Source organism: Triticum aestivum, chromosome 6B, assembly GCF_018294505.1.
Source record: "Triticum aestivum cultivar Chinese Spring chromosome 6B, IWGSC CS RefSeq v2.1, whole genome shotgun sequence".
Classification (NCBI taxonomy): Eukaryota; Viridiplantae; Streptophyta; class Magnoliopsida; order Poales; family Poaceae; genus Triticum; species Triticum aestivum.
The window spans coordinates 90273414-90345502 of record NC_057810.1 but is presented as its reverse complement, the minus strand read 5'-3'; the positions used below and the strand labels follow the sequence as shown (position 1 = coordinate 90345502).

Genomic DNA, 72089 nt, shown 5'->3' with positions numbered 1-72089 from the left:
GTGTCTTGATGACCCCAGAAGTGCTTCGTCACCTCTTGGGAGCACACTCCAACGGGATTGTGGCAAACAATCCCCGTGACGGTCATCATCGCTACCCCGACCCTGCAGTTCCTCCGCCATCTCCGACTAATCCCGGCAGTGAGACCCATGGAGAAACCTCGACATCCACCAGACACGCCCGTTTAGACGTAAACGAGGTAGACTAAGCTGTACGAGTAGTGCCGAGTCTCAGTGTATCCCCGCTTTGTTATCACGAAATCTTATGATTTGATGCAGCCTGTCGTTGTGCCGCTGTTTTAATGGTAGCCACGCGTATTTATGTCAGCATAGTACACATTTTCCAGGCTCAGCTACCAAAACCAACCCCGACGACTTGCACAGTAACACGTCTCTTTATGAGATATGTATATCTCCTGACACTGACCCCGTCCTTTGGAGCTAGTCTGGCATATTTATTACCTTTCACCACGGTAAATAAATCAGCCCAGGCGCTATATAAGAAGGCTCTCTCGTGACCTTACCCAGCAACCCTCATCTCGTGCACTTTTCTCACCGCCATTTCTTGCCATGCCGAGCCCTAGTATTTATCGGAGAACCCCAGATGCAACCCCCGGTAGCTTTGTCAAAATATTGTGGGACTTTACCTACAGTACCATGGGTTCTTCCCAGCCACCCCAGTACGAGCTGTTCAAATCGAGAATCACCCCTTCCCCCTCGGAATATTGGGCAGCAGTACACATTCCTCCGTAGACCCCAACCAAGATCCAACGGAGGTTTCCTTCATGGGGAAATCTATGCCAACCCCACATTTGGCCATAGAGGCTGCTGCGAACGAAGCGATTGCTCGTCTTCGATCCGCAGTACCCTATGCCTGCGAGCGAGGATATTATTACTTTCCGAGCCGTGCAACGCCCGGGGGAGTAACATCTTTCCCCGGTGGGCGGATTGAGAAAGACTCAGTACTAGCCAACCTCATCCAGTACATCATCGCGCAAGAACATTTAAATCAGCGAGTGATGGATTATCTCCAGAATCTCACTGATCTGAGCCCTCAGATTGCAATCGGCAGACCACCGAGGCCCGATCCGGAGAGACTCATACATCGACTGGTCAATCCACTTCCTCCGATAGAGGAAGAGTGTATTCCATTGCCAGAGACATTTTATCAGGACCCCGTCCAGTTACCATTCTCATTTTAGACGTCACTGCTATATTTGTTATTTCAACGTTTACTATTATGTTGTAACTTATGCTTGGTACCTCGAATTTGTGCGTGATTTTCTTCGTGAGCAACCTGTGTAACCACGAAAAATCCGGGAATGAGATTTTCTTCTTCTAAAAATTTGCTGCATCCTTTATCCTCTCGCTGCATGGATTATTCGTTTTATTTCACGCAGCACCACGGCAGCAGACCCGCAACCACTCGGACTCTTACACTACCTGAAATACACGCAACCATGTTACATCTCACCAACCACCCTTCTAAGCACTCCACATGCCGCCAAGGGAGAGATTAGCAGATAATCATCCAGACACTTTCCACCACCAACACATCCTTAGCGGTAAAACACTCGGGATTACACCTAATCCTCGTGATCACCGCCACCGTGGAGAGCCAGCACCCGAGCGGCAGCATCACAACGATCATCATAGATCATCGAACACAAGAGCACCAAGAGCCCCAGCACGGCCGCCAGCCCTCCACACACCAGGATCATGTACCAGTCCGGCACCGTCTCCGCCATCGGAGCCTCGTCTTGAGCCCGGTGAGCGGTAATGGAGGAGAAGAAGAAGGAGGAGCGGGGCCAGGTGCGAAGATGAAGAAGGAGCATCGCAGTTGTTTTATAGCTCGGGATCGGTGTATGGTGGACGAAGTCCACCAGCGCCGCTCATCGCCAGATCGCCGGTGTTCGGAGGCGAATCCGCGAGCAGTGCCGACAGCACACTGGCCCACGATGTGAGTGCACACTGCACCGGCAGCCAGCACGCCATGCACTACCGTAGTACAGCCTAGGTGCCCTACGCGCTAGTCGTCGCCGGTGGGGAAAGCCGGGAAAACGCGCGGGAGAGAGGTAGAAGAGAGAGCCAGAGGTAGAAGAAGAGACTGACAGTGGGCCCTGGTCCCACCTGTCAGCCAGAGGGAGCACTGTGTTCTCGGGTACGACCAGCATATCGTTGAATTTAGAATTTATTCTAAATTCACTACGTCCCGCGTAGAAATCACTCGTTGTCCGAAATATGGAATTTCTCCACACAATGCCAGTGCCCACACTGTAGTTATTCAGCACGTATTGCCCTCTGACTGTAGCCTCTATTTACCACTTGTGTAAATGATCTTTTGATGTAGTAAAAGTATTTTTGTTTTGTTTCTCAAACCTTAGCAAATCTCGAGGACGAGATTTTTCTTAAGGGGGGTAGTAACTATAACACCCCAAAAATTTAGCCAGGTTTTAGTTAGTAAAATTTTGCCAAGAGTTAAAATTTTTGCGTGCAAGAATATTCTGTTGATTTCAAAACCTTTACTTTTAAGGATTTATTTTTTCCCAGGTGGATCCTTCCAAACATATTGGATTCCTATGCCATCTCATTAAAACTTTTTCCTAACTAGTAGGATTATTTATTAAATTATTTCACCCTGAGTTATATTCATTAAAATGACTTGTTTTAAGATTGGAGCTCTTTTTGTACTACAACCATTTGTTAAATTTAACTAAAAATTCCACCAAAATTTGGAGGTGTCGTGTGATGCCTTTAAATCACTTTTGTGCATTAATATATTTATTTCATTTCATATTTTGAGTATTGCACTTGTTTTTCTTCTCTGGTCCAGTGGACAATTTTGCACTGCAACCCTTTTAAATATTTGTTTCTAGCTTCCACCAAAATTATGGGATGTCAGTAGGAGCATATGATTCCATTATATGCAAAAATCCAGGGTTGTTCTTTGAAATTTTGAGTGAACCAAGCTCATCTTCATTCTGGTCCATCATGATGGTTTGTACAGCAACCATATATTTGCTTGCTCTTTGCCCCTTGACTCTTTCTCCTACTTGTAGTCCTCCATGCTAAACCCCTAAGTCCAGGAGCATGCAACCATCGGCATATTTTTGGTTCATGAAATAATGTCATTTAAGTTCTGCCCAGAATTGTAGTTCTGCAAAACTTGCACTAGCAAGTTTGTGCTTTTCACCAACTAACTACTCCACCCTCTCCTATATCCACAGAGGCACTGATATGGAGAATTTGGCCACTCCAAGAGCTACCTTGGTGCCATTGGCATTTTGTCAAACACCCTGTGTGCATGGCCAGTTTTGGCATGATTTCAAGCTTACATTGTGAGCTTGAGCTGCTGACCTACCCAGCATGTCCTAAGGATTTGCCCTAGCCCCTAATCCCTTTATGCTAACTCGCTTGTGGTCTGGAACTCTCTAGGCTGCCCTGGCATTTCGTCGAGCACACCCCGGGAGTGCTCTGGGCGCGCTCAGAGCGTGCGTTTGGCACCCTCTAGCACCCGAGCCGCCGCGTCACACCCCGCACTCAAAACCCGGCCCCAGCCAGCACGCCATGTCCGCTTGCAATGCCACGCCACCCCGACCACCCCTGGCACCCACAGCGCCGCCGTCAGGACAACCGTGGCGGCTAGTTGACGGCCGCTTGCAGGCCCGGCCGTGGCAGCGCCGTCCAAGCCGCCAACGCTTGCCACCTGCCTCCTAGAATAGTGCGTACTCATCCGCAATCGTGTCCACTAGCGCTCGTTGCCGCCACGTCGCCCTGGCTACAGCAGGGCGGTTCGCCGGCAAGCTTATCCCGGCCGCCGCAAACCGACCTCCATCGCCTATATAAGGAGACCCGAGCTCAAGCCCGCACGCAGGCAGCTTCACACCGTCTCGCTAGCGCCCCCTAGCCGCCAATTGGAGGGGAGCAGGCCATCTTCAACCTCTCCGGCGACTCCAGCCGCCGCCACTAACCAGGCCATTCCGGCACAACGGAGGCATCCCCCTCTCCACTCTCTCCACCAGGAACTTTCCCTTCCTCCCGTGATCACTTCCCCCTACTCCATTTCGGTCGGGAACCACAGCGGCCCCGAAACCACTTCACCCCGAAGCTTTTCTCCGCCGCGAAGCTCGCCGCCGGCAGCCCATGCCGTCCCCACCGACCCAGCGACTTCCAGTAGGGTCACCCTCGACCCGTGGATCCATCCCCACCCTCAGCTTCCCTCAAGGACCCGCCGTTCGCCGGTGACGATCGCCGGAGTTCCGCCTCCGCTCGGGACAGAGGGAGAAGAAGGAATGCGGACTAGTCAAACCTGACCGATGGGCCAGGCGGGCCCACTGTTAGTGACCCAGCGCCTGTCCACGCAGGAGTAAGTGGAAGCGCCTTTTTCAATTACGCCTTCGACGTGTCCTTTTTTTTCAAATGTTTTCTTTTCTTTTTTGTTTTAAAACACAGATTTTGACCAAATGTTTGACAGGCTATAACTTTTTAAATATAGCTCCAAGTGAATTGATTCTTTTTCCTACATCTCTCAAATTCTGTCTAGTTTATTTTAAGATTTATTTGGAAATTGTTCAAGCAACTTTTTTTGCTGTTTTTATCTTTGTGTGTTAATTCATTTATTTTTTTCAAAAATAGGATTTTTGAAGAGAGGAGAAGTATTTCAAGAGTTTGAAATGCACCCTGCCTTCCCATGACCTGAAGGCAAGCATTCTGAACCCCGGCATGATATTTTTGGGTGTTCGTTGACACGTTTATCATACCACCTCACTTTGGAGTATTGTTATTTCATGTGAGATGATCATGTGCATGGGTGCATATTTGTGATTTCCATGCTGTTGGAAAGGATCACACTAGTGATGAAAATCATCCTCATGTGCCTTGCATGCATACCGGCAGGAACCAGGGAAAACTCTGCCTTGGGTAGGCATGAGTTTGTCGCCAGTCTCCGTCGGGACGGATATGTCTGGTATGGCATGGTAAGGTAATATGAGCGGTGACTCTGTTGGTTGAAATATATTCGTTATGCTAATCATGCAGGGAATACTTAAACCTCCTGAGTCGACCGTAGATCGAGTCTTGTTCCAGTAACCCCCATACTAGTTTCGTACTACCACTCGTCTCTACAACAAGTAGAGTACGGTTCAGTAAGTTGTCAACCTCTTCCTAGCACACACCGTACAGAGAGGCCAGGATGGAAGATACCGGTTGTAGCTGGTAAGCATGCCACCTGGTCCGGGGGCATGGGTGTTTCCGGTTGAGACCGAGAGGGGAGGCCACCCCTGAGAGCGCGCATTATAAATTTGATCCCATGCTACGCGAGGTTGTAGCCTCCCCACTTAGAGTTTGCTTGGTAGGTGTCTTGGGTGATTCCAGACACATGTGAGTTAAGCTGGTGTGTGCAGGTTAAGTGTGTTTTCAACAGAAAGACCGTAGACAGAATTAGTCCCGATGGACTAATGAAATCCGTTACTCGTGGGTAAAGAGTACACCCTCTGCAGAGATTAAACCTATTCGAATAGTCATGTTCATGGTTAAGGATTACAGTCTGGGAAGGGTCAAGTGTCGGTCTTAGTGTCGGTCTTCGGAGGTGAAACTGTTAAATCAGTACTGATATTACGACTTATGACATGTGATGATGATGATTATTATATTGTTGTGGACTAACCCATGATATTATTAGTATTATCGAATATCCCTGGGATGGTTTTACCTCCGGTATATTCACTATGATTGTTTCTTTTAAAGCCATGTATGTGGTGTCGCTCAGATGCCCGACTGTGGCATTTCTTTTAAAGCCCTGTATGTGGTGTCGCTCAAACGCCCGACTGTGGCATTTCTTTTAAATCCTTGTATGTGGTGTCGCTCAGACGCCCGACTGTGGCATTTCTTTTAAAGCCCTGTATGTGGTGTCGCTCAAATGCCCGACTGTGGCATTTCTTTTAAAGCCCTGTATGTGGTGTCGCTCAGACGCCCGACTGTGGCATTTCTTTTAAAGACCTATATGTGGTGTCGCTCAGACGCCCGACTGTGGCATTTCTTTTAAAGCCCTGTATGTGGTGTCGCTCAGACGCCCGACTGTGGCATTTCTTTTAAAGCCCTGTATGTGGTGTCGCTCAGACGCCCGACTGTGGCATTTCTTTTAAAGCCCTGTATGTGGTGTCGCTCAGATGCCCGACTGTGGCATTTCTCTTTAAAAGCCCTGTATGTGGTGTCGCTCAGACGCCTGACTGTGGCATTTCTTTTAAAGCCCTGTATGTGGTGTCGGTCAGACGCCCGACTATGGCATTTCTTTTAAAGCCCTGTATGTGGTGTCGCTCAGACGCCGGACTGTAGCATTTCTTTTAAAGCCCTTTATGTGGTGTCGCTCAGACGCCCGACTGTGGCATGCTTGCTATTTATTTCATTATATTCTTATTACTTCTATGATATTACATATTCATATATAATATGCTTACGCGCATCAGAGATTATATTTATACTTTTGTGGCTGACGTCATGAGTATTAAATATTTTTAGCACATCATTGCAATATTATCCCTGTGTTCATAATATTTGCGAGTACATTCAAAGTACTCACTGGCTTGTCCCTGGCTATTGTCTTGGCCAGATTTCTGGTGCGAAGAGGAGCGACGCGATGACATCCCTGGAACCCGCAACGGGGATAGTAGCCTCGCGAAGATAGGAGTTAACCTGGTCAGCTGTTCCTCTTGGGAAATGAAGTCCCATGGATGTTGATGATCCACAAACCGCTTCCACCATCAACCACTAGAAACCATTTGTTGTACTCACGGGCCAGAATGGTCTTGTACTACATATTTTGTTATTGCTTGGATTTTCTATATCAAGTTAGAGCCTCATCAGCTAATAGTAATCCTGGGGATGATGAGCACGACGGTCTCTTTCTGGGAATTGATACCCGGAAAAACCAGTCGTGACATTCTCATACATGGATCCTCTCTCGGATTTTATGGCCTCGAGCCATTCGTCGGAATCCGAGCCCACCATTGCTTCTCCATAGCTCGTAGGTTCATTGTTGTCCAGCAACATGACCTCCAAGACAGGATTACGTACCACTATGGAGTAATACGTATCTTTGTCGACCTACGAGTTTCGGTAGTGACTTGATCCAAAGTTTCGTGATCACTATCATAAGCTTCTACTTCAATTGGTGCAGCTGCCACAGGAACAACTTCCTGTGCCCTGCTACACACTAGTTGAAGTGATGGTTCAATAACCTCATCAAGTCTCCACCATCCTCCCACTCAATTCTTTCGAGAGCAACTTTTCCTCGAGAAAGGATGCGTTTCTAGAAACAATTATTCTTGCTTCCGGATCTGAGATAGGAGGTATTCCCAACCATTTTGGGTATCTAGAAACAATTACTCGAGAAGATTTATTTATCCGTTTTGGGTTCGAGCTTATCACGATGAAACTTTTTCACATAAGCGTCGCAGCCCCAAACTTTCAAGAAACGGTAGCTTAGGTTTCTCTAAACCATAGTTCATACGGTGTCGTCTCAATGGAATTACGTGGTGCCCTCTTAAAGTGAGTGCGGTTGTCTCTAATGCCTAACCCATGAACGATAGTGGTAATTCGATAAGAGACATCATGGTATGCCCCATATCCAATAGGGTGCATCTATGATGTTCGGACACACCATCACACTATGGTGTTCCAGGCGGTGTTAGTTGTGAAACAATTTCCACAATGTCTTAATTGCGTGCCAAAGCTCGTAACTCAGATACTCATCTCTATGATCATATCATAGAAATTTTATCCTCTTGTCACGATGATCTTCAACTTCACTCTATAATTACTTGAACCTTTCAATAATTTAGACTTGTGTTTCATCAAGTAAATATACTCAACATCTACTCAAATCATCTGTGAAGTAAGAACATAATGATATCCATCGCGTGCCTCAGCACTCATTGGACTGCACACATCAAAATGTATTACTTCCAACAAGTTGCTTTCTTGTTCCATTTTACTGAAAACGAGGCTTTCAGTCATCTTGCCCATGTGGTATGATTTGCATGTCTCAAGTGATTCAAAATCAAGTGAGTCCAAACGGTCCATTTGCATGGAGTTTCTTCATGCATATACACCAATAGACATGGTTCACATGTCTCAAACTTTTCAAAAACGAGTGAGTCCAAAGATCCATCAACATGAAGCTTCTTCATGCGTTTTATACCAATATGACTTACATGGCAGTGCCACAAGTAGGTGGTACTGTCTTATATCTTTTTGCATGAACATGTGTATCACTATGATCGAGATTCAATAAACCATTCATTTTAGGTGCAAGACCATTGAAGTTATGATTCGAATAAATAGAGTAACCATTATTCTCCTTAAATGAATAACCATATTGTGATAGACACAATCCAATCATGTCTATGCTCAACGCAAACACCAAATCTCGATGGTAGAGGGAGCGTGCGATGCTTGATCACATCAACCTTGGAAACACTTCCAACACATATCGTCAGCTCACCTTTAGCTAGTCTCCGTTTATTCCGTAGCTTTTATTTCGAGTTACTAACACTTAGCAACCGAACTGGTATCTAATACCCTGGTGCTACTAGGAGTACTAGTAAAGTACACATTAACATAATGTATATCTAATATACTTCTATCGACCTTGCCAGCCCTCTCATCTACCAAGTATCTAGGGTAATTCTGCTCTAGTGGTTCTTCCCCTTACTACAGAAGCACTTAGTCTCGGGTTTGGGTTCAACCTTGGGTTTCTTCACTAGAGCAGCAGCTGATTTGCTGTTTCATGAAGTATCCCTTCTTGCCCTTGCCCTTCTTGAAACTAGTGGTTTCAATAACCATCAACAATTGATGGTCCTTCTTGATTTCTACTTTCGCGGCGTCGAACATCGCGAATAGCTCAAGGATCATCATATCTATCCCTGTTAAGTTATAGTTCATCACGAAGCTCTAGTAGCTTGGTGGCAATGTCTTTGGAGAAACATCACTATCTCATCTGGAAGATTAACTCCCACTCGATTCAAGTGATTGTCGTACCCAGACAATCTGAGTACAAGCTCAACGATTGAGATCTTCTCCCTCAGCTTGTAGGCTAGAAAACTCGTCGGAGGTCTCATACCTCTTGACGTGGGCACGAGCCTAAAATCCCAATTTCAGCTCTTGGAACATCTCATATGTTCTGCGACATTTCAAAAATGTCTTTGGTGCCTCAATTCTAAACCATTTAACATTACCGAACTATCATGTAGTCATCAAAACGTGTATGTTAGATGTTCGCAACATCCACAGACCACGTTCGAGGTCCAGCACACCGAGCGGTGCATTAAGGACATAAGCCTTCTACTGTCCGCATAATTGCTACTGTCAATTTTCAACTATATTTTCTCTAGGAACATATCTAAAACAGTAGAACTAAAGCGCAAGCTATGACATAATTTGCAAAGGTCTTTTGACTATGTTTAGCATAATTAAGTTCATCTAATGAACTCCCACTCAGATAGACATCCCTCTAGTCATCTAAGTGATTACATGATCCGAGTCAACTAGGCCGTGTCCGATCATCACGTGAGACGGACTAGTCATCATCGGTGAACATCTTCATGTTGATCGTATCTACCATACGACTCATGCTCGACCTTTCGGTCTCTTGTGTTCCGAGGCCATGTCTGTACATGCTAGGCTCGTCAAGTTAACCTAAGTGTTTCGCGTGTGTAAATCTGGCTTACACCCATTGTATGTGAACGTTATAATCTATCACACCCGATCATCACGTGGTGCTTCGAAATGACGAACTTTCGCAATGGTGCACAGTTAGGGGGAACACTTTCTTGAAATAATTATGAGGGATCATCTTATTTACTACCGTCGTTCTAAGCAAATAAGATGCATAAACATGATAAACATCACATGCAATCAAAAAGTGACATGATATGGCCAATATCATTTTGCTCCTTTTAATCTCCATCTTCGGGGCTCCATGATCATCATTGTCACCGGCATGACACCATGATCTCCATCACAGTGTCTCCATGAAGTTGTCTCGCCAACTATTACTTCTACTACTATGGCTAACGGTTTAGCAATAAAGTAAAGTAATTACATGGCGTTGTTCAATGACACGCAAGTCATACAATAAATAAAGACAACTCCTATGGCTCCTGCCGGTTGTCATACTCATCGACATGCAAGTCGTGATTCCTATTACATGAACATGATCAATCTCATACATCACATATCATTCATCACATTCCTTTTTGGCCATATCACATCACATAGCATACCCTGCAAAAACAAGTTAGACGTCCTCTAATTGTTGTTTGCATGTTTTACGTGGCTGCTATGGGTTTCTAGCAAGAACGTTTCTTACCTACGCAAAACCACAACGTGATATGTCAATTGCTATTTACCCTTCATAAGGACCCTTTTCATCGAATCCGATCCGACTAAAGTGGGAGAGACTGGCACCCGCTAGCCACCTTATGCAACAAGTGCATGTCAGTCGGTGGAACCTGTCTCACGTAAGAGTACGTGTAAGGTTGGTCCTGGCCGCTTCATCCCACGATGCCGTCAAATCCAGATAAGACTAGTAACGGTAAGCATATTGAACAAAATCAACGCCCGCAACTACTTTGTGTTCTACTCGTGCATAGAATCTACACAATAGACCTAGCTCATGATGCCACTGTTGGGGAACGTAGCAGAAATTCAAAATTTTCCTACGAGTCACCAAGATCTATCTATGGAGAGACTAGCAACGAGAGAGAGGAGAGTGCATCTACATACCCTTGTAGATCGCTAAGCGGAAGTGTTCAAGAGAACGGGGTTGAAGGAGTCGTACTCGTCGTGATCCAACTCACCGGAGATCCTAGTGCCGAACGGATGGCACCTCCGCGTTCAACACACGTACAGCCCGGTGACGTCTCCCATGCCTTGATCCAGCAAGGAGAGAGGGAGAGGTTGGGGAAGACTCCATCCAGCAGCAGCACAATGGTGTGGTGGTGATGGAGGAGCGTGGCAATCCTGCAGGGCTTCGCCAAGCACCGCGGGAGATGAGGAGAAAGAGAGGTAGGGCTGCGCCAGGGAGATGTGAAAACTCTTGAATGTGGCAGCCCAAAAACCTCAAGTATATATAGGGGAGAGGGAGGGGGCTGCGCCCCCCTTAGGGTTCCCACCCCAAGGGATGCGGCTGCCCCAAAAACCCATCTAGGGTGGCGGCCAAGGGGGAAAGAAGGGGAAACTTGCCCCCCAAGCAAGGTGGAGGAGCCCCCTCCCCACACCCTAGGCGCCTTGGGCCCTTGTGGGGGGGGTGCACCAGCCCACCTGGGGCTGGTCCCCTCCCACACTTGGCCCATGCTACCCTCTGGGGCCGGTGGCCCTAGTTGGTGGACCCCCGGGACCCTTCCGGTGGTCCTGGTACATTACCGATAACACCCGAAACTTTTCCGGTGGCCAAACCAGGACTTCCCATATATAAATCTTCACCTCCGGACCATTCCGAAACTCCTCGTGACGTCCAGGATCTCATCCGGGACTCCGAACAACATTCGGTAACCACGTATATCTATTCCCTATAACCCTAGCATCATTGAACCTTAAGTGTGTAGACCCTACGGGTTCGGGAACCATGCAGACATGACCGAGACGTTCTCCGGTCAATAACCAACAGCGGGATCTGGATACACATGTTGGCTCCCACATGTTCCATGATGATCTCATCGGATGAACCACGATGTTAAGGACTCAAACGATCCCGTATACAATTCCCTTTGTCTAGCGGTATTGTACTTGCCCGAGATTCGATCATCGGTATGCCGATACCTTGTTCAATCTCGTTACCGGCAAGTCTCTTTACTCGTTCCGTAACACATCATCCTGTGATCATCTCATCAAAGCGTACATTCCAACTCTGAGATGCTTACTCCAGTCCTCAGAAGGATTGCTGGAGCTTTGCATACTTGTTAGCGTCTTTCAGGATTGTCAAAACCTTCTGGTTGCATCACATACAACCTTTCCTCACGAAAAACTAGTAAGGAAACTTGTTTTGACATCCATCTGCCAGATTTCATAAATGCAGCTTATGCTAACATGATTCCAATGGACTTAAGCATCGCTACACATGAGAAAATCTATCCGTAGTCAACTCCTTGAACTTGTGAAAAACTCTTCGCCACAAGTCGAGCTTCATAGACGGTGACATTACCTTCCACGTCCGTTTTCTTCTTAAAGACCCATGTCGGTGTCAAAACCGGCGGATCTCTGGTAGGGGGTCCCAAACTGTGCGTCTAGGCGGATGGTAACAGGAGACGAGGGACACGATGTTTTACCCAGGTTCAGGCCCTCTTGATGGAGGTAAAACCCTACGTCTCGCTTGATTAATATTGATGATGTGGGTTACAAGAGTAGATCTACCATGAGATCAAGGAGGCTAAACCCTAGAAGCTAGCCTATGGTCTAATTGTTCTTCGTCCTATGGACTAAGGCCATCCGGTTTATATAGACACCGAAGAGGGCTAGGGTTACACAGAGTCGGTTACAAAGGTAGGAGATCTACATATCCGCATCTCCAAGCTTGCCTTCCACGCCAAGGAAAGTCCCATCCGGACACGGGATGAAGTCTTCAATCTTGTATCTTCATAGTCTTGGAGTCCGGCCGATGATGATAGTTCGGCTATCTGGACACCCCCTAGTCCGGAACTCCCTCAGTAGCCCCTGAACCAGGCTTCAATGACCGACGAGTCCGGCGCGCATATTGTCTTCGGCATTGCAAGGCGGGTTCCTCCTCCGAATAATTTATAGAAGATCGTGAACACCAGGATAGTGTCCGGCTCTGCAAAAATAAATTCCACATACCACCATAGAGAGAATAATATTACACAAGATCAATCTGCTGACGTATTCTGTGGTGTGACGTCACACCACTTCCAAGCCTTTACTCGAATTGTTTTTATTGTTCCACCTCAGCGCATTTAGCGAGGCGGTTTCCTTGGCACGTCTTGTCGAAGCAGAGATCGTGCTCCCTTATTCCGGGATTCCCAACAATACGGACGTGGGTAACCCAAATGTGACTGTTGCCACGCCTGGCTCTTGGTATTCTTCCTCTTTATAATGAGACCAAGGCCCGTTCTTTTTATTCAATCCTCTATCGAATCCGCCCCTCTCCCTGAGTTCCAACACCCAGGGCTCCGAATTGAGGTACCTTCAATCTTCGACAATGTCCGGTCCTGATCTACGAGGCCGGTGGATGCCCTCCTCCGTCATGGAGGAGGACGTGCTAAAGCTGAGAGATGCCAGGTATCTAACCTACGAGATTTCGCATAGGCTGCCTGCCCGAGGGCAAGTTATCCCAACTCCCGAGCCTGGCGAGAACGTCGTGTTCGTGTCTCACTTCCGTCGGGGTTTAGGCTTCCCGACGGATCCCTTCATGAGGGGGCTCATGTTTTACTATGGGATGGAATTCCACGACCTGGCTCCAGAGTCCATCCTCCATATCTCATCATTCATTGTCGTTTGTGAAGCCCTCCTCCGCACTACCCCTCACTTCGGCTTATGGCTCAAAACCTTCAACGTGGAACCGAAGATGATTGAGGGGCGTCAGGCAGAGTGCGGAGGGGCGGTTATAAGCAAGAGGGCCGAAGCTCCATGGCCTAAGGGCTCTTTCCAAGAGGAGCTCGGCTTGTGGCAACAGGAGTGGTTTTGTATCACCGCTCCCCGGGGCAGCAGGCAAAAGCCGCCGCCCGTCTTTCGCTCGGGCCCTCCACAGTAGCTGACGTCATGGGTCAACAAGGGGCGGGACTAGGGGCCGCCCAAAGACGTCCCCCTGTTGTAGGACTGGATTCGAGACCTCCAAGAAAGGGAGATCAATCTGGTCGCAGTGGTGCAGGTCATGTTGATCCGGCGCCTACTGCCCTGCAAACGTCGCCACCTCCGCCTGTGGGAATTTAATCCGGAGGGGCCACGAGCTCTTCAACACTTCATCGGGTTGACTCCCATGGAGATGTATAAACTGTTCTTCGGATCGCAAGAGACGCGTCCGGAATTGACCGAGGACGCTGGCCTAAGCTGCAATCGCCCGGATACTCAAGTAAGTAGCCCTGTGTCCGGACACACTGTCCATTCATTTATCATGAGCTTGCTTTTTAACCAGCTATCCCTGGACAGGAGTGGATAGCTCAAGCAAAACTGATACGGTGTCCGGCCCCCCTCCCTGAGACCACGCAGGATCCCGTGTTAATCAAAATGTTAGGGGTTGCACCTTCGAATGAGGGCGAAGGGGGGCACGGGGAAACTGTCACCTCTGCCAAGGAGGCATTTAGTAAGGGAGGAATTAAGAGTCCCTCCTTCCAGGGGGAGAAGAGGAACGCTTCCGAAGACCCGGAGGCCAAGGCCTCAAAGCGGGGAAAGAAATCTGTACCGGAAGGTCCTGCGCCCGAAAGCGCTCCGGCCGTACTGCCTCCTCGGAGGAATCAACCCTCTAATGATCCGTAAGTGAAAAGGGGGATTTTATAATTATCAGACACCCGTGCTTAATGTCTAAAGGTAACGAAGTTTTTACCTTGTAGTTCGGATCTCAGCCCATCTCAGTACAGCTCATCTTCGGTAGACCTTCGTCCGGAGATGATGGAAAGCAAAACGCCTTCATCTGCCGCCCCATCGTGCGGGGCAGACGACCCTGAGGTGTCGTCACGGAGGGTCTCCCCGAGTCCGGCGGGACCGGAGAGTCCGGCGCCCATTGGAGTACGGCCGGTGGAGCTGCAGGATTTGCTTAAGAGGGCGTCCATCTCAGAAGATCACCGCACATTAATGGGTGATGTGATTGAGAGGATCTCGTCCGCCGAAACCGGGTGGTATGAGGCAGTCGGAAGTTTACTGACGGGATTTGAGGTACACAAAAAATGACATACCTGTTGACAGTTTTGCACATGAAGTGCACCCTATATAGATAGTAGCCCCTGAGACTTGGTATGCTGTCGAAAACGACTGATGAATTTGCCAAGCTAAAGAAGCAACTCGACGCTGCAGATGCGGACATCTCGCTGGTCAATAGATGACTTGATGAGTCACAAGGTATGTGGTTGCCCCGTGGTTGGTTAGTAAGGGAGCTGACGCCCATTCCTTACAAATTGATGCAGATGGTGCTGCTGCTGTGGAAGACCTTCGAGCTGAACTTGCTCGGGCCAAGGAGCAAGCCAGAAAAAGCGAGGCGGCTGCCTTGAAGGCAGCGGAAGGGCTAGAAGCCGAGAAGGCTGCTCACTGCCGAAGCAGGGAGGAGATGGCTGGAATGGCCATGAAATTAAGAGTTGCTACCGACTGCCTGGAGGTTCTTGAAGGAGAACGCCGAGCGAAGCAAGAGGACCTGAAGAAGGCCGATGCCGAGGCCAAGGATGCCCGTAGTGCGATGCGGGCTATGAAGGAGGAACTGCGTCAGATCGGAGACATTGTGGCTGGAAAGCCCTTTATGCTACGTAGAAATTTCACGGATCCGAAGTATGCTCAGCTGGGCCGATTGTACGGTGCGGAGGATCCTTATCTGGACTTGGCGGCGAGTGCGGCTGACGCAGTCGTGCACTTTCGAAGCCAGGAGGATCATGAAATGGAAGAGCTTTTCTGGTCTCAATTCCAGAGTCCGGAGCATCCACTTCCGTTGAGTGATCGGTTGGTTGAGTGGGCTGAGCTGAGTAGATTGTCCGGACTATCCATGACGGATGTGGTCACTCATCTGTGGCCGAAAATGCCCAAGCTGAAGAGTTATTTTGGCTTGTTGCAGCAATTCCTTAGGGTAGTGCCGCATATTAAGGCGATGAAGCGGTCGGCATGCATAGAAGGTGCGCGGATGGCTCTCGCCCGTGGTAAAACATACTGGGCGGAGATGGATGCCACCGCTGTTGCATCCCGGGGTTCGGACAAAAGCTGATTCCCCACCGAGCATTACTTTGAGGAAGTCCTGCAGGGCGCTCGTATAATAGAGTCGGAGTGCTCGAAAGATGTTATGTTTGAATGACATGTATGATTTCTAAGATCATGTTTATAATACAATGACTTTTATACTTGTGTGTTCAAGTATTGAACTATCTCCTGTGCGGCCGTATATGTATGTATAATCTGAAAGATGGCAGTCTTTGGCTTCAGCCCCCACGCACATGGTGTGGGGGTGTTTGCAAAAAAGAAAACTAGGCAACGTCTTGGTCCTTTTAAGGAGGTGATAGCATAGCAAACTAGGCAACCGGACTATAATGCTTTATCACTTTCACTTAGCCATAGGAGCTCGAATGTGGGGCTACTATATAGCCCCTGATGGAACCGCGCCTCTCCGAACTCGGGGCGCGTATGTGCCTGACCGGGAAGCGGTCCTTTGTCAAAGCGGAGGAATTCTAAACATTCCAATGGTCGATCGAGTGGTTGACCAGTCTCTCACTATATCATGACAGTCAGTTTTCGGCTTTCACTACTGAGGCGCTCTCCCGACCGAACCGGGGCACAATCGCAGTAGTTCTCCTGGTGCCGCGTTAGCCGATGATACAGAACGTAAGGCAGCAAAACACAGGAGCCGGGCAAACCCAACATTTGACCAAAGACATGATTCGGAGCTGATGCATATAAGGCCTAACTCGAGACGCCGAGCACTCCCTGAGGTGATCGGTCTTTATGATATCGGGCAGAATAAAGCCCTAAGCCCCTAGTGTCCAGGTACAGGCGGGAACTTCTGACGCGGCCGATGCCAAAACGTCAGCCTCCTCCTCGGCTCTGGTAGGAAACCGGGGGATATGTATCAACAAGAGACAGTGAGAAAGGTTTACGTAGGGTCTTAATCTAAAAAGAATCCTTGCAATGGGTCCCTATTGCACGTCTGCGCCTGTGTCTCCGTTGTGCTGTATCCTGGACGGGTGTAGCACGTGCTTCATCTGTAAAAGAGAAGGACTTAGTTTCTAAGAAATGTCATGCAAAAAGTCTATCAAAATAAAGTATAATTTGGAAGATGAAGAAAGTTGAGCTTTATTGGCTTTCATCATTTATGTGCGCGGCCCCTTAAAAAAAGGGGTATGCGGCTGGGAAGCCCCTTGTTAAGTAACGCCGGACTCGTCTAACCATGTCCAAGGTCTAAGTGACCTGTTTTTAGGGGCTTTGACCTGCAAGGTCGGAATAATGTGTGGCTGTCGAGGCAGCCGCACATTCTCCGGTGGTCGAGAGACACCTGTAGTTTTAAGAATATGCCACGTTGACCGGGCATTTTTAAGTGTAAGAGACGCGTAATGTGGTATTGCATTAAAGCGGGCGAAAGCTGCACGCCCTAGTAGTGCTTAAGGGCTACTGCTAAATGGGGCGATGGAGGGTGAGCTTTTCGCGACGGAGGTTGTCGGATGAACCGAACCCGACCTCTAGTGGTACAGAGCCTGTAAAATTGGCTAAAAAAGGCCTGGCGTCACTCCTTTGAAGGAAGTGCTGCTATAGGGGATTTTGGTGGGTTCTATCCCCAGTCTGCGGACGGTGTCCTGGTATAGCAGGGGCCGTGCTGCGAGTTATCACGTGAAGTGAGTTCACTGTTTTGACTTCTAATGGGAAAGTCTTTTGGTTTCCGGAGCGCTGCTTTTGGGTTTCGTCACTTTCACTTGGTGTGTCGAGCCCTTTGTGTTCGGCGTTAAGTCGGCCGGACTGCTTGAAGACCCAACAATCTCTGTGGGTATGTTTTGCAGGCTTCCCGGAGGTACCATGTATTTGACACAGTCTATCCAGAATCTTGTTTAGGTTGGATAGCTCGTCACTGTTATCCTTTAGGGGCAGTGTTTTGTTGTTCGGCCGAGAGCTTTTGAATCCGGCGTTGACCATCGTACTATTTGGGCCATTCTCCTTATTCCGGCGCTTATCTTTTTTGCGTCGCGATTTCCCATTTCCATCCCTGATTTTGGATGTACTCGGGTTGCTGGTGCTGCATCTAGCCAACCAGCTGTCTTCCCCCGCGCAAAAGCGGGTCATGAGACTTGTTAGTGCGGCCATTGTTCTTGGTTTTTCCTGGCCGAGGTGTCTGGCGAGCCATTCGTCTCGGACGTTGTGTTTAAAGGCTGCTAAGGCTTCAGTGTCCGGACAGTCGACTATTTGGTTCTTTTTAGTGAGGAACCTGTTCCAGAATTTGCGTGCTGATTCTCCGGGCTGTTGAGTTATGTGACTTAAATCATCTGCATTCAGAGGCCGGACATAAGTCCCCTGAAAATTTGCTCGAAACGCATCCTCAAGCTCTTCCCAACTTCTAATCGTATTTTCTGGGAGGATTTTAAGCCAATGCCGGGCCGGCCCTTGGAGCTTGAGGGGTAGGTATTTTATGGCATGGAGATCGTCTCCTCTTGCCATGTGTATGTGTAGGATATAATCCTCAATCCAGACTACGGGGTCTGTTGTTCCGTCGTATGCCTCTATGTTTATGGGTTTAAATCTCGCTGGAAATCCATGATCCAGTACCTCGTCGGTAAAACATAGTGGGTGTGCGGCGCCCCTGTATTTGGGTGTGCCGTTGTCTTCAAATGCTCGGCTGGTTGTGTTACTTCCTGGAGTCTTCTTTTTTGGCCCATAGATAGAACTGGCCGGGTTATCCTTTTTCTGAGGATCTTTATGCTGATCATGTGCCGGCTTGTGTGTGGCGCCCTGTGTTGCTCTTGGCCTGTCATCTGGTCGTCTATCCGGCCAGGCGGCCCCTTTCTTTTTTGACTGCGGGGGCTCGAAGGCCTCCTCGTCAAATTCGGGCAACAACTTGCGCTTCGGGTAGCTCTTTGTCTGGTGACTAGTGCCATATTTATCTGCGGTGTTGAGTACTTTGCTCCATCTCATTCTGAGTGCGTCTTCCGCTGTTTTGAGCTTCCGCTTTTGCTTCTTCAAACTTCTTGCAGTGGCGACGAGCCTTTTATGAAGATTCATATGCTCTGGTGATGTGAGATCATCTTCACCGGGGATGGGTTGCTTGTCCAGTTCATGTCCGGTTGGCTGCTTGTTGTCATGTGCGTCGTCCACTGCTTCGCCCTGCTCTAGGGTCGGGTCCATATGGATGCCGTTTTTGTCGATGCCGGTCTTCGGGCGGCGCTTGCGTCGCTGCTTTGTTTGTTTGTTGGGGGAGTTGTCCTTCGCCACGTCCCGTTTTTCCTCATTGTCGCTTCCTTTTGGTGTGTCCACCATGTATATGTTGTGGGCTGGGGTGGCTTTCCTGCTTCCGTTAGGCGATGGTTCTTGGTCGTCTCCGGCATCGTCGTCCATACCGTCGATGTCCTCGGAGTCGTAGTCTAGCATGTCAGTTAAATCGTCGATAGCGGCTACCAAGTGGGTGGTGGGTGGGCTTTGAATTTCTTCGTCGTCCGCATCCCAGCCGTCCTAACCGCAATCCGGCCAGGTCTCTCCTGATAACGAGAGGTATTTTAGCGAACTCAGGATGTCGCCGAAAGGTTAGTGTTGAGAGACGTCCGCTGCGGTGAACTCCATGATCGGCGCCCAATCGGATTCGATCGGGGTGGGCGCGAGAGGTTCGGAGTCCGGCGAGGAGTCCGGCACCTCGGAGTCACGAGCTTTAGGAGGGACAAAGTCAGTGTTCGGCTCTATCGCCGTAGAGGTTGCAGCCCCCGAGGCGGTGTCTAAGCATACATCCTCGATCTGCGCGGCCGGCTCCAAATTGAGGATCGGAGCGGGCTTGAGTGCGGCCTCCAGTGTACTATCAGGCGGCAGAGCTAAATCATGCCCGACGTGACAGTGCGGCACGCTCGGCTGTGGCTCGAATCCGTCGAAGATCAAGTCCCCGCGGATGTCTGCTGTGAAGTTCAAACTTCCAAATCTGACCTGATGGCCAGGGGGCGTAGCTTTAGATCTACTCCAGTTGGCCAAAGGTAGGAGATCTACATATCCGAATCGCCAAGCTTGCCTTCCACGCCAAGGAAAGTCCCATCCGGACACGGGACGAAGTCTTCAATCTTGTATCTTCATAGTCTTGGAGTCCGGCCGATGATGATAGTTCGGCTATCCGGACACCCCCTAGTCCGGAACTCCCTCAACCCATTTATCTCAATGGCTTGCCGATCATCGGGCAAGATCACCAAAGTCCATGCTTTATTCTCTGTAACACCCCAAAAATTTAGCCAGGTTTTAGTTAGTAAAATTTTGCCAAGAGTTAAAAATTTTGCCTGCAAGAATATTCTGTTGATTTCAAAACCTTTCCTTTTAAGGATTTATTTTTTTTCCCAGGTGGATCCTTCCAAACATATTGGATTCCTATGCCATCTCATTAAAACTTTTTCCTAACCAGTAGGATTATTTATTAAATTATTTCACCCTGAGTTATATTCATTAAAATGACTTGTTTTAAGATTGGAGCTCTTTTTGTACTACAACCATTTGTTAAATTTTACTAAAAATTCCACCAAAATTTGGAGGTGTCCTATGATGCCTTTAAATCACTTTTGTGCATTAATATATTTATTTCATTGCATATTTTGAGTATTGCACTTGTTTTTCTTCTCTGGTCCAGTGGACAATTTTGCACTGCAACCCTTTTAAATATTTGTTTCTAGCTTCCACCAAAATTATGGGATGTCAGTAGGAGCATATGATTCCATTATATGCAAAAATCCAGGGTTGTTCTTTGAAATTTTGAGTGAACCAACCTCATCTTCATTCTGGTCCATCATGATGGTTTGTACAACAACCATATATTTGCTTGCTCTTTGGCCCTTGACTCTTTCTCCTACTTGTAGTCCTCCATGCTAAACCCCTAAGTGCAGGAGCATGCAACCATCGGCATATTTTTGGTTCATGAAATAATGCCATTTAAGTTCTGCCCAAAATTGTAGTTCTGTAAAACTTGCACTAGCAAGTTTGTGCTTTTCACCAACTAACTACTCCACCCTCTCTTATATCCATAGAGGCACTGATCTGGAGAATTTGGCCACTCCAAGAGCTACCTTGGTGCCGTTGGCATTTGTCAAACACCCTGTGTGCATGGCCAGTTTTGGCATGATTTCAACCTTACATTGTGAGCTTGAGCTCCTGACCTACCCAGCATGTCCTAAGGATTTGCCCTAGCCCTAACCCCGTTATGCTAACTCCCTTGTGGTTTGGAACTCTCTAGGCTGCCCTGACATTTCGTCGAGCACACCCCGGGCGTGCTCTAGGCGCGCCCAGAGCATGCGTTTGGCACCCTCTAGCACCCGAGCCGCCGCGTCACACCCCGCACTCAAAACCCGGCCCCAGCCTGCACGCCGTGTCCGCTTGAAATGCCACGCCACCCCGACCACCCTTGGCACCCACAGCGCCGCCGTCAGGACAACCGTGGTGGCTAGCTGATGGCCGCTTGCAGGCCCGGCCGTGGCAGCGCCGTCCAAGCCGCCAACGCTTGCCACCTGCCTCCTAGAACAGTGCGTACTCATCCGCAATCGTGTCCACTAGCGCTCGTCACCGCCATGTCGCCCTGGCTACAATAGGGTGGTTCGCCGGCAAGCTTATCTCGGCCGCCGCAAACCGACCTCCATCGCCTATATAAGGAGACCCGAGCTCAAGCCCGCACGCAGGCAGCTTCACACCGTCTCGCTAGCGCCCCCCTAGCCACCAATTGGAGGGGAGCAGGCCATCTTCAACCTCTCCGGCGACTCCAGCCGCCGCCACTAACCAGGCCATTCCGGCACAACGGAGGCATCCCCCTTTCCACTCTCTCCACCAGGAACTTTCCCTTCCTCCCGTGATCACTTCCCCCTACTCCATTTCGGTCGGGAACCACCGAGGCCCCAAAACCACTTCACCCCGAAGCTTTCCTCCGCCGCGAAGCTCGCCGCCGGCATCCCACGCCGTCCCCACCGACCCAGCGACTTCCAGTAGGGTCACCCTCGACCCGCGGATCCATCCCCGCCCTCAGCTTCCCTCAAGGACCCGCCGTTCGCCGGCGACGGTCGCCGGAGTTCCGCCTCCGCTCGGGACAGAGGGAGAAGAAGGAATGCGGACTAGACAAACCTGACAGATGGGCCAGGCGGGCCCATCGTCAGTGACCCAGCGCCTGTCCACGCAGGAGTAAGTGGAAGCGCCTTTTTCGATTACGCCTTCGACGTGTCCTTTTTTTTCAAACGTTTTCTTTTCTGTTTTGTTTTAAAAACAGATTTTGACCAAATATTTGACTGGCTATAACTTTTTAAATATAGCTCCAAGTGAATTGATTCTTTTTCCTACATCTCTCAAATTCTGTCTAGTTTATTTTAAGATTTATATGGAAATTGTTCAAGCAACTTTTTGAGCTGTTTTTATCTTTGTGTGTTAATTCATTTATATTTTCAAAAATAGGATTTTTGAAGAGAGGAGAAGTATTTCAAGAGTTTGAAATGCACCCTGCCTTCCCATGACCTGAAGGCAAGCATTCTGAACCCCGACATGATATTTTTGGGTGTTCGTTGACACGTTTATCATACCACCTCACTTCGGAGTATTGTTATTTCATGTGGGATGATCATGTGCATGGGTGCATATTTGTGATTTCTATGCTGTTGGAAAGGATCACACTAGTGATGAAAATCATCGTCATGTGCCTTGCATGCATACCGGCAGGAACCCGGGAAAACTCTGCCTTGGGTAGGCATGAGTTTGTCGCCGGTCTCCGTCAGGAGGGATATGTCTGGTATGGCATGGTAAGGTAATATGAGCGGTGACTCTGTTGGTTGAAATATATTTGTTATGCTAATCATGCAGGGAATACTTAAACCTCCTGAGTCGACCGTAGATCGAGTCTTGTTCCAGTAATCCCCATACTAGTTTCGTACTACCACTCGTCTCTACAACAAGTAGAGTACGGTTCAGTAAGTTGTCAACCTCTTCCTAGCACACACCGTATAGAGAGGCCAGGATGGAAGATACCGGTTGTAGCTGGTAAGCAGGCCACCTGGTCCGGGGGCATGGGTGTTTCTGGTTGAGACCGAGAGGGGAGGCCACCCCTTAGAGCGCGCAATATAAATTTGATCCCATGATATGCAAGGTTGTAGCCTCCCCACTTAGAGTTTGCTTGGCAGGTGTCTTGGGTGATTCCAGACACATGTGAGTTAAGCTGGTGTGTGCAGGTTAAGTGTGTTTTCAACAGAAAGACCGTTGACGGAATTAGTCCCGATGGACTAATAAAATCCGTTACTCGTGGGTAAAGAGTACACCCTATGCAGAGATTAAACCTATTTGAATAGCCGTGTCCATGGTTAAGGATTACAGTCTGGGAAGGGTCAAGTGTCGGTCTTAGTGTCGGTCTTCGGAGGTGAAACTATTAAATCAGTACTGATATTACGACTTATGACATGTGATGATGATGATTATTATATTGTTGTGGACTAACCCATGATATTATTAGTATTATCGAATATCCCTGGAATGGTTTTACCTCTGGTATATTCACTATGATTGTTTCTTTTAAAGCCCTGTATGTGGTGTCGCTCAGACGCCCGACTGTGGCATTTCTTTTAAAGCCCTGTATGTGGTGTCGCTCAGACGCCCGACTGTGGCATTTCTTTTAAAGCCCTGTATGTGGTGTCGCTCAAACGCCCGACTGTGGCATTTCTTTTAAAGCCCTGTATGTGGTGTCGCTCAGACGCCCGACTGTGGCATTTCTTTTAAAGCCCTGTATGTGGTGTCGCTCAGACGCCCGACTGTGGCATGCTTGCTATTTATTTCATTATATTCTTAATACTTCTATGATATTACATATTCATATATAATATGCTTACGCGCATCAGAGATTATATTTATACTTTTGTGGCTGACATCATGAGTATTAAATATTTTCAGCACATCATTGCAATATTATCCCTGTGTTCATAATGTTTGCGAGTACATTCAAAGTACTCCCTGGCTTGTCCCTGGCTATTGTCTTGGCCAGATTTCTGGTGCGAAGAGGAGCGACGCGACGAAAGCCCTGGAACCCGCAACGGGGATAGTAGCCTCGCGAAGATAGGAGTTAACCTGGTCAGCTGTTCCTGTTGGGAAATGGAGTCCCATGGATGTTGATGATCCACAAACCGCTTTCACCATCAACCACTAGAAACCATTTGTTGTACTCACAGGCCAGAATGGTCTTGTACTACATATTTTCTTATTGCTTGGATTTTCTATATCAAGTTGGAGCCTCATCAGCTAACAGTAATCCTGGGGCTGATGAGCACGACGGTCTCTTTCTGGGAATTGATACCCGGAAAAACCGGTCGTGACACACTTGGTATCAGAGCCAGGCTGACCATTGGCTAATCCTATCTTAGCCAGGTCGAAAAGCTTAGACAAACCAACCCACCAGACCTTAACCAAACCCCAGCCGAGCTTCTCACACAAGATAGCCACACGGTGACCCTGACACTTCTAGCAGTCGGTGCCCAACCTATCAACCTAGCTTGTCGATCTCGCGCCAGTGACCAGCACACAAGATGTCTCCTTCACCAGCGTGCGAAGGAAGACTCTGTTCCCTTTTTCTATAAAAAGGGCACAGCCCAGCACAGCCTCTTCCCCAACCTAGCCACAATGCCTGGTCCCATAGTGCACAATGAGACCACAGTAACCAATCTTGGAGGTTTCGTGACCATACTCGCAAACCTCACCCGTCGTGCTTACGCGTTAGAAGAGCCCCCATAATATGTTGTGTACCAAGGACCCATGAGTGGTGAAGACCGCCAATTCTGGGCCACTGTGCACATCTATGGTAGGGGTTTGTCGCCAGAACGCCCCTACAGGTTCACCGGAAGAACAACTTCCTTTGAGCCACAAGCCATCCAGCTAGCTGCTCGTGAAGCTATAGTTCAACTTCGGCAGTTGTCGCCCAGAGTTAACTGTCGCTCGTTCTACTACTACCCTAGGCGTGAAGGGTATGGAAGACCACCCCAAGTTGCCAGCGGAGACCACGAGACGGATCCCGCGTTGTTGCACCTAGTGCACTATGTAAGTGCACTAGAGGCATTGTTTGATCAGATCACTATTGATCTGATCGCAGCTCGAGGAGAGATGGTTCGCCGAGCCCTGGCAAGCAGGGAAGCCGAGTCCGACGCTGACAACCCAGTCGTGCTGTTTGGACACCCGATCGAGACCCTGAGGTCAACTCCAACCAGCGGCCAAGGTGTCTTGATGACCCCAGAAGTGCTTCGTCACCTCTTGGGAGCACACTCCAACGGGATTGTGGCAAACAATCCCCGTGATGGTCATCATCGCTACCCCGACCCTGCAGTTCCTCCGCCATCTCCGACTAATCCCGGCAGTGAGACCCATGGAGAAACCTCGACATCCACCAGACACGCCCGTTTAGACGTAAACGAGGTAGACTAAGTTGTACGAGTAGTGCCGAGTCTCAGTGTATCCCCGCTTTGTTAGCACGAAATCTTATGATTTGACGCAGCCTGTCGTTGTGCCCCTGTTTTAATGGTAGCCACGCGTATTTATGTCAGCATAGTACACATTTTCCAGGCTCAGCTACCAAAACCAACCCCGACGACTTGCACAGTAACACGTCTCTTTATGAGATATGTATATCTCCTGACACTGACCCCGTCCTTTGGAGCTAGTCTGGCATATTTATTACCTTTCACCACGGTAAATAAATCAGCCCAGGCGCTATATAAGAAGGCTCTCTCGTGACCTTACCCAGCAACCCTCATCTCGTGCACTTTTCTCACCGCCATTTCTTGCCATGCCGAGCCCTAGTATTTATCGGAGAACCCCAGATGCAACCCCCGGTAGCTTTGTCAAAATATTGTGGGACTTTACCTACAGTACCATGGGTTCTTCCCAGCCACCCCAGTACGAGCTGTTCAAATCGAGAATCACCCCTTCCCCCTCGGAATATTGGGGAGCAGTACACATTCCTCCGTAGACCCCAACCAAGATCCAACGGAGGTTTCCTTCATGGGGAAATCTATGCCAACCCCACATTTGGCCATAGAGGCTGCTGCGAACGAAGCGATTGCTCGTCTTCGATCCGCAGTACCCTATGCCTGCGAGCGAGGATATTATTACTTTCCGAGCCGTGCAACGCCCGGGGGAGTAACATCTTTCCCCGGTGGGCGGATTGAGAAAGACCCAGTACTAGCCAACCTCATCCAGTACATCATCGCGCAAGAACATTTGAATCAGCGAGTGATGGATTATCTCCAGAATCTCACTGATCTGAGCCGTCAGATTGCAATCGGCAGACCACTGAGGCCCGATCCGGAGAGACTCATACATTGACTGGTCAATCCACTTCCTCTGATAGAGGTGGAGTGTATTCCATTGCCAGAGACATTTTATCAGGACCCCGTCCAGTTACCATTCTCATTTTAGACGTCACTGCTATATTTGTTATTTCAGCGTTTACTATTATGTTGTAACTTATGCTTGGTACCTCAAATTTGTGCGTGATTTTCTTCGTGAGCAACCTGTGTAACCACGAAAAATCCGGGAATGAGATTTTCTTCTTCTAAAAAATTGCTGCATCCTTTATCCTCTCGCTGCATGGATTATTCGTTTTATTTCACGCAGCACCACGGCAGCAGACCTGCAACCACTCGGACTCTTACACTACCTGAAATACACGCAACCATGTTACATCTCACCAACCACCCTTCTAAGCACTCCACATGCCGCCAAGGGAGAGATTAGCAGATAATCATCCAGACACTTTCCACCACCAACACATCCTTAGCGGTAAAACACTCGGGATTACACCTAATCCTCGTGATCACCGCCACCGCGGAGAGTCAGCACCCGAGCGGCAGCATCGCAACGATCATCATAGATCATCGCACACAAGAGCACCAAGAGCCCCAGCACGGCCGCCAACCCTCCACACACCAGGATCATGTACCAGTCCGGCAACGTCTCCGCCATCAGAGCCTCGTCTCGAGCCCGGTGAGCAGTAAAGGAGGAGAAGAAGAAGGAGGAGCGGGGCCAGGTGCGAAGATGAAGAAGGAGCATCGCAGTTGTTTTATAGCTCGGGATCGGTGTACGGTGGACGAAGTCCACCAGCGCCGCTCATCGCCAGATCGCCGGTGTTCGGAGGCGAATCCGCGAGCAGTGCCGACAGCACACTGGCCCATGATGTGAGTGCACACTGCACCGGCAGCTAGCACGCCGTGCACTACCGCAGTACGGCCTAGGTGCCCTACGTGCTAGTCATCGCCGGTGGGGAAAGCCGGGAAAACGCGCGGGAGAGAGGTAGAAGAGAGAGCCAGAGGTAGAAGAAGAGACTGACAGTGGGCCCTGGTCCCACCTGTCAGCCAGAGGGAGCACTATGTTCTCGGGTACGACCAGCATATCGTTGAATTTAGAATTTATTCTAAATTCACTACGTCCCGCGTAGAAATCACTCGTTGTCCGAAACATGGAATTTCTCCTCACAACGCCAGTGCCCACACTGTAGTTATTCAGCACTTATTGCCCTCTCACTGTAGCCTCTATTTACCACTTGTGTAAATGATCTTTTGATCTAGTAAAAGTATTTTTCTTTTGTTTCTCAAACCTTAGCAAATCTCGAGGACGATATTTTTTCTTAAGGGGGGTAGTAACTGTAACACCCCAAAAATTTAGCCAGGTTTTAGTTAGTAAAATTTTGCCAAGAGTTAAAATTTTTGCGTGCAAGAATATTCTGTTGATTTCAAAACCTTTCCTTTTAAGGATTTATTTTTTTCCCAGGTGGATCCTTCCAAACATATTGGATTCCTATGCCATCTCATTAAAACTTTTTCCTAACCAGTAGGATTATTTATTAAATTATTTCACCCTGAGTTATATTCATTAAAATGACTTGTTTTAAGATTGGAGCTCTTTTTGTACTACAACCATTTGTTAAATTTAACTAAAACTTCCACCAAAATTTGGAGGTGTCGTGTGATGCCTTTAAATCACTTTTGTGCATTAATATATTTATTTCATTTCATATTTTGAGTATTGCACTTGTTTTTCTTCTCTGGTCCAGTGGACAATTTTGCACTGCAACCCTTTTAAATATTTGTTTCTAGCTTCCACCAAAATTATGGGATGTCAGTAGGAGCATATGATTCCGTTATAGGCAAAAATCCAAGGTTGTTCTTTGAAATTTTGAGTGAACCAAGCTCATCTTCATTCTGGTCCATCATGATGGTTTGTACAACAACCATATATTTGCTTGCTCTTTGGCCCTTGACTCTTTCTCCTACTTGTAGTCCTCCATGCTAAACCCCTAAGTCCAGGAGCATGCAACCATCGGCATATTTTTGGTTCATGAAATAATGCCATTTAAGTTCTGCCCAGAATTGTAGTTTTGCAAAACTTGCAGTAGCAAGTTTGTGCTTTTCACCAACTAACTACTCCACCCTCTCCTATATCCATAGAGGCACTGATATGGAGAATTTGGCCACTCCAAGAGCTACCTTGGTGCCATTGGCATTTTGTCAAACACCCTGTGTGCATGGCCAGTTTTGGCATGATTTCAAGCTTACATTGTGAGCTTGAGCTCCTGACCTACCCAGCATGTCCTAAGGATTTGCCCTAGCCCCTAACCCCTTTATGCTAACTCCCTTGTGGTTTGGAACTCTCTAGGCTGCCCTGGCATTTTGTCGAGCACACCCTGGGAGTGCTCTGGGCGCGCCCAGAGCATGCGTTTGGCACCCTCTAGCACCCGAGCCGCCGCGTCACACCCCGCACTCAAAACTAGGCCCCAGCCAGCACGCCATGTCCGCTTGCAACACCACGCCACCCCGACCACCCCTGGCACCCACAGCGCCGCCGTCAGGACAACCGTGGCGGCTAGTTGACGGCCGCTTGCAGGCCCGGCCGTGGCAGCGCCGTCCAAGCCGCCAACGCTTGCCACCTGCCTCCTAGAACAGTGCGTACTCATCCGCAATCGTGTCCACTAGCGCTCGTCGCCGGCACGTCGCCCTGGCTACAGCAGGGCGGTTCGCCGGCAAGCTTATCCCGGCCGCCGCAAACCGACCTCCATCGCCTATATAAGGAGACCCGAGCTCAAGCCCGCACGCAGGCAGCTTCACACCGTCTCGCTAGCGCCCCCTAGCCGCCAATTGGAGGGGAGCAGGCCATCTTCAACCTCTCCAGCGACTCCAGCCGCCGCCACTAACCAGGCCATTCCGGCACAACGGAGGCATCCCCCTCTCCACTCTCTCCACCAGGAACTTTCCCTTCCTCCCGTGATCACTTCCCCCTACTCCATTTCGGTCGGGAACCATTGCGGCCCCGAAACCACTTCACCCCGAAGCTTTTCTCCGCCGCGAAGCTCGCCGCCGGCAGCCCACGCCGTCCCCACCGACCCAGCGACTTCCAGTAGGGTCACCCTCGACCCGTGGATCCATCCCCGCCCTCAGCTTCCCTAAAGGACCCGCCGTTCGCCGGGGACGGTCGCTGGAGTTCCGCCTCCGCTCGGGACAAAGGGAGAAGAAGGAATGCAGACTAGTCAAACCTGACCGATGGGCCAGGCGGGCCCACTATTAGTGACCCAGCGCCTGTCCATGCAGGAGTAAGTGGAAGCGCCTTTTTCAATTACGCCTTCGACGTGTCCTTTTTCTTCAAACGTTTTCTTTTCTGTTTTGTTTTAAAAACAGATTTTGACCAAATGTTTGACAGGCTATAACTTTTTAAATATAGCTCCAAGTGAATTGATTCTTTTTCCTACATCTCTCAAATTCTGTCTAGTTTATTTTAAGATTTATTTGGAAATTGTTCAAGCAACTTTTTTTGCTGTTTTTATCTTTGTGTGTTAATTCATTTATATTTTCAAAAATAGGATTTTTGAAGAGAGGAGAAGTATTCCAAGAGTTTGAAATGCACCCTGCCTTCCCATGACCTGAAGGCAAGCATTCTGAACCCCGGCATGATATTTTTGGGTGTTCGTTGACACGTTTATCATACGACCTCACTTCGGAGTATTGTTATTTCATGTGAGATGATCATGTGCATGGGTGCATATTTGTGATTTCCATGCTGTTGGAAAGGATCACACTAGTGATGAAAATCATCCTCATGTGCCTTGCATGCATACCGGCAGGAACCAGGGAAAACTCTGCCTTCGGTAGGCATGAGTTTGTCGCCAGTCTCCGTCGGGACGGATATGTCTGGTATGGCATGGTAAGGTAATATGAGCGGTGACTCTGTTGGTTGAAATATATTCGTTATGCTAATCATGCAGGGAATACTTAAACCTCCTGAGTCGACCGTAGATCGAGTCTTGTTCCAGTAACCCCCATACTAGTTTTGTACTACCACTCGTCTCTACAACAAGTATAGTACGGTTCAGTAAGTTGTCAACCTCTTCCTAGCACACACCATACAGAGAGGCCAGGATGGAAGATACCAGTTGTAGCTGGTAAGCATGCCACCTGGTCCGGGGGCATGGGTGTTTCTGATTGAGACTGAGAGGGGAGGCCACCCCTAAGAGCGCGCAATATAAATTTGATCCCATGCTACGCGAGGTTGTAGCCTCCCCACATGTGAGTTAAGCTGGTGTGTGCAGGTTAAGTGTGTTTTCAACAGAAAGACCATAGACGGAATTAGTCCCGATGGACTAATGAAATCCGTTACTCATGGGTAAAGAGTACACCCTCCGCAGAGATTAATCCTATTCGAATAGCCATGTCCATGGTTAAGGATTACAGTCTGGGGAGGGTCAAGTGTCGGTCTTAGTGTCGGTCTTCGGAGGTGAAACTGTTAAATCAGTACTGATATTACGACTTATGACATGTGATGATGATGATTATTATATTGTTGTGGACTAACCCATGATATTATTAGTATTATCGAGTATCCCTGGGATGGTTTTACCTCCGGTATATTCACTATGATTGTTTCTTTTAAAGCCATGTATGTGGTGTCGCTCAGACGCTCGACTGTGGCATTTCTTTTAAAGCCCTGTATGTGGTGTCGCTCAGACGCCCGACTGTGGCATTTCTTTTAAAGCCTTGTATGTGGTGTCGCTCAGACGCCCGACTGTGGCATTTCTTTTAAAGCCCTGTATGTGGTGTCGCTCAGACGCCCGACTGTGGCATTTCTTTTAAAGCCCTGTATGTGGTGTCGCTCAGACGCCCGACTGTGGCATTTCTTTTAAAGCCCTGTATGTGGTGTCGCTCAGACGCCCGACTGTGGCATTTCTTTTAAAGCCCTTTATGTGGTGTCGCTCAGACGCCCGACTGTGGCATTTCTTTTAAAGCCCTGTATGTGGTGTCGCTCAGATGCCCGACTGTGGCATTTCTTTTAAAGCCCTGTATGTGGTGTCCCTCAGACGACCGACTGTGGCATTTCTTTTAAAGCCCTGTATGTGGTGTCGCTCAGATGCCCGACTGTGGCATTTCTTTTAAAGCCCTGTATGTGGTGTCGCTCAGACGCCCGACTATGGCATTTCTTTGAAAGCCCTGTATGTGGTGTCGCTCAGACGCCCGACTGTGGCATTTCTTTTAGAGCCCTTTATGTGATGTCGCTCAGATGCCCGACTGTGGCATTTCTTTTAAAGCCCTGTATGTGGTGTCGCTCAGACGACGGACTGTGGCATTTCTTTTAAAGCCCTTTATGTGGTGTCGCTCAGACGCCCGACTGTGGCATGCTTGCTATTTATTTCGTTATATTCTTAATACTTCTATGATATTACATATTCATATATAATATGCTTACGCGCATCAGAGATTATATTTATACTTTTGTGGCTGACATTATGAGTATTAAATATTTTCAGCACATCATTGCAATATTATCCCTGTGTTCATAATGTTTGCGAGTACATTCAAAGTACTCACTGGCTTGTCCTTGGCTATTGTCTTGGCCAGATTTCTGGTGCGAAGAGGAGCGACGCAATGACAGCCCTGGAACCCGCAACGGGGATAGTAGCCTCGCGAAGATAGGAGTTAAGCTGGTCAGCTGTTCCTGTTGGGAAATGAAGTCCCATGGATGTTGATGATCCAGAAACCGCTTCCACCATCAACCACTAGAGACCATTTGTTGTACTCACGGGCCAGAATGGTCTTGTACTACATATTTTCTTATTGCTTGGATTTTCTATATCAAGTTGGAGCCTCATCAGCTAATAGTAATCCTGGGGATGATGAGCACGACGGTCTCTTTCTGGGAATTCATACCCGGAAAAACCAGTCGTGACATTCTCATACATGGATCCTCTCTCGGATTTTATGGCCTCGAGCCATTCGTCGGAATCCGAGCCCACCATTGCTTCTCCATAGCTCGTAGTTTCATTGTTATCTAGCAACATGACCTCCAAGACAGGATTACGTACCACTATGGAGTAATACGTATCTTTGTCGACCTACGAGTTTCGGTAGTGACTTCATCCAAAGTTTCATGATCACTATCATAAGCTTCTACTTCAATTGGTGCAGCTGCCACAGGAACAACTTCCTGTGCCCTGCTACACACTAGTTGAAGTGATGGTTCAATAACCTCATCAAGTCTCCACCATCCTCCCACTCAATTCTTTCGAGAGAAACTTTTCCTCGAGAAAGGACGCGTTTCTAGAAATAATTACTCTTGCTTCCGGATCTGAGTTAGGAGGTATTCCCAGCCATTTTGGGTATCTAGAAACAATTACTCGAGAAGATGTATTTATCCGTTTTGGGTTCGAGCTTATCACGATGAAACTTTTTCACATAAGCGTCGCAGCCACAAACTTTCAAGAAACGGCAGCTTAGGTTTCTCTAAACCATAGTTCATATGGTGTCGTCTCAATGGAATTACGTGGTGCCCTCTTAAAGTGAGTGTGGTTGTCTCTAATGCCTAACCCATGAATGATAGTGGTAATTCGATAAGAGACATCATGGTATGCCCCATATCCAATAGGGTGCATCTATGATGTTCGGACACACCATCACACTATGGTGTTCCAGGCAGTGTTAGTTGTGAAACAATTTCCACAATGTCTTACTTGCGTCCCAAAGCTCGTAACTCAGATACTCATCTCTATGATCATATCATAGACATTTTATCCTCTTGTCACGATGATCTTCAACTTCACTCTAAAATTACTTGAACCTTTCAATAATTCAGACTTGTGTTTCATCAAGTAAATATACTCAACATCTACTCAAATCATCTGTGAAGTAAGAACATAATGATATCCATCGCATGCCTCAGCACTCATTGGACTGCACACATCAAAATGTATTACTTCCAACAAGTTGCTTTCTTGTTCCATTTTACTGAAAACGAGGCTTTCAGTCATCTTGCCCATGTGGTATGATTTGCATGTCTCAAGTGATTCAAAATCAAGTGAGTCCAAACGGTCCATTTGCATGGAGTTTCTTCATGCATATACACCAATAGACATGGTTCACATGTCTCAAACTTTTCAAAAACGAGTGAGTCCAAAGATCCATCAACATGAAGCTTCTTCATGCGTTTTATACCAATATGACTTACATGGCAGTGCCACAAGTAGGTGGTACTATCTTATATCTTTTTTCATGAACATGTGTATCACTATGATCGAGATTCAATAAACCATTCATTTTAGGTGCAAGACAATTGAAGTTATTATTCAAATAAATAGAGTAACCATTATTCTCCTTAAATGAATAACCATATTGTGATAGACACAATCCAATCATGTCTATGCTCAACGCAAACACCAAATCTCGATGGTAGAGGGAGCATGCGATGCTTGATCACATCAACCTTGGAAACACTTCCAACACATATCGTCAGCTCACCTTTAACTAGTCTCTGTTTATTCCATAGCTTTTATTTCGAGTTACTAACACTTAGCAACTGAACTGGTATCTAATACCCTGGTGCTACTAGGAGTACTAGTAAAGTACACATTAACATAATGTATATCTAATATACTTCTATTGACCTTGCTAGCCCTCTCATCTACCAAGTATCTAGGGTAATTCTGCTCTAGTGGTTCTTCCCCTTACTACAGAAGCACTTAGTCTCGGGTTTGGGTTCAACCTTGGGTTTCTTCACTAGAGCAGCAGCTGATTTGCTGTTTCATGAAGTATCCCTTCTTGCCCTTGCCCTTCTTGAAACTAGTGGTTTCAATAACCATCAACAATTGATGCTCCTTCTTGATTTCTACTTTCGCGGTGTCGAACATCGTGAATAGCTCAAGGATCATCATATCTATCCCTGTTAAGTTATAGTTCATCACGAAGCTCTAGTAGCTTGGTGGCAATGTCTTTGGAGAAACATCACTATCTCATCTGGAAGATTAACTCCCACTCGATTCAAGTGATTGTCGTACCCAGACAATCTGAGTACAAGCTCAACGATTGAGATCTTCTCCCTCAGCTTGTAGGCTAGAAAACTCGTCGGAGGTCTCATACCTCTTGACGTGGGCACGAGCCTAAAATCCCAATTTCAGCTCTTGGAACATCTCATATATTCTGCGACATTTCAAAAATGTCTTTGGTGCCTCAATTCTAAACCATTTAACATTACCGAACTATCATGTAGTCATCAAAACGTGTATGTCAGATGTTCGCAACATCCACAGACCACGTTCGAGGTCCAGCACACCGAGCGGTGCATTAAGGACATAAGCCTTCTACTGTCCGCATAATTGCTACTGTCAACTTTCAACTATATTTTCTCTAGGAACATATCTAAAACAGTAGAACTAAAGCGCAAGCTATGACATAATTTGCAAAGGTCTTTTGACTATGTTTAGCGTAATTAAGTTCATCTAATGAACTCCCACTCAGATAGACATCCCTCTAGTCATCTAAGTGATTACATGATCCGAGTCAACTAGGCCGTGTCCGATCATCACGTGAGACGGACTAGTCATCATCGGTGAACATCTTCATGTTGATCGTATCTACCATACGACTCATGCTCGACCTTTCGATCTCTTGTGTTCCGAGGCCATGTCTGTACATGCTAGGCTCGTCAAGTTAACCTATGTGTTTCGCGTGTGTAAATCTGGCTTACACCCATGTGAACGTTATAATCTATCACACCCGATCATCACGTGGTGCTTCGAAATGACGAACTTTCGCAATGGTGCACAGTTAGGGGGAACACTTTCTTGAAATAATTATGAGGGATCATCTTATTTACTACCGTCGTTCTAAGCAAATAAGATGCATAAACATGATAAACATCACATGCAATCAAAAAGTGACATGATATGGCCAATATCATTTTGCTCCTTTTAATCTCCATCTTCGGGGGTCCATGATCATCATTGTCACCGGCATGACACCATGATCTCCATCACAGTGTCTCCACGAAGTTGTCTCGCCAACTATTACTTCTACTACTATGGCTAACGGTTTAGCAATAAAGTAAAGTAATTACATGGCGTTGTTCAATGACACGCAAGTCATACAATAAATAAAGACAACTCCTATGGCTCCTGCCGGTTGTCATACTCATCGACATGCAAGTCATGATTCCTATTACATGAACATGATCAATCTCATACATCACATATCATTCATCACATTCCTTTTTGGCCATATCACATCACATAGCATACCCTGCAAAAACAAGTTAGACGTCCTCTAATTGTTGTTTGCATGTTTTACGTGGCTGCTATGGGTTTCTAGCAAGAACGTTTCTTACCTACGCAAAACCATAACGTGATATGTCAATTGCTATTTACCCTTCATAAGGACCCTTTTCATCGAATCCGATCCGACTAAAGTGGGAGAGACTGGCACCCGCTAGCCACCTTATGCAACAAGTGCATGTCAGTCGGTGGAACCTGTCTCACGTAAGAGTACGTGTAAGGTCGGTCCGGGCCGCTTCATCCCACGATGCCGTCGAATCCAGATAAGACTAGTAACGGTAAGCATATTGAACAAAATCAACGCCCGCAACTACTTTGTGTTCTACTCGTGCATAGAATCTACACAATAGACCTAGCTCATGATGCCACTTTTGGGGAACGTAGCAGAAATTCAAAATTTTCCAACGAGTCACCAAGATCTATCTATGGAGAGACTAGCAACGAGAGAGAGGAGAGTGCATCTACATACCCTTGTAGATCGCTAAGCGGAAGCGTTCAAGAGAATAGGGTTGAAGGAGTCGTACTCATCGTGATCCAAATCACCGGAGATCCTAGTGCCGAACGGATGGCACCTCCGCGTTCAACACACGTACAGCCAGGTGACGTCTCCCATGCCTTGATCCAGCAAGGAGAGAGGGAGAGGTTGGGGAAGACTCCATCCAGCAGCAGCACAACGGCGTGGTGGTGATGGAGGAGCGTGGCAATCCTGCAGGGCTTCGCCAAGCACCGCGGGAGATGAGGAGAAAGAGAGGTAGGGCTGCGCCAGGGAGATGTGAAAACTCTTGTATGTGGCAGCCCAAAAACCTCAAGTATATATAGGGGAGAGGGAGGGGGCTGCGCCCCCCTTAGGGTTCCCACCCCAAGGGATGCGGCTGCCCCAAAAACCCATCTAGGGTGGCGGCCAAGGGGGAAAGAAGGGGAAACTTGCCCCCCAAGCAAGGTGGAGGAGCCCCCTCCCCACACCCTAGGCGCCTTGGGCCCTTGTGGGGGGGGGGGGCGCACCAGCCCACCTGGGGCTGGTCCCCTCCCACACTTGGCCCATGCTACCCTCTGGGGCCGGTGGCCCTAGTTGGTGGACCCCCGGGACCCTTCCGGTGGTCCTGGTACATTACCGATAACACCCGAAACTTTTCCGGTGGCCAAACCAGGACTTCCCATATATAAATCTTTACCTCCGGACCATTCCGGAACTCCTCGTGACGTCCAGGATCTCATCCGGGACTCCGAACAACATTCGGTAACCACGTATATCTATTCCCTATAACCCTAGCGTCCTTGAACCTTAAGTGTGTAGACCCTACGGGTTCGGGAACCATGCAGACATGACCGAGACGTTCTCCGGTCAATAACCAACAGCGGGATCTGGATACACATGTTGGCTCCCACATGTTCCATGATGATCTCATCGGATAAACCACGATGTCAAGGACTCAAATGATCCCGTATACAATTCCCTTTGTCTAGCGGTATTGTACTTGCCCGAGATTCGATCGTCGGTATGCCGATACCTTGTTCAATCTCGTTACCGGCAAGTCTCTTTACTCGTTCCGTAACACATCATCCTGTGATCAACCCCTTGGTCACATTGTGCACATTATGATGATGTCCTACCGAGTGGGCCCAAAGATACCTCTCCGTCAACCGGAGTGACAAATCCCAGTCTCGATTCATGCCAACCCAACAGACACTTTCGGAGATACCCGTAGTGCACCTTTATAGCCACCCAGTTACGTTGTGACGTTTGGTACACCCAAAGCATTCCTATGGTATCCGGGAGTTGCACAATCTCATGGTCTAAGGAAATGATACTTGATATTAGAAAAGCTTTAGCATACGAACTACATGATCTTTGTGCTAGGCTTAGGATTGGGTCTTGTCCATCACATCATTCTCCTAATGATGTGATCCCGTTATCAACGACATCCAATGTCCATAGTCAGGAAACCGCAACCATCTATTGATCAACGAGCTAGTCAACTAGAGGCTTACTAGGGACATGGTGTTGTCTATGTACCCACACATGTATCTGAGTTTCCTATCAATACAATTATAGCATGGATAATAAACGATTATCATGAACAAGGAAATATAATAATAATAACTAATTTATTATTGCCTCTAGGGCATATTTCCAACATAAAGATCTAAACAAATGCCAACCAACTTGATGGTCTGTCCTAAAATATTCTACTTTCATGATAAGCAGGTTAATCGTGCATAAACAAGATAATTGATATTCCAACAAACGACAGCTACATTTTAACTACACAAGATGCCTGTAGTTCTAGTTTTGGTTGCAAGGCTATCACAAGATCCCTGCAGATTTAGTTTTGGTTTGGTTGCAAGGCTGTTAGACTTATACTAATTTCAAAAGCTCAGATATAGTAAAATTCGTACTAAACAGAACATCTATACTGCAGAAGAACTCTGTAGTTTTAGATCATATAAAAACAAAGCACAACAGGACTATCCCTGAAAATGAAATACAGAAGGGTCATTTTCCGAATGATACAAGGACTATGCTTCTTATCAAATTAGCCACTGTAAGATCTCAGTTCACCGGTAGAGAAAAGGTTAATTTATCCTTTATGGTACACATATCATATTGTATATGCAATAGTTTGTGCTTCAAGTTAAACATTTATCATTCATCAGAACAAAAGATTCACATCTATTATGTTCATTTATGTTCCATAATGGGCTGCAAACTAAGAGTCGTTATAAAGAATTTGTAGGTATCAAAGAGGGAAAGTTGTACCACCAATTATCAAAACAACTTAAATGAGGTCACCAAGGTGGGAAGGGAGGGAGGGAGGGAAGGAGAGAGATACCATTTTGCTGGGCTAACAGCAGGTTGATAATAGGTGGACGCATTGGGGTTCCAGGAAGCACCGCCTCCCAGTACACCTTTGGTATCTCCTCATAGTTTGGCATCGCCGTTGTGAACGAATCGGCGAAACTCGCAAGCCAGACTCCCTCTCCAGTGACGTGCGTGCATCAGAGAACAGATGGACAATTTTCAGGAGTGAGAGCTTGGATATATTATACAAAACACTAATGTAACATGTGAGTAGGAACAGGATGACCCTAGGTTGCAATCAAGAACCACCGAATTAAGAATCTAAAATGAGTAAAAGAAATTACATACTGAGAAACCCCAACAATGAGGCAATCCATTCCCAGACATGATTAATTCACAAGCCCAATTAGCATTATACCTCATATCCGGAACAATGGTGGTTGCAGCACTTATATATGCTGGCACACTAAAGCCCAATTGACACTTCTATATGCTGCCGTACCCTTCTTGTACAGTGCTTCCATGTCATTAGCCGCAATCCCCTTCTTGATGTACCCACTAAAGTGAAATTGGCACTTCTCAGTCTCCTCATCAACTATTAACTGAAATAAGGGTAGGGCAGAAGTTAAAGCAAGATTCAGTAACCTGCTTCAAAAATAAAACAAAGTACACTGTTTTAGGATACTTTATATGGATGAATCAGGCTCAGATATCTTTCAAAAAGAATTCATGTATAAAACAACGATAGCCCAGGGGACAATGGATCCAACTCACCTTCATGCAGTCAGCAACATGATCTTCATAAATGAATTTGTTGTGAATCTTAGTCTCCAGCTACTTCTCATCCTTCTTGAAGCCACAAAATCTTTTGTCACCGTGCGGAATATCAAGACCACCATCCAAAGCACCCTGCAGCAGCACACATAGTGAAGCAAGTCTCAAACTGATAAATTGTATGTTTCCCTTAATAGCTTAGAACCCTCCTAAATAGAATAAAAGAAACACACCAACACCAGGCAATAAATGCAATCCAAGATTAGGCATACTCCATCAGTGAGCCTACCGCAAAGCAATTGATCAAACAACACAGTAAGTAAGCTATATAACTTTCTTGGCTTTCAATGTTTGCCAACTAAACAATTCAAATATGTTTATTATTTAGATTTCAACCTATCGAACAAAAGCATCAATCGTGCATTCAAGATCTGTAGGTAAACCTTGGTCTTCTTCTACTCTTAGCTAAAACAGTTTTGCTAAAATTATTCTTCCTCTCTTCTATGTCAAATACCATATATTAGCAAAGTAAAACACGTCAAGTTTAAAATCCATTTAAACTGTTATGAAGACAGGAAGAATACACATGCTATGAAGCATGGAACCTGGCAAAATAAATGCAAAGGATGCCCAATAGAACTCTTGCTTCATGGCCTTACTTCTATTGTGGTTGCAGACTTGAGTCCCACTTTGCTGAACCTTTTATACATGCTGTTAAAAAAAGCTCTTGATTCCCTTATAAACCCCCTCCTATGAACCATGAATAACCAAACCATATAACAACAAAATAAGATTGAATCACCTATACAGTAATCGAGTGAAAAGCTTAACCGACGGGGAAACACAACAAATTTTAGTTGTCACATGGAACAGGTGCACAGTCCATACAACGATCACATTCCATATATTTTTTTACTTGTACTCACAAGAGCCTGTTCTCAACAAAAGGTACCAACAACTGTACATCATCAAGTAAAAATATAGAGCATTGTACATTGATTGCAAATAGCAGAATAGAAAGGCAAGGAATTTGCAACCCCCCCCCCCAAAAAAGAGGATAGCACAATGGCTAGTTAGAACAGAGTTGATGTTATCTCAGAATGTGTTCCCAAGCAGCAAAATAGCAATCTCATATTATCCTATACGACGCTGCAAACAAATAAGGAGTCGCGCATGCCCGTCTCTAAGCTAAATAGTCTGCATAACATGAAATCCATAACGACAAATCGGCAAAACTACTTTGGAAAGTCCATTGATAGCTAGAGAACATGGTCCAACACAAACCATATCACCAAAATTTAAGCGCAAACTTGATTGGATTCGCAAGAGGGATAAAATTCACCTTGGTCTTCTTCAACTCTTCAGCTAAAATTGTTCTTCATCTCTTCTTTCACAGATCTGGACACATCATGTGTAGAAAACACACATATTACGGAACTAAAATGTGAATGAGCTATGTATATTTGCTAACTAATAATTTTAGCTGTCAAGCTGCAACATTAACTTGCTAATATTTATTAGGTATGCAACACATAACATACTTTGAGCCTCAAGCCATCAACAATTCCAGGTCCAGGAATTATATGAGCATCGATAATACCAAGTATATTGCTCTCATGTGTAGAATATTCATCTTGAAAGAAAAAAAAACTACGCACACTACGCGACTATGCAAATAGAATGGAAGGATAGGGAATAGCACATTTCTCACCATTTGTCTTGCATAATGAATGTGTTTTCAATGTCAGCAAACTTGCGGTTCTCGAAGATCAAAAGGTTGCACTTCTCAGCAATCTTCAAAAAAAGTTCATAAGATCCCATTATATAAAGGATGCTGAATTTGCATATTCAATAGTGAACAACTCTGGTAACTAAATAAAGGAGGCATCTACCCATAATCATAAGAGAATTACAGCCTATACTTGCTAAACTGATCCTTCTCCTAGTACTTGGCGTCCTCTCCCTCGATAAACATGGCAGAAATCAACAATCAACAGAGCTTAAAACGTGATGTAAGATGAAAAAAGCTTGTCAAGTTGAACCCATAAGCATGGAGGCTATACGATATTAGAAGAAAAAACATGGAAAATGTCATAGCTAGTAGAGTAGGAGCATTGCTACTCGAACCTAAAAAAATTGAGGATTGCAACTCAGATTTAATAAAAACGTCACAACATTGAAGTTCATATGAACATCAATTCACTGTAACTACCTTTCTGGGCACGTCACCTCGCTCTCGTGTAAACCGCAGCCACCGCCGCCTTCCTCTTATCTCCTGAGCACTTACCGCTGACCTTCGTGCCCTCGCCTCTCGCCTCCGGCCTCAGTGCGAACATCAATTCACAATAACTACCTTTCTGGGCGGGTTGGTGGACGAAGCAGATGGCTTCAGTGGAATGAATTTGACAAACAGCAGCAGCAGTGTATGTAGCGTCTTGAACCATGGAAGAAGGTGGGGGGCAGGAAGGGACCTTGTGCGTGGGGTAGTCGTAGCCGTGGTCAGGCTGGACGGCGTCTCCGTCAAGCTCGTCCATGGAAGGTAGGAAGGAGCTGATGTTGCTCAACAGAAAAAGAAATCAGGGGTCTGATTTGATCTGATGTGATGTGAGAGAAGAGAGTAGTCGGGGAAAGGGAGAGCTCACCGTTGCAACCGGGCGACCGGAGAGGTGGAGGATGGAGGTGGAGGAGGGGATCCGTGCCTGGAAGCCGTCACGCCGCCGCGTCCATGGAGACGCTGCTGCTGCTGCTGCTGCAGATTGAGAAAGCAAAGAAATTAGGGGAAGGATGTGAGCAGTGATGGCACGTTGGTGGATCAGCCGCCGATGGATGCAACCTCGTCCTCCCTGGCCTTGGCCGCCGCCGCCCCGCCCGCGGCCGCCGCATCGGCCCTCTCCGCGCCCGCCCCGGCCGCCGCCGGCCGGCTTTCTTGGCCCCCTGGTTTGAAGCCCCGACCATCCATGCGAGAGGCCCCCTCGTCGGCGCTAGTGGGAAGGAGGAAGGAGGAGGAAGTGGGAGAATGGATGCGGCGGCTGGCGGCTATCCGGACGAGCAGGAACGAGGGAGGAGGTGCGGTGCTGTCAAGGGAGGAGAACGAGGCGGAGTGGGCGCAGGGCTGGCGGCTAGGGTTTTAATGCGCGGGCGGAGGGGATTGGCAAATCCCTCAGGGACACGAACAAAGTTCACGCAGCCAACGAGCGTGCGAGACGAGCCCACCTGTCATTGGCCAATGGAAACAACCGTGGGATGAAAACCGAGTTTGACTGCAGGTGAAGATCCGACGGTTCAGACGCGCCAGAAGCCAGATCGGACGGTCGACGAAGGAGCTGATCGAGGGAGCATCCTGGAGGTGAGTTGTCTAGCCTCTTTTTTGTTTTAAATGTATCTATGCTAGATTAATGAGATCGATCGATGTTGGAAAATAAAACAATAAAATAATAAACAATAGGAAAATAAAACAATAAAATAATAAACAATAGGAAAATAAAACAATTAAAAATTAGTAAAAATAACAATAGAATAAACAATAGGAAAATAGAATAATAAACTAAACATCAATATAAATATGAAAACAATATGTGTAAAAGATAGCAATGGCGTTGGCCTCATAGGTTGACCCCAGCAATTACCCCGCCGCCCCCTGCAGGAGATATTGATTAAATAACACCCCCAACACCCATACCGTCGATCCCCATTAAATCGTCGCCGCCCCCGTCGCCCTCGCCTCCCCTGCTTCCACCGCCGCCGTTGTAAAAGTTCTCAAAAATCCTGAAAAAAATATTGAACTAACACACCTATAATATAACATGATCCAACGGTGAGATTGAAAAAAATATGAATGTATGTGTCCTGAACAAAAAGAACAAATGTTTACGTATATAATGATCCTGCAGTGAGCTGAAATGCTTGTTTTTTTTGCCAAGGACACATAGATGCATATTTTCACAATCACACTGTTGGATCATCTTATTATATTAGAGTGAGGCTCCCCTATTTATTTCATATTTTTAATAACTTTTAAACCGTTAAATGTTTAGCAAGCCTTAACTAGTTCTGTGGCAAGCTATGATAGACACAGTTTTACCTATATATATATATATATATATATATATATATATATATATATATATATATCATAGATGGCACCGAAGTTTCGTGGTGTGTGACAAAAGCGTAATGGTGTGTCCAAACGTCCTAACCGTACTTTATTAGATATGGTGCGATCTATGATGTCTCTTACCAATTTACCATTATCGTTTTTGGATTATGCTTTAGAGACGACTGCATTCATGTTAAATAGGGCACCATCTAAATCCATTGAGACAACACCATATGAACTGTGGGTTGGCAAGAAACCTAAGCTGTCGTCTCTTAAAGTTTGGGGCTGCGATGCTTATGTGAAAAAGTTTCAACCTGATAAGCTCGAACCCAAATCGGAGAAATGTGTCTTCATAGGATACCCAAAGGAGATTGTTGGGTACATCTTCTATCACAGATCCGAAGGAAAGATATTGGTTGCTAAGAATGGATCCTTCTAAAGAAAGAGTTTCTCTCGAAAGTGGGAGGAAAGTAGAACTTGATGAGGTAATTGTACCTACTCCCGAATTAATAAGTAGTTCATCACAAAAATCAGTTCTAGTGATTCCTGCACAAATTAGTGAGGAAGCTAATGATGATGATCATGAAACTTCAGATCAAGTTACTACCGAACCTCGTAGGTCAACCAGAGTAAGATCCGCACCAGAGTGGTACGGGAATCCTGTTCTGGAGGTCATGTTACTTGATCATGATGAACCTACGAACTATGAGGAAGAGATGATGAGCCCAGATTCTGCGAAATGGCTTGAGGCCATGAAATCTGAGACGGAATCCATGTATGAGAACAAAGTGTGGACTTTGGTTGACTTGCCCGATGATCGGCAAGCCATAGAGAATAAATGGATCTTCAAGAAGAAGACTGATGCTGACGGTAATGTTACTGTCTACAAATCTCGACTTGTTGCGAAAGGTTTTCGACAAGTTCAAGGAGTTGACTATGATGAGACCTTCTCACCCGTAGCGATGCTTAAGTTTGTCCAAATCATGTTAGCAGTTGTTGCATTTTATGATTATGAAATTTGGCAAATGGATGTCAAAACTACATTCCTTAATGAATATCTTAAAGAAGAGTTGTATATGATGCAACCAGAAGGTTTTGTCGATCCAAAAGGTGCTAACAAAGTGTGCAAGCTCCAGCGATCCATTTATGGACTGGTGCAAGCCTCTCGGAGTTGGAATATACACTTTGATAGTGTGATCAAAGCATATGGTTTTATACAGACTTTTGGAGAAGCCTGTATTTACAAGAAAGTGAGTGGGAGCTCTGTAGTATTTCTGATATTATATGTGGCTGACATATTGTTCATCGTAAATGATACAGAATTTCTTGATAGCATAAAAGGATACTTGAATAAGAATTTTTCCATGAAAGACCTTGGTGAAGTTGCTTATATATTGGGCATCAAGATCTATAGAGATAGATCAAGACGCTTAATTGGACTTTCACAAAAGCACATACCTTGATAAATTTTGAAGAATTTCAAAATGGATCAAGCAAAGAAAGGCTTCTTGCCTGTGTTACAAGGTGTGAAGTTGAGTTAGACTCAATGCCCGACCACTGTAGAAGATAGAGAGTAAATGAAAGTCATTTCCTATGCTTCAGCCATAGGTTCTATCATGTATGCAATGCTGTGTACCAGATCTGATGTGTGCCTTGCTATTAGTTTAGCAGGGAGGTACCAAAGTAATCTAGGAGTGGATCACTGGCAACGGTCAAGAATATCCTGAAATACCTGAAAAGGACTAAGGATATGTTTCTCGTTTATGGAGATGACAAAGAGCTCTTCGTAAATGGTTACGTCGATGCAAGCTTTGACACTGATCCGGATGACTCTAAGTCACAAACCCGATATGTATTTATATTGAACAGTGGAGCTGTTAGTTGGTGCAGTTCCAAGCAAAGCGTTGTGGCGGGATCTACGTGTGAAGCGGAGAACATAGCTGCTTCAGAAGCAGCAAATGAAGAAGTCTGGATGAAGGAGTTCATATCCGATCTAGGTGTCATACCTAGTGCATCGGTTCCAATGAAAATCTTTTTTGACAATACTGGAGCAATAGCCTTGGCAAAGGAATCCAGATTTCACAAAAGAACCAAACACATCAAGAGACGCTTCAATTCCATCTGTGATCAAGTCAAGGAGGGAGACATAGAGATTTGCAAAATACATACGGATCTGAATGTTACGGACCCGTTGACTAAGCCTCTCTCACGAGCAAAACATGATCAGCACCAAGACTCCATGGGTGTTAGAATCATTACTATGTAATCTAGATTACTGACTCTAGTGCAAGTGGGAGACTGAAGGAAATATGCCCTAGAGGCAATAATAAAGTTGTTATTTATATTTCCTTATATCATGATAAATGTTTATTATTCATGCTAGAATTGTATTAACCGGAAACTTAATAGATGTGTGAATACATAGACAAACAGAGTGTCCCTAGTATGCCTCTACTTGACTAGCTCGTTAATCAAAGATGGTTAAGTTTCCTAGCCATAGACATCTATTGTCATTTGATGAACAAGATCACATTATTAGAGAATGATGTGATGAACAAGACCCATCCGTTAGCTTAGCACTATGATCGTTTAGTTTATTGCTATTGCTTTCTTCATAACTTATACATGTTCCTCTGACTATGATATATGCAACTCCCGAATACCGGAGGAACACTTAGTGTGCTATCAAACGTCACAACGTAACTAGGTGATTATAAAGATGCTCTACAGGTGTCTCCGATGGTGTTTGTTGACTTGGCATAGATCAAAATTAGGATTTGTCACTCCGAGTATCGAAGAGGTATCTCTGGGCCCTCTCGGTAATGCACATCACTATGAGCCTTGCAAGCAATGTGACTAATGATTTAGTTATGGGATGATGCATTACGGAACGAGTAAAGAGACTTGCCAGTAATGAGATTGAACTAGGTATGATGATACCGACGAGCGAATCTTGGGCAAGTAACATACCGATGACAAAGGGAACAACATATTTTGCTATGCGGTTTGACCAATCAAGATCTGCGTAGAATATGTGGGAGCCAATATGAGCATCCAGGTTCCGCTATTGATTATTGACCGGAGATGTGTCTCGGTCATGTCTACATAGTTCTCGAACCCGTAGGGTCCGCACGCTTAATGTTCAATGACGATTTGTATTATGAGTTATGTGATTTGATGACCGAAGTTTGTTCGGAGTCCCGGATGAGATCACGGACATGACGAGGAGTCTCGAAATGTTCGAGAGGTAAAGATTCATATATTGGAAGGTCACATTCGGACACCGGAATGGTTCGGGATGTTTCGGATGAGTTTCGGAGTACCAGGGGTTACCGGACCCCCCGCCCCCCGGAAGTTAATGGGCCATCATGGGCCTTAGTGGAGAAGAGAGAGGGCCGGCCATGAGGTGGCGCGTGCCCCCCTTGCCAGTCCGAATTGGACAAGGGGTGGGGGCGGCGCCCCCCCCTTTTCCCTCTCCTACTCTCCCTCTCCTTCCCCCTTTGCTACTCCGAAAAAGGAAAGAGGAAAGGAATCCCACTTGGACTAGGGAGTCCCAGTAGGACTCCCCACACCTGGCACGCCCCCCTTGGGCCGGCCACCTCTTCCCCCCTCCTTTATATACGTAGGAGGGGGGACCCCAAAGACACACTAAGTCTTCTCTTAGCCGTGTGCGGTGCCCCCCTCCACAGTTACACACCTCGGTCATATTGCAGTAGTGCTTAGGCGAAGCCCTGCGCCGGTAACTTCCACATCACCGTCGCCACGCCGTCGTGCTGACGGAACTCTCCCTCGACCTCCAATCAAGAGTATGGGGGGCGTCATCGAGATGAACGTGTACTGAACACGGAGGTGCCGTACATTCGGTGCATGGATCGGTTGGATCATGAAGACGTTCGACTACATCAACCGCGTTACTAAACGCTTCCGCTTTCGGTATACGAGGGTACGTGGACACACTCTCCCCACTCATTGCTATGCTTCTCCTAGATAGATCTTGCGTGATCATAGATTTTTTTTTTTGAAATACTATGTTCCCCAACAACATGAACAAACCAATCTACCTAGGTAGTAACAATGTGGCAAGAACAGACCGCTATGCACCAATCTAGCATGACTAAGGCAACACCATTCTCATCTAACCACTATCAACACTAGCATTGGTCTGATTCAACCCAAATGTAGTGGACTCGGATCGAAACTGATAGAAAAATTGGATCCAATCCAAACCAATCCAATGTGAACAATCAAATCTAACTATGAACTCATCTGCAAGGGGGAGAAATCGAAGCTTACCGGAGTGGATGCCGTTGCAGGATACGCCGGTTGTGGAGAAAACCATGGCGGGAACAGGGGTGCCGCCACCAACGAAGATGAGCCGACCATTCCGAGGGCCGCGGCCGTGGGCCTCGTTGCCCGCCAGCTAGAGGATGAGCGTGGCGTCTGTCGGTGTCAAAACTGGCGGATCTCGGGTAGGGGGTCCTGAACTGTGCACCTAAGGCTAATGGTAATAGGAGACTGGGGACACGATGTTTACCCAGGTTCGGGCCCTCTCGATGGAGGTAATACCCTAATTCCTTCTTGATTGATCTTGATGATATGAGTATTACAAGAGTTGATCTACCACGAGATCAGAGAGGCTAAACCCTAGAAGCTAGCCTATGGTATGATTGTTGATGGTAATGATGATGATGATGAGTCCTACAGACTAAACCCTCTGGTTTATATAGACACCGGAGGGGGCTAGGGTTACACAGAGTCGGTTTACAGAGGAGGAGATCTACATCCGAATCGCCAAGCTTGCCTTCCACGCCAAGGAGAGTCCCATCCGGACACGGGACAAAGTCTTCTATATTGTATCTTCATAGTCCAATAGTCCGGCCAAAGCACATAGTCCGGCTGTCCGGATACCCCCTTATCTAGGACTCCCTCAGTAGCCCGTGAACCAGGCTTCAATGACGATGAGTCCGGCGTGTAGATTGTCTTCGGCATTGCGAGGCGGATTCCATCTCCGAATACTTCAAGATGAATTCCGAACACAAGGACCGTGTCCGGCTGTGCAAGATAATCATTCCATATATCACCGTAGGGAGAATAATAATAACCCACGAATTCAATCTGCTAACAATTCTTCGAAAAGTGACACCACGCCATCGTCCGGCTTTTATTCGAACCGTTCTTACAACTTGATACCGCACACGCCATGAGGCAGTTTCCTTGGCATGTCATGTCAGAGCAGAGATCGGGTTCCCCTTATCGCATGATTCTCATCAATACGGGTATGGGTAATCCAACCGTGCCTGTTGGCATGACCCCGCGTTTTTAGGCAAGTCCCGAACGACCACGTTCAGGGACGCTTGATATTCTTCCCCCTTTATAAAGGAGCCGAGGCATATCCCTCTGTCTCCACGCTCGCACATCTCGCACCCTGAGTCCCAACACCTAAAGCCCAAGCTTAAGCACCCCGGATCTTCTATCATGTCCGGATCTGGCCATCAAGGCCGATGGATGGCTTCCTCTGTCACAGAGGAGGATATTGCGAAGCTTAGGGAGGCTGGGTATTTGACCGCCGATGTCAAGCACAGGCTTCCTGCTCCCGAACAGGTTATCCCCACTCCCAAGACCAACGAGAACGTCGTACTTGTCTCCCACTTCCTCCGGGGCTTAGGTCTTATGCTTGATCCCTTCGTGACGTGGCTCATGCACTACTACGGGCTAGATTTCCATGACCTAGCTCCGGATTTTATCCTCCACATCTCGTCATTCATCATTGTGTGTGAAGCCTTCCTTCACATTGCCCCCACTTCGGCTTATGGCTCAAGACTTTCAGTGTGAAGCCGAAGATAATTGACAAGCGACACGCAGAGTGCGGAGGCGCCATAATAAGCAGGAACGCTGATGCCCCGTGGCCCGAAGGCTCCTTCCCGGAGGTATCTGATTTATGGCAACAGAGGTGGTTCTATGTCACACCTCCCCGAGGCTCAAAGTGGGCGGCCGCGCCTGCCTTCCGCTCGGACCCTCCACCTCAACTTGCATCGTGGGCCAACGTGGGACTAAACTGGCGGCCTGTGAACGACGTACCAATGCTACAAAGATGCATTCGGGAGCTCCTCGAGAGGGACCTTAGTCTTGTTAAAATAATCCAAGTAATGCTAGTCCGGCGGATCCTGCCGTGCAAACGCCGGCCTCTCCGGATGTGGGAATTCAATCCAAAAGGTGACCATTCAACACTTCCTCAGCGTGACACCCGAAGGGATGTATAAGTTGTTCTTTGGACCACAAATAAAGTGTCCGGACACCACCGAGGATGCGGGCCTGAGCTGCAATCGCCTTGATACCCAAGTAAGTAACCCTATAACTGAACACTTGGCTTATATTTGTCATAGCATTGATCTGAACACTGTCCACAACCATGATTGGCTTAGTAAGGCGGAGAGGATCAGGTGTCCGGCCCCTCTTCCCGAAGGTTTGCCTGGCCTGGCAATGGCCAGGATCCTTGAACGGACACTAAGTCGGGTGCCACCAGAGAGAGCTGAAGGGGAGAGCGTGGAGGCCAAGAGTGGGCCTCACACATTGCGCATCCGAACTGGGGGAATCAGCGCCTCCACGGCGGAGGAGAATCGGGGAGGCGATTCTGAGGTTTCGTCCCCTCACGAGAAGAAGAGGGCCGCCTCCGAAGATTTGGAGATGGGGGCGCCTAAACAAGGGAAAAGAACTTCGCCAAAGAGCCCTGCCCCAAAGGGCGTCCTCACTGCATAGTGCCCGCAAACGGGCCAGCCCTCCACCGAGCTGTAAGTTTAATTAAGCCATGATCTTATTGCTTTTTCCTCTGAGAATAATATCCGGGACCTGTTTTTTGTAGCCCGGCCAGCAGTTCATCTCAACAGGGTTCGTCTTCGGGGGATCTTCTTCCGGAGATGATGGAGAGTGAAACCCCACCTGCCTCTCCGCCCCGTGAGGCGGGCGACCCTGAGGTATCGTCACGGAAGAGTCCGGATCCAATGGGTCCGGAAGCTAACACTTCGGCCGCCCCGAGCCCAGTGCATTCGGCTCCCGTGGCGGACAGTAAAAAGGGTCCGGGAGAGTCCGGTGTCCGGCCGAACACACTGACGGGCCTCCTGGAGTCAGCTGCTCTCTTGGAGGGTCATCATACCCTAATGGGTACGGTGTTGGAGAAAATCTCCTCCGCTACAAATGGTTTAAACTAAGCTTTTAGGGGCCTGCTCAAAGGCTTTGTGGTAAGCCGCAATTTTTAGTTGAGCCGCACGCGATACATGCGCTCCGTATAGGTAGTAGCCCCTGAGACTATGGATGCTAGCCCAAGGCGGCAACTGGAGGATCAAACTCCCAGATAATGATCGCACTTGTATTGATGTGCAGATCATTAAGGGTTCGGCCATAGACCAGGCCGCTGAATGCGCCGAATTGAGGCGGCAAATTGACGTTGTGGAGGCCGACATCACGCTTGTGAACAAGCGATTCGAGGAGTCGCAGAGTATGCTTTCCTATATCCACATATATTTTTGAAAGAAGGTAGAAATATTAATGTGATGTTATGTAGTTGTAGGCAGAGCTGCTGTCGTTGAAGCCCTGAGGGCGAAGCTTGCTCTAGCCAAGGAACAAGCTCGTATTAGCAATGCGGCTGCTCTAAAGGCAGCCGAAGAATTAAAGGCCGAACAAGCTGCTCATCTCCGAAGCGAGGAGAAGATAGCCGAGATGGCTGTGGAGCTGAGGGATGCCGCCGACCGGTATGAGCTTCTCGAAAAGGAGAATCAAACAAAGGCGGCTGACCTAAAGAAGGCGATGGATTCGGCTAAAGAGATGCGCTCTCAGATTAGAGACGCACGGGAGGAACTTCACCAAGCTAGAGAAATCGTGGCCGGAAGTCCTTATGTGTTGCGGATGAAGTTTTTAGATCCAAAGTATGCTCCGTTGGATAAGCTATGGAGCGCCGCAGATGAGTATGCAGACTTGGCGAAGAGTGCTGCTGATGCGACCAGGCTATTCAAGGATCATGAGGATAACAAAATGGAGAGGGTGTTCTGGTCACAATTTAATGCTCCAGCGCGCTCCCTGCCCTTGAGTGAGAAAATGGCCGCCATAGCCGAGCTCCATAGGCCGGCCTTGCAATGAGGTCTATAATAGACCATCTGTGGCCAAAGGAGCTGAAGCCGGACATTTACTTTGGTTTGGTGCAACGATTATTTGGTGCCAGAGCGCAGATTGATGCCATGAAGAGATCGGCGTGCATAGAGGGTGCGTGGATGGCTTTTGCCCGTGTGAAAACATATTGGGCGGATATGGAGGCCTCCCATATTGCAACTCGGGGTCCGGCAGGAAGCCAAGACCCAGCCAAGCACTATTTTGAGCAGGTTATAGAAGGTGCTCGTAGAATAGAGGCCCAGTGCTCCAAGAATGTTATGTTTGAGTGATGAAATTGTAAACAACTATGTGTTTAATTATGGAGGCGGCTGCTTTTTGTATACTTTTGCCTGAAAGTATTATAGTGTCTCCTGTGCGGCTGTTTATATATGCATATAATCATGAAAGTTAGCAGTCGCTGGCTTCAGCCCCACGCACATAATGCGGGGGTGTTCGAGAAAATATGCGTGAACACACTTGATCCAAAGTCTTGGTCCATTAAGGAGGTGATCGCACGTCGAACCAGGCAACCTGACTATATAGCTGTAACACTTTCGCTTAGCCGTAGGAGTTGAAGGGTGGGGCTACTATATAGCCCCTGGTACTTCTGCGTGCATCCGGATATGGTGCGCGTTCTTGACCGACAGATCGGTTCTTCGTTAATGCGGAGGAATCCTATAGATTCCGATGAGTCCTCGAGTGGTTGATCAGTCTCTCGCTATATCATGACAGTCAGTTTTTGGCTTTCTCTACTGAGGTGCTCATCCGGAATAACCAGGGCACAATCGCAGTAGTTCTCCTTTGGCCGCCTTAGCCGATAGAACGGAATGTAAGGCAGCAAACCCAGGAGTCGGGCTAACCCAACATTTGACCAAATACATGATTCGAAGTTGATGCATATAAGGCCAAACTCGTGACGCCAAACACTCCCGGAGGTATTCGGACTTTATAACATATATTGGACTGAATAACGCCCTTGACCCTGTGGTTCCAGTTACGCGCACTTATCTGTCATGGCAAAAAGTCTAAAACGCCAGTGTCCCTTACAGGTGTATGAAATACCCAAGGGACGTTGAGCAACAAGAGACAGTAAAGAAGGTTTATGCAGGGGCTTAATCTAAAGAGAAACCTGTGGGCGGGGCCCTGCTGGACGTCTGCGCCTGTGTCTCCGTTGTGCCGTATCCTGGAAGGGTGTCGCACTAGTAGTGTCTGCGAGAATGAAAGAAAAAGAAAACGTGTGAAAAGTTAGTTATGCTCGAGAAATTTTCGAGATCCGGCCTGTTAACGAGGCAAGCCGAACTGTGGGATTGTGTTACATGTTCTCAGCCCCTCGTATTATTTGTGGGGACACATGTGCAGCCCCTGGCTCATGTTTATCCGGGCCATTGTGAAGAATAGTGTATTGGACTCATCTAACCGTGTCTGTGGTCTTGACGACCGGTCATGCGTTCCGGTGGGAGAGTGTAAGTGCATCTAGTGCCACCCCTAGTTGGTTTTCGAGTATTGACAACAAAGTTGGTTGAGGGACTAATGCGTTTGTGAGAATTGCAGGATAACGCAGGTAGTGTCCCTCATTGATTTGGTTTACCTACCGGAGATGACCCGTAAAAATGTATGAAGACATTGAAGAAAATGGTGGTGTGTGAAGATATTCACTGAAGTCTATGACACGAGAAGACATTGAGTGAAGACTATGGAGCGCGAAGACTGAGTTGTTTCGTTGTATCCTTTTCTTCTTTGTTGAGTCATAGGAACCACCGCAATGTTAAGTGGGGTCCAAGTGAAGTAAGTCAGAGTGACTGAAGTGATGCTCAACCCAAATCCTATGTCTTTGAGCGAAGACAATGAGAGCAAATCTTATCCAGAGCTGGATGAGTCAGCTTTGCTTGTAGCCCAAGTAAAGTTGCCATGTGTGTTTGAAATCTAACCATTGGAACACGTGTCAGTTCCTTAGTGACCCAGGGTCATTTCGGACATATCAGGTCGGGTTGCCTTGTGGCTATAAATAGCCCACCTCCTACACCATATATTGGTGGATTCTCAGAGTTAGTTTACAGCGTTTGTCATTTTGAGAGCAACCCACCTCGAAGCCTTTGAGAGAGGAATCCTTGCGAGGACAAAGCCCAAACACCCAGAGCCAAAGAGTGTTAGTCATCACTGAAGTCTTTCTGTCTGTGTGACCTGAAGACTTATTACACTTGAGGACTGTGTATCCTCCAACCGGTTAGGCGTCGCGTTCTGAGCATCCAAGAGTCATTGTGGATTGCCGGGTGAACGAAATCTGTGAAGGTTCGGAAGTCTACCTTGAAGACTTACCAGAGTGATTGGGCGAGGACTGTGTGTCCTTAGCTCAAGGAGAATAAGGTGAAGACACGGTCTTCTGAGTTGAATCTCAGCCTCCCTAACCAGACATACAGTTGTCACAGCAACTGGAACTGGTCCAACAAATCCTATGTCTTCAACAAGTGACTGGTTCTATCTCTTCCCTCCTTTACTTTGAGTTTGTCTTTGTGAAGTCATTGCTTATCTGTCTTATCTGATTGACTTCATTGCTTGACTGCTATTGTTGATTGGCTTTATACTATCTTCCATCCTGATCCTACTACCTAGCTGCTATTAGTCTTCGTACGTTAACACTATTGCATACTGGACTATGGCTTGCTTGTTGTAGTTTATCTTCCGCTGCATATCAATTAGGTCATTTCTATTGTTTGTCTTCGAAACTTCCAAGTTTTGAAGACTTTGATAAAAATCACCTATTCACCCCCCCTCTAGTCGATAACTAGCACTTTCAATTGGTATCAGAGCAAGGTACTCCCTTGTTCTTTGTGATTCGGTTTAACCACGTGGAGTTTAGCTATGTCGACTGCAGGGATAATCAAAGTCTCCACTGCTTGCCCCGTGTTCGATGGAACAGAATATCCCTACTGGAAGAATAAGATGCGCATGCATCTTGAAGCCATTGATGTCGACCTCTGGTATGTCGTCAAGAACGGCGTTCCAAAAACTTGTGAAGGTGTCACCCCTGCTGATGTCAAGAAGTTCATTCAACTGGACTCGACTGCAAAGAACATCATTTGTGGTCATCTGACCAAAGGACAGTATGGCCGTGTGAGTGCTCTGGAAACGTCAAAGCTAGCCTGGGACTGGCTATCCAAGGTCAATGAAGGCGTCTCTACACAGAGAGACCAGAGAATCAGTGTTCTTCGCAATCTCTTAAACCGCTTCAAGAGAAACGACAATGAAAATGTCCAGCTCACGTTTGATCGCCTCACCGATATCACGAATGAGCTTCAGGCTCTCGGCGCCACTGATCACCAAGCATGAAATCGTCAAGACGCTGCTGAGATCTCTTGACAGCTCCTTTGACACCCTTGCCCTCATGATACAAGAACGTCCTAACTTCAAGACTCTCGATCCGTCTGATATACTTGAGAGGCTCAACACACATGAGTTCCATCTTTCTGAGAAAAGAGATATCTATGGACCCAACTATGGCCGAACTCGTGCTTTGAAGGAAAAAGTTGTTTCCTCATCTGAAGAAGAAGAATCTGACTGCGGTTCTGATGATCCTGAAGACATTGGAAGGGAACTTTCTATGCCTGTGAAGAAGTTCCAGAAATTCACCAAGAAGAAGGGCTTCAGAAAGTCTTCACGATCCAGTTCAAGAAATGATGAAGCCTCCACTCAAGACAACAAGAGGAGAACATGTCACAAGTATATATAGGGGAGAGGGAGGGGGCTGCGACCCCCTTAGGGTTCCCACCCGAAGGGCTGCGGCTGCCCCAAAAACCCATCTAGGGTGGCGGCCAAGCGGGAAAGAGGGGGAAACTTGCCCCCCAAGCAAGGTGGAGGAGCCCCCTCCCCAAACCCTTGGCGCCTTGGGACCTTGTGGGGGGGCGCACCAGCCCACCTGGGGCTGGTCCCCTCCCACACTTGGCCCATGCTACCCTCTGGGGCCGGTGGCCCCACTTGGTGGACCCCCGGGACCCTCCCGGTGGTCCCGGTACATTACCGATAACACCCGAAACTTTTCCGGTGGCCAAACCAGGACTTCGCATATATAAATATTTACCTCCGGACCATTCCGGAACTCCTGTGACGTACGGGATCTCATCCGGGACTCCGAACAACATTCGGTAACCACGTATATCTATTCCCTATAACCCTAGCGTCATCGAACCTTAAGTGTGTAGACCCTACGGGTTCGGGAACCATGCAGACATGACTGAGACGTTCTCCGGTCAATAACCAACAGCGGGATCTGGATACCCATGTTGGCTCCCACATGTTCCACGATGATCTCATCTAATGAACCACGATGTCAAGGACTCAAACGATCCCGTATACAATTCCCATTGTCTAGCGGTATTGTACTTGCCCAAGATTCGATCGTCGGTATGTCGATACCTTGTTCAATCTCGTTACCAGCAAGTCTTTTTACTCGTTCCGTAACACATCATCCCGTGATCAACCCCTTGGTCACATTGTGCACATTATGATGATGTCCTACCGAGTGGGCCCAAAGATACCTCTCCGTCAACCGGAGTGACAAATCCCAGTCTCGATTCGTGCCAACCCAACAGACACTTTCGGAGATACCCGTAGTGCACCTTTATAGCCACCCAGTTACGTTGTGACGTTTGGTACACCCAAAGCATTCCTACGGTATCTGGGAGTTGCACAATCTCATGGTCTAAGGAAATGATACTTGACATTAGAAAAGCTTTAGCATACAAACTACACGATCTTTGTGCTAGGCTTAGGATTGGGTCTTGTCCATCACATCATTCTCCTAATGATGTGATACCGTTATCAACAACATCCAATGTCCATGGTCAGGAAACCGCAACCATCTATTGATCAACGAGCTAGTCAACTAGAGGCTTACTAGGGACATGGTGTTGTCTATGTACCCACACATGTATCTGAGTTTCCTATCAATACAATTATAGCATGGATAATAAACGATTATCATGAACAAGGAAATATAATAATAATAACTAATTTATTATTACCTCTAGGGCACATTTCCAACAGTCTCCCACTTGCACTAGAGTCAATAAAGTTCACATCGCCATGTGATTAACACTGATAGGTCACATCGCCATGTGACCAACATCCAAAGAGTTTACTAGTGTCATTAAACTAGTTCACATCACCATGTGATTAAGACTCAATGAGTTCTGGGGTTTGATCATGTTTTGCTTGTGAGAGAGGTTTTAGTCAACGGGTCTGCAACATTCAGATCCGTATGTATTTCGCAATTCTCTATGTCATATTGTAAATGCTTCTTCCACGCTCCACTTGGAGCTATTCCAAATGGTTGCTCCACTATACGTATCCGTTTTTCTACTCAGAGTCATTCAGATAGGTGTTAAAGCTTGCATCGACGTAACCCTTTACGCCGAACTCTTTATCACCTCCATAATCGAGAAACATTTCCTTATTCCTCTAAGGATAATTTTGATCGTTGTCCAATGATCCATTCCTGGATCATTCTTGTACCCCTTGACTGACTCATGGCAAGGCACACTTCCGGTGCGGTACACAGCATAGCATACCATAGAGCCTACGTATGAAGCATAGGGGACGACCTTCCTCCTTTCTCTCTCTTCTACCGTGGTCGAGCTTTAAGTATTAACTTCATACCTTACAACTTAGGCAAGAACTCCTTCTTTGACTGATCCATCTTGAACACCTTCAAGATCATGTCAAGGTATCTGCTCATTTGAAAGTACCATTTAGCATTTTGATCTATCCTTATAGATCTTGATGCTCAATGTTCAAGTAGCTTAATCCAGGTTTTCCATTGAAAACACCTTTTCAAACAACCCTATATGCTTTCCAAAAATTCTACATCATTTCCGATCAACAATATGTCAACAACATATACTCATCAGAAATGCTATAGTGCTCCCACTGACTTCTTTGGAAATACAAGTTTCTTATAAACTTTGTATAAACCCAAAATCTGTGATCATCTCATCAAAGCGTACATTCCAACTCCGAGATGCTTACTCCAGTCCTTAGAAGGATTGCTGGAGCTTTGCATACTTGTTAGCGTCTTTCAGGATTGTCAAAACCTTCTAGTTGCATCACATACAACCTTTCCTCACGAAAAACTAGTAAGGAAACTTGTTTTGACATCCATCTGCCAGATTTCATAAATGCAGCTTATGCTAACATGATTCCAACGGACTTAAGCATCGCTACAGATGAGAAAATCTCATCGTAGTCAACTCCTTGAACTTGTGAAAAACTCTTCGCCACAAGTCGAGCTTCATAGACGGTGACATTACCTTCCACATCCGTTTTCTTCTTAAAGACCCATGTCGGTGTCAAAACCATCGGATCTCGGGTAGGGAGTCCCAAACTGTGCGTCTAGGCGGATGGTAACAGGAGACGAGGGACACGATGTTTTACCCAGGTTCAGGCCCTCTTGATGGAGGTAAAACCCTACGTCCCGCTTGATTAATATTGATGATGTGGGTTACAAGAGTAGATCTACCATGAGATCAAGGAGGCTAAACCCTAGAAGCTAGCCAATGGTCTAATTGTTCTTCGTCCTATGGACTAAGGCCATCCGGTTTATATAGACACCGAAGAGGGCTAGGGTTACACAGAGTCGGTTACAAAGGTAGGAGATCTACATATCCGCATCGCCAAGCTTGCCTTCCACGCCAAGGAAAGTCCCATCCGGACACGGGATGAAGTCTTCAATCTTGTATCTTCATAGTCTTGGAGTCCGGCCGATGATGATAGTTCGGCTATCCGGACACCCCCTAGTCCGGAACTCCCACAGTAGCCCCTGAACCAGGCTTCAATGACCGACGAGTCCGGCGCGCATATTGTCTTCGGCATTGCAAGGCGGGTTCCTCCTCCGAATAATTTATAGAAGATCGTGAACACCAGGATAGTGTCCGGCTCTGCAAAAATAAATTCCACATACCACCGTAGAGAGAATAATATTACACAAGATCAATCTGCTGACGTATTCTGTGGCGTGACGTCACACCACTTCCAAGCCTTTACTCGAATTGTTTTTATTGTTCCACCTCAGCACGTTTAGCGAGGCGGTTTCCTTGGCACGTCTTGTCGAAGCAGAGATCGTGCTCCCCTTATTCCGGGATTCCCATTAATACGGACGTGGGTAACCCAAACGTGCACGTTGCCACGCCCCTCCATCGAAGGCGGGTTCCAAACGGTCACGGGGGCGGCTCTTGGTATTCTTCCTCTTTATAATGAGACCAAGGCCCGTTCTTTTTATTCAATCCTCTATCGAATCCGCCCCTCTCCCTGAGTTCCAACACCCAGGGCTCCGAATTCAGGTACCTTCGATCTTCGACAATGTCCGGTCCTGATCTACAAGGCCGGTGGATTCCCTCCTCCGTCACGGAGGAGGACGTGCTAAAGCTGAGAGATGCCAGGTATCTAACCTACGAGATTTCGCATAGGCTGCCTGCCCGAGGGCAAGTTATCCCAACTCCCGAGCCTGGTGAGATCGTCGTGTTCGTGTCTCACTTCCATCGGGGTTTAGGCTTCCCGACGGATCCCTTCATGAGGGGGCTCATGTTTTACTATGGGATGGAATTCCACGACCTGGCTCCAGAGTCCATCCTCCATATCTCATCATTCATTGTCGTTTGTGAAGCCTTCCTCCGCACTACCCCTCACTTCGGCTTATGGCTCAAAACCTTCAACGTGGAACCGACGATGATTGAGGGGCGTCAGGCAGAGTGCGGAGGGGCGGTTATAAGCAAGAGGGCCGAAGCTCCATGGCCTAAGGGCTCTTTCCAAGAGGAGCTCGGCTTGTGGCAACAGGAGTGGTTTTGTATCACCGCTCCCCGGGGCAGCAGGCAAAAGCCGCCGCCTGTCTTTCGCTCGGGCCCTCCACAGTAGCTGACGTCATGGGTCAACAAGGGGCGAGACTAGGGGCCGCCCAAAGACGTCCCCCTGTTGCAGGACCGGATTCGAGACCTCCAAGAAAGGGAGATCAATCTGGTCGCAGTGGTGCAGGTCATGTTGATCCGGCGCCTACTGCCCTGCAAACGTCGCCCCCTCCGCCTGTGGGAATTTAATCCGGAGGGGCCACGAGCTCTTGAACACTTCATGGGTTTGACTCCCATGGAGATGTATAAATTGTTCTTCGGATCGCAAGAGACGCATCCGGAATTGACCGAGGACGCTGGCCTAAGCTGCAATCGCCCGGATACTCAAGTAAGTAGCCCTGTGTCCGGACACACCGTCCATTCATTTATCGCGAGCTTGCTTTTTAACCAGCTATCCCTGGACAGGAGTGGATAGCTCAAGCAAAACTGATACGGTGTCCGGCCCCCCTCCCTGAGACCACGCAGGATCCCGTGTTAATCAAAATGTTAGGGGTTGCACCTTCGAATGAGGGCGAAGGGGGGCACGGGGAAACTGTCACCTCTGCCAAGGAGGCGTTTAGTAAGGGAGGAATTGAGAGTCCCTCCTTCCAGGGGGAGAAGAGGAACGCTTCCAAAGACCCGGAGGCCAAGGCCTCAAAGCGGGGAAAGAAATCTGTACCGGAAGGTCCTGCGCCCGAAAGCGCCCCGGCCGTACTGCCTCCTCGGAGGAATCAACCCTCTAACGAGCCGTAAGTGAAAAGGGGGATTTTATAATTATCATACACCCCTGCTTAATGTCTAAAGGTAACGAAGTTTTTACCTTGTAGTTCGGATCTCAGCCCATCTCAGTACAGCTCATCTTCGGTAGACCTTCGTCCGGAGATGATGGAAAGCAAAACGCCTTCATCTGCCGCCCCATCGTGCAAGGCAGACGACCCTGAGGTGTCGTCGCGGAGGGTCTCCCCGAGTCCGGCGGGACCGGAGAGTCCGGCGCCCATTGGAGTACGGTCAGTGGAGCTGCAGGATTTGCTTAAGAGGGCGTCCATCTCAGAAGATCACCGCACATTAATGGGTGATGTGATTGAGAGGATATTGTCCACCGAAACCGGGTTGTATGAGGCAGTCGGAAGTTTACTGACGGGATTTGAGGTACACAAAAAAATGACATACATGTTGACAGTTTTGCACATGAAGTGCGCCCTGTATAGATAGTAGCCCCCGAGACTTGGTATGCTGTCGAAAACGACAGCGTGCCTAGGATCGTAATCTCAGTTATTAACTGTCGCCTTTCCCATGCAGGTGGCGGAACATTCGGTGGCCAGCCGGACTGATGAATTTGCCGAGCTAAAGAAGCAACTCGACGCTGCAGATGCGGACATCTCGCTGGTCAATAGATGACTTGATGAGTCACAAGGTATGTGGTTGCCCCGTGGTTGGTTAGTAAGGGAGCTGACGCCCATTCTTACAAATTGTATGCTTACATACAGATGGTGCTGCTGCTGTGGAAGACCTTCGAGCCGAACTTGCTCGGGCCAAGGAGCAAGCCAGAAAAAGCGAGGCGGCTGCCTTGAAGGCAGCGGAAGGGCTAGAAGCCGAGAAGGCTGCTCACTGCCGAAGCAGGGAGGAGATGGCTGGAATGGCCATGAAATTAAGATTTGCTACCGACCGCCTGGAGGTTCTTGAAGGAGAACGCCGAGCGGAGCAAGAGGACCTGAAGAAGGCCGATGCCGAGGCCAAGGATGCCCGTAGTGCGATGCGGTCTATGAAGGAGGAACTGCGTCAGGTCGGAGACATTGTGGCTGGAAAGCCCTTTATGCTACGTAGAAAGTTCACGGATCCGAAGTATGCTCAGCTGGGCCGATTGTACGGTGTGGAGGATCCTTATCTGGACTTGGCGGTGAGTGCGGCTGACGCAGTCGTGCACTTTCGAAGCCAGGAGGATCATGAAATGGAAGAGCTTTTCTGGTCTCAATTCCATAGTCCGGAGCGTCCACTTCCGTTGAGTGATCGGTTGGTTGAGTGTGCTGAGCTGAATAGATTGTCCGGACTAGCCATGACGGATGTGGTCACTCATCTGTGGCCGAAAAGGCCCAAGCCGAAGAGTTATTTTGGCTTGTTGCAGCAATTCCTTAGGGTAGTGCCGCATATTAAGGCGATGAAGCGGTCGGCATGCATAGAAGGTGCGCGGATGGCTCTCGCACGTGGTAAAACATACTGGGCGGAGATGGATGCCACCGCTGTTGCATCCCGGGGTTCGGACAAAAGCCGATTCCCCACCAAGCATTACTTTGAGGAAGTCCTGCAGGGCGCTCGAAAGATGTTATGTTTGAATGACATGTATGATTTCTAAGATCATGTTTATAATACAATGACTTTTTATACTTGTGTGTTCAAGTATTGAACTATCTCCTATGCGGTCGTGTATGTATGTATAATCTGAAAGATGGCAGTCTTTGGCTTCAGCCCCCACGCACATGGTGCGGGGGTGTTTGCAAAAAAGAAAAACACTTTTTCACACTTAATCCAACGTCTTGGTCCTTTTAAGGAGGTGATAGCATAGCAAACTAGGCAACCGGACTATAATGCTTTATCACTTTCACCTAGCCATAGGAGCTCGAATGTGGGGCTACTATATAGCCCCTGATGGAACCGAGCTTCTCCGAACTCGGGGCGCGTATGTGCCTGACCGGGAAGTAGTCCTTCGTCAAAGTGGAGGAATTCTAAACATTCCAATGGTCAATCGAGTGGTTGACCAGTCTCTCACTATATCATGACAGTCAGTTTTCGGCTTTCAATACTGAGGCGCTCTCCCGACCGAACCGGGGCACAATCGTAGTAGTTCTCCTGGTGCCGCGTTAGCCGATGATACAGAACGTAAGGCAGCAAAACACAGGAGCCGGGCAAACCCAACATTTGACCAAAGACATGATTCGGAGCTGATGCATATAAGGCCTAACTCGAGACGCCGAACACTCCCTAAGGTGATCGGTCTTTATGATATCGGGCAGAATAAAGCCCTAAGCCCCTAGTGTCCAGGTACAGGCGGGAACTTCTGACACGGTCGATGCCAAAACGTCAGCCTCCTCCTCGGCTCTGGTAGGAAACCGGGGGATGTGTATCAACAAGAGACAGTGAGAAAGGTTTACGGAGGGTCTTAATCTAAAAAGAATCCTTGCAACGGGTCCCTACTGCACGTCTGCGCCTGTGTCTACGTTGTGCTGTATCCTGGACGGGTGTAGCACGTGCTTCATCTGTAAAAGAGAAGGACTTAGTTTCTAAGAAATGTCATGCAAAAAGTGTATCAAAATAAAGTATAATTTGGAAGATGAAGAAAGTTGAGCTTTATTGGCTTTCATCATTTATGCGCGCGGCCCCTTAAAAAAAGGGGTATGCGGCTGGGAAGCCCCTTGTTAAGTTACGCCGGACTCGTCTAACCATGTCCGAGGTCTAAGTGACCTGTTTTTAGGGGCTTTGACCTGCAAGGTGGGAATAATGTGTGGCTGTCGAGGCAGCCGCACATTCTCCATGGTCGAGAGACACCTGGAGTTTTAAGAATATGCCACGTGGACCGGGCATTTTTAAGCGTAAGAGACACGTAATGTGGTATTGCATTAAAGCGGGCGAAAGCTGCATGCCCCAGTAGTGCTTAATGGCTACTGCTAAATGGGGCGATGGAGGGTGAGCTTTTCGCGATGGAGGTTGTCGGATGAACCGAACCCGACCTCTAGTGGTACACAGCCTGTAAAATTGGCTAAAAAAAGGCATGGCGTCACTCCTTTGAAGGAAGTGCTGCTATAGGGGATTTTGGTGGGTTCTATCGCCAGTCTGCGGATGGTGTCCTGGTATAGCAGGGGCCGTGCTGCATGTTATCACGTGAAGTGAGTTCACTATTTTGACTTCTAATGGGAAAGTCTTTTGGTTTCCGGAGCGCTGCTTTTGGGTTTCGTCACTTTCACTTGGTGTGTCGAGCCCTTTGTGTTCGGCGTTAAGTCGGCCGAACTGCTTGAAGACCCAACAATCTCTGTGGGTATGGTTTGCAAGCTTCCCGGAGGTACCATGTATTTGACACAGTCTATCCAGAATCTTGTTTAGGTTGGATAGCTCGTCACTGTTATCCTTTAGGGGCAGTGTTTTGTTGTTCGGCCGAGAGCTTTTGAATCCGGCGTTGACCACCGTACTATTTGGGCCATTTTCCTTATTCCGGCGCTTATCTTTTTTGCGTCGTGATTTCCCATTTCCATCCCTGATTTCGGATGTACTCGGGTTGCTGGTGCTACATCTAGCCAACCAGTTGTCTTCCCCCGCGCAAAAGCGGGTCATGAGACTTGTTAGTGCGGCCATTGTTCTTGGTTTTTCCTGGCCGAGGTGTCTGGCGAGCCATTCGTCTCGGAGGTTGCAGCCCCTGAGGCGGTGTCTAAGCATCCATCCTCGATCTGCGCGGCCGGCTCCGAATTGAGGATCGGAGTGGGCTCGAGTGCGGCCTCCAGGGTACTGTCAGGCGGCAGAGCTAAATCATGCCCGACATGACAGTAGGGCACGCTTGGCTGTGGCTCGAATCCGTCGAAGATCAAGTCCCCGCGGATGTTAGCTGTGAAGTTCAAACTTCCAAATCTGACCTGATGGCCAGTGGCGTAGCTTTAGATCTGCTCCAATTGGCCAAAGGTAGGAGATCTACATATCCGCATCGCCAAGCTTGCCTTCCACGCCAAGGAAAGTCCCATCCGGACATGGGACGAAGTCTTCAATCTTGTATCTTCATAGTCTTGGAGTCCGGCCGATGATGATAGTTCGGCTATCCGGACACCCCCTAGTCCGGAACTCCCTCAACCCATTTATCTCAATGGCTTGCCGATCATCAGGCAAGATCACCAAAGTCCATGCTTTATTCTCTGTAACACCCCAAAAATTTAGCCAGGTTTTAGTTAGTAAAATTTTGCCAAGAGTTAAAAATTTTGCCTGCAAGAATATTCTGTTGATTTCAAAACCTTTCCTTTTAAGGATTTATTTTTTTTCCCAGGTGGATCCTTCCAAACATATTGGATTCCTATGCCATCTCACTAAAAAAATTTCCTAACCAGTAGGATTATTTATTAAATTATTTCACCCTGAGTTATATTCATTAAAATGACTTGTTTTAAGATTGGAGCTCTTTTTGTACTACAACCATTTGTTAAATTTAACTAAAAATTCCACCAAAATTTGGAGGTGTCCTATGATGCCTTTAAATCACTTTTGTGCATTAATATATTTATTTCATTGCATATTTTGAGTATTGCACTTGTTTTTCTTCTCTGGTCCAGTGGACAATTTTGCACTGCAACCCTTTTAAATATTTGTTTCTAGCTTCCACCAAAATTATGGGATGTCAGTAGGAGCATATGATTCCATTATATGCAAAAATCCAGGGTTGTTCTTTGAAATTTTGAGTGAACCAACCTCATCTTCATTTTGGTCCATCATGATGGTTTGTACAACAACCATATATTTGCTTGCTCTTTGGCCCTTGACTCTTTCTCCTACTTGTAGTCCTCCATGCTAAACCCCTAAGTCCAGGAGCATGCAACCATCGGCATATTTTTGGTTCATGAAATAATGCCATTTAAGTTCTGCCCAAAATTGTAGTTCTGTAAAACTTGCACTAGCAAGTTTGTGCTTTTCACCAACTAACTACTCCACCCTCTCTTATATCCATAGAGGCACTGATCTGGAGAATTTGGCCACTGCAAGAGCTACCTTGGTGCCGTTGGCATTTTGTCAAACACCATGTGTGCATGGCCAGTTTTGGCATGATTTCAAGCTTACATTGTGAGCTTGAGCTCCTGACCTACCCAGCATGTCCTAAGGATTTGCCCTAGCCCTAACCCCTTTATGCTAACTCCCTTGTGGTTTGGAACTCTCTAGGCTGCCCTGGCATCTCGTCAAGCACACCTCGGGCGTGCTCTGGGCGCGCCCAGAGCATGCGTTTGGCACCCTCTAGCACCCGAGCCGCCGTGTCACACCCCGCACTCAAAACCCGGCCCCAGCCAGCACGCCGTGTCCGCTTGCAATGCCACGCCACCCCGACCACCCTTGGCACCCACAGCGCCGCCGTCAGGACAACCGTGGCGGCTAGCTGATGGCCTCTTGCAGGCCCGGCCGTGGCAGCGCCATCCAAGCCGCCAACGCTTCCCACCTACCTCCTAGAACAGTGCGTACTCATCCGCAACCGTGTCCACTAGCGCTCGTCGCCGCCACGTCGCCCTGGCTACAACAGGGCGGTTCGCCGGCAAGCTTATCCCGGCCGCCACAAACCGACCTCCATCGCCTATATAAGGAGACCGAGCTCAAGCCTGCACGCAGGCAGCTTCACACCGTCTCGCTAGCGCCCCCCTAGCCGCCAATTGGAGGGGAGCAGGCCATCCTCAACCTCTCCGGCGACTCCAGCCGCCGCCACTAACCAGGGCATTCCGGCACAACGGAGGCATCCCCCTTTCCACTCTCTCCACCAGGAACTTTCCCTTCCTCCCGTGATCACTTCCCCCTACTCCATTTCGGTCGGGAACCACCGCGGCCCCGAAACCACTTCACCCCGAAGCTTTCCTCTGCCGTGAAGCTCGCCGCCGGCATCCCACGCCGTCCCCACCGACCCAGCGACTTCCAGTAGGGTCACCCTCGACCCGCGGATCCATCCCTGCCCTCAGCTTCCCTCAAGGACCCGCCGTTCGCCGGCGACGGTCGCCGGAGTTCCGCCTCCACTCGGGACAGAGGGAGAAGAAGGAATGCGGACTAGTCAAACCTGACAGATGGGCCAGGCGGGCCCACCGTCAGTGACCCAGCGCCTGTCCATGCAGGAGTAAGTGGAAGCGCCTTTTTCGACTACGCCTTCGACGTGTCCTTTTTTTCAAACGTTTTCTTTTCTGTTTTGTTTTAAGAACAGATTTTGACCAAATGTTTGACTGGCTATAACTTTTTAAATATAGCTCCAAGTGAATTGATTCTTTTTCTTACATCTCTCAAATTCTGTCTAGTTTATTTTAAGATTTATTTGGAAATTGTTCAAGCAACTTTTTGTGTTGTTTTTATCTTTGTGTGTTAATTCATTTATATTTTCAAAAATAGGATTTTTGAAGAGAGGAGAAGTATTTCAAGAGTTTGAAATGCACCCTGCCTTCCCATGACCTGAAGGCAAGCATTCTGAACCCCGGCATGATATTTTTGGGTGTTCATTGACACGTTTATCATACCACCTCACTTCGGAGTATTGTTATTTCATGTGAGATGATCATGTGCATGGGTGCATATTTGTGATTTCTATGCTGTTGGAAAGGATCACACTAGTGATGAAAATCATCGTCATGTGCCTTGCATGCATACCGGCAGGAACCCGGGAAAACTCTGCCTTGGGTAGGCATGAGTTTGTCACCGGTCTCCGTCGGGACGGATATGTCTGGTATGGCATGGTAAGGTAATATGAGCGGTGACTCTGTTGGTTGAAATATATTCGTTATGCTAATCATGCAGGGAATACTTAAACCTCCTGAGTCGACCGTAGATCGAGTCTTGTTCCAGTAATCCCCATACTAGTTTCGTACTACCACTCGTCTCTACAACAAGTAGAGTACGGTTCAGTAAGTTGTCAACCTCTTCCTAGCACACACCGTACAGAGAGGCCAGGATGGAAGATACCGGTTGTAGCTGGTAAGCAGGCCACCTGGTCCGGGGGCATGGGTGTTTCTGGTTGAGACCGAGAGGGGAGGCCACCCCTTAGAGCGTGCAATATAAATTTGATCCCATGATACGCGAGGTTGTAGCCTCCCCACTTAGAGTTTGCTTGGAAGGTGTCTTGGGTGATTCCAGACACATGTGAGTTAAGCTGGTGTGTGCAGGTTAAGTGTGTTTTCAACAGAAAGACCATTGACGGAATTAGTCCCGATGGACTAATGAAATCCGTTACTCGTGGGTAAAGAGTACACCCTCTGCAGAGATTAAACCTATTCGAATAGCCGTGTCCATGGTTAAGGATTACAGTCTGGGAAGGGTCAAGTGTCGGTCTTAGTGTCGGTCTGGGAGGTGAAACTGTTAAATTAGTACTGATATTACGACTTATGACATGTGATGATGATGATTATTATATTGTTGTGGACTAACCCATGATATTATTAGTATTATCGAATATCCCTGGGATGGTTTTACCTCCGGTATATTCACTATGATTGTTTCTTTTAAAGCCCTATATGTGGTGTCGCTCAGACGCCCGACTGTGGCATTTCTCTTAAAGCCCTGTATGTGGTGTCGCTCAGACGCCCGACTGTGGCATTTCTTTTAAAGCCCTGTATGTGGTGTCGCTCAGACGCCCGACTGTGGCATTTCTTTTAAAGCCCTGTATGTGGTGTCGCTCAGACGCCCGACTGTGGCATTTCTTTTAAAGCCCTGTATGTGGTGTCGCTCAGATGCCCGACTGTGGCATTTCTTTTAAAGCCCTGTATGTGGTGTCGCTCAGACGCCCGACTGTGGCATTTCTTTTAAAGCCCTGTATGTGGTGTCGCTCAGACGCCCGACTGTGGCATTTCTTTTAAAGCCCTGTATGTGGTGTCGCTCAGACGCCCGACTGTGGCATTTCTTTTAAAGCCCTGTATGTGGTGTCGCTCAGATGCCCGACTGTGGCATTTCTTTTAGAGCCCTTTATGTGGTGTCGCTCAGACGCCCGACTGTGGCATTTCTTTTAAAGCCCTTTATGTGGTGTCGCTCAGACACCCGACTGTGGCATGCTTGCTATTTATTTCATTATATTCTTAATACTTCTATGATATTACATATTCATATATAATATGCTTACGCGCATCAGAGATTATATTTATACTTTTGTGGCTGACGTCATGAGTATTAAATATTTTCAGCACATCATTGCAATATTATCCCTGTGTTCATAATGTTTGCGAGTACATTCAAAGTACTCACTGGCTTGTCCCTGGCTATTGTCTTAGCCAGATTTCTGGTGCGAAGAGGAGCGACGCGACGAAAGCCCTGGAACCCGCAACGGGGATAGTAGCCTCGCGAAGATAGGAGTTAACCTGGTCAGCTGTTCCTGTTGGGAAATGGAGTCCCATGGATGTTGATGATCCACAAACCGCTTCCACCATCAACCACTAGAAACCATTTGTTGTACTCACAGGCCAGAATGGTCTTGTACTACATATTTTGTTATTGCTTGGATTTTCTATATCAAGTTGGAGCCTCATCAGCTAACAGTAATCCTGGGGCTGATGAGCACGACGGTCTCTTTCTGGGAATTGATACCCGGAAAAACCGGTCGTGACAGACTTGCTATCAGAGCCAGGCTGACCATTGGCTAATCCTATCTTAGCCAGGTCGAAAAGCTTAGACAAACCAACCCACCAGACCTTAACCAAACCCCAGCCGAGCTTCTCACACAAGATAGCCACACGGTGACCCTGACACTTCTGGCAGTCGGTGCCCAACCTATCAACCTAGCCTGTCGATCTCGCGCCAGTGACCAGCACACAAGATGTCTCCTTCACCAGCGTGCGAAGGAAGACTCCGTTCCCTTTTTCTATAAAAAGGGCACAGCCCAGCACAGCCTCTTCCCCAACCTAGCCACAATGCCTTGTCCCATAGTGCACAATGAGACCATAGCAACCAATCTTGGAGGTTTCGTGACCATACTCGCAAACCTCACCCGTCGTGCCTACGCGTTAGAAGAGGCCCCATAATATGTTGTGTACCAAGGACCCATGAGCGGTGAAGACTGCCAATTCTGGGCCACTGTGCACATCTATGGTAGGGGTTTGTCGCCAGAACGCCCCTACAGGTTCACCGGAAGAACAACTTCCTTTGAGCCACAAGCCATCCAGCTAGCTGCTCGTGAAGCTATAGTTCAACTTCGGCAGTTGTCGCCCAGAGTTAACTGTCGCTCGTTCTACTACTACCCTAGGCGTGAAGGGTATGGAAGACCACCCCAAGTTGCCAGCGCAGACCACGAGACGGATCCCGCGTTGTTGCACCTAGTGCGCTATGTAAGTGCACTAGAGGCATTGTTTGATCAGATCACTATTGATCTGATCGCAGCTTGAGGAGAGCTAGTTCGCCGAGCCCTGGCAAGCAGGGAAGCCGAGTCCGACACCGACAACCCAGTCGTGCTGTTTGGACACCCGATCGAGACCCTGAGGTCAACTCCAACCAGCGGCCAAGGTGTCTTGATGACCCCAGAAGTGCTTCGTCACCTCTTGGGAGCACACTCCAACGGGATTGTGGCAAACAATCCCCGTGATGGTCATCATCGCTACCCCGACCCTGTAGTTTCTCCGCCATCTCCGACTAATCCGGGCAGTGAGACCCATGGAGAAACCTCGACATCCACCAGACACGCCCGTTTAGACGTAAACGAGGTAGACTAAGCTGTACGAGTAGTGCCGAGTCTCAGTGTATCCCCGCTTTGTTATCACGAAATCTTGTGTTTTGACGCAGCCTATCCTTGTGCCCCTGTTTTAATGGTAGCCACGCGTATTTATGTCAGCATAGTACACATTTTCCAGGCTCAGCTACCAAAACCAACCCCGACGACTTGCACAGTAACACGTCTCTTTATGAGATATGTATATCTCCTGACACTGACCCCGTCCTTTGGAGCTAGTCTGGCATATTTATTACCTTTCACCACGGTAAATAAATCAGCCCAGGCGCTATATAAGAAGGCTCTCTCGTGACCTTACCCAGCAACCCTCATCTCGTGCACTTTTCTCACCGCCATTTCTTGCCATGCCGAGCCCTAGTATTTATCGGAGAACCCCAGATGCAACCCCCGGTAGCTTTGTCAAAATATTGTGGGACTTTACCTACAGTACCATGGGTTCTTCCCAGCCACCCCAGTACGAGCTGTTCAAATCGAGAATCACCCCTTCCCCCTCGGAATATTGGGCAGCAGTACACATTCCTCCCGTAGACCCCAACCAAGATCCAACAGAGGTTTCCTTCATGGGGAAATCTATGCCAACCCCACATTTGGCCATACAGGCTGCTGCGAATGAAGCGATTGCTCGTCTTTGATCCGTAGTACCCTATGCCTGCGAGCGAGGATATTATTACTTTCCGAGCCGTGCAACGCCCGGGGGAGTAACATCTTTCCCCGGTGGGCGGATTGAGAAAGACCCAGTACTAGCCAACCTCATCCAGTACATCATCGCGCAAGAACATTTGAATCAGCGAGTGATGGATTATCTCCAGAATCTTACTGATCTGAGCCCTCAGATTGCAATCGGCAGACCACTGAGGCCCGATCCGGAGAGACTCATACATCGACTGGTCAATCCACTTCCTCCGATAGAGGAGGAGTGTATTCCATTGCCAGAGACATTTTATCAGGACCCCGTCCAGTTACCATTCTCATTTTAGACGTCACTGCTATATTTGTTATTTCAGCGTTTACTATTATGTTGTAACTTATGCTTGGTACCTCGAATTTGTGCGTGATTTTCTTCGTGAGCAACCTGTGTAACCACGAAAAATCCGGGAATGAGATTTTCTTCTTCTAAAAATTTGCTGCATCCTTTATCCTCTCGCTTCATGGATTATTCGTTTTATTTCACGCAGCACCACGGCAGCAGACCCGCAACCACTCGGACTCTTACACTACCTGAAATACACGCAACCATGTTACATCTCACCAACCACCCTTCTAAGCACTCCACATGCCGCCAAGGGAGAGATTAGCAGATAATCATCCAGACACTTTCCACCACCAACACATCCTTAGCGGTAAAACACTCGGGATTACACCTAATCCTCGTGATCACCGCCACCGCGGAGAGCCAGCACCCGAGCGGCAGCATCACAACGATCATCATAGATCATCGCACACAAGAGCACCAAGAGCCCCAGCACGGCCGCCAGCCCTCCACACACCAGGATCATGTACCAGTCCCGCACCGTCTCCGCCATCGGAGCCTCGTCTCGAGCCCGGTGAGCGGTAATGGAGGAGAAGAAGGAGGAGGAGCGGGGCCATGTGCGAAGATGAAGAAGGAGCATCGCAGTTGTTTTATAGCTCGGGATCGGTGTACGGTGGACGAAGTCCACCAGCGCCGCTCATCGCCAGATCGCCGGTGTTCGGAGGCGAATCCGCGAGCAGTGCCGACAGCACACTGGCCCACGATGTGAGTGCACACTGCACCGGCAGTCAGCACGCCGTGCACTACCGCAGTACGGCCTAGGTGCCCTACGCGCTAGTCGTCGCCGGTGGGGAAAGCCGGGAAAACGCACGGGTGAGAGGTAGAAGAGAGAGCCAGAGGTAGAAGAAGAGACTGACAGTGGGCCCTGGTCCCACCTGTCAGCCAGAGGGAGCAATGTGTTCTCGGGTACGACCAGCATATCGTTGAATTTAGAAATTATTCTAAATTCACTACGTCCCGCGTAGAAATCACTCGTTGTCCGAAACATGGAATTTCTCCACACAACGCCAGTGCCCACACTGTAGTTATTCAGCACTTATTGCCCTCTCACTGTAGCCTCTATTTACCACTTGTGTAAATGATCTTTTGATCTAGTAAAAGTATTTTTCTTTTGTTTCTCAAACCTTAGCAAATCTCGAGGACGAGATTTTTTCTTAAGGGGGGTAGTAACTATAACACCCCAAAAATTTAGCCAGGTTTTAGTTAGTAAAATTTTGCCAAGAGTTAAAATTTTTGCGTGCAAGAATATTCTGTTGATTTCAAAACCTTTCCTTTTAAGGATTTATTTTTTTCCCAGGTGGATCCTTCCAAACATATTGGATTCCTATGCCATCTCATTAAAACTTTTTCCTAACCAGTAGGATTATTTATTAAATTATTTCACTCTGAGTTATATTCATTAAAATGACTTGTTTTAAGATTGGAGCTCTTTTTGTACTACAACCATTTGTTAAATTTAACTAAAAATTCCACCAAAATTTGGAGGTGTCGTGTGATGCCTTTAAATCACTTTTGTGCATTAATATAT

At 47.6% G+C, this 72089-nt stretch overlaps 1 long non-coding RNA gene across 7 annotated transcripts; it reads right to left on the bottom strand.

Moving 5' to 3' along the window:
- Window positions 1-37515: 37515 nt before the first annotated feature.
- On the bottom strand, window positions 37516-42131 carry LOC123135957 (uncharacterized). 7 transcript variants are annotated; one of them, XR_006466401.1, is made up of 8 exons: window positions 41848-42128; window positions 41657-41763; window positions 40907-41564; window positions 40726-40808; window positions 40357-40412; window positions 39015-39149; window positions 38272-38842; window positions 37516-37912 (listed from the first exon to the last, which is right to left on the bottom strand). It is a non-coding gene; the product is annotated as an uncharacterized lncRNA (long non-coding RNA). The 7 variants fall into 7 exon arrangements; XR_006466404.1 differs by adding an exon at window positions 39674-39764 and having other exon boundaries at window positions 37566-38842; window positions 41848-42131; XR_006466400.1 differs by having other exon boundaries at window positions 37570-38842; window positions 40907-41371; window positions 41486-41564; window positions 41848-42127.
- Between the last annotated feature and the right edge of the window lie 29958 nt (window positions 42132-72089).